Source organism: Ovis aries, chromosome 17, assembly GCF_016772045.2.
Source record: "Ovis aries strain OAR_USU_Benz2616 breed Rambouillet chromosome 17, ARS-UI_Ramb_v3.0, whole genome shotgun sequence".
NCBI classification, from domain to species: Eukaryota; Metazoa; Chordata; class Mammalia; order Artiodactyla; family Bovidae; genus Ovis; species Ovis aries.
In genome coordinates, this window is record NC_056070.1 from 14,734,054 (window position 1) to 14,806,142 (window position 72,089).

A 72,089-nucleotide genomic window follows, 5' to 3' on the forward strand; every position below is an offset into this window, starting at 1 on the left:
TTTAAAAAATTTTGGTGAATAAAATCTTGTACAGTGTGCTACCATTTATCTAAGGAATATATATATATCCTATATATATTTAACAAGAGACTATATATATATATATATGCTGCTAAGTCATTTCAGTCTTGTCTGATTCTGTGCAACCTCATAGATGGCAGCCCACCAGGCTCCCCCGTCCCTGGGATTCTCCAGGCAAGAACACTGGAGTGGGTTGCCATTTTCTTCTCCAATGCATGCATGCATGCCAAGTCACTTCAGTTGTGACCAACTCTGTGCGACCCCATGAACAGCAGCCCACCAGGCTCCTCCATCCATGGGATTCTCCAGGCAAGAATATTGGAGTGGGTTGCCATTCCCTTCTCCTATATATTTATAGGAAAATATATTTATCTAAAAGATAGATCAATCATTTCAGTTGTGTCTGACTCTGTGAATCTCTGAACTATAGCCCACAAGGCTCCTCTGTCCATGTGATTCTCCAGGCAAGAATACTGGAATGGGTTGCCATACCCTCCTCCAGAGGATCTTCCTGATGAGGGATTGCATTTCTTTGGATTCCTGCTTTGCAGGTGGATTCTTTACTGCTGAGCTACCAGGGAAGCCCATATTTATTCCTTAGATATCCCTTAGTGTATGTATGTGTGTGTGTGTGTGTGTATATATATATATATATATATATATATCCCTTAGTTAAAGGGATAAATATATAAATATACATACTTTGTTTTTTTTTTAAAAAAGGAGGATAAACTATAAAATTAAACAAAATGGTGAGTAATGGGGGAGGTAGTAGAAGGGGAAAAAGGAGACAAGTTGGCCTTTGCATATACCTTGCTTTGTAGTTTTGATTTGGAAATCATGTATATATTTTATATAATTATAAAATGAAAATTAAATTGAGGGCTTCCCTGGTAGCTCAGCTGGTAAAGAATCCACCTGCAATGCAGGAGACCCTGGTTCAATTCCTGGGTAGGGAAGATCCCGTGGAGAAATGATAGGTTACTCACTCCAGTATTCTTGGGCTTCCCTGGTGGCTTGATGGTAAAGAATCCACCTGCAATGTGGGAGACCTGGGTTCAGTCCCTGGGTTGGGAAGATCCCCTGGAGAAGGGCATGGCAACCCACTCCAGAATTCTTGCCTGGTGAATCCCCATGGACAGAGGAGCCTGGAGGGCTACAGTCCATGGGGTCACAAAGAATCAGACACAACTGAGTGACTAAGCATAGCACAGTACAAAAGTAGAAATTAAAAAAAAAGACATATGAATTTAACTCTGTACCAAGTTAGAGGCATAGCAGTACAACTATTCTCAGTGCCTTTAAAATAGTAATTTGATTGTAGCGCCTACAGGGATATTCTCTGTGGGAAATTATAGAACAAGGAAGTTGGTTTGTTCAACAATGACAACAAAATTTGCAAGGAAGATAAGAGGAAGAGATGAAAGGGATACCCATAGACTGAAAAAGTCTGAGAAGGCATGTCTAAATCAGCTGAGTAGGGACATATTTGAATTCTGCTTCAAGCATTCCAACACAAAACATTTTAAGTGATTAAAAAAAAACTAAACATTCTAAGAAAGTTGGGGAAGTCAGAGTGCTGACTGAACATTTCATGATGTTAAGAAACTATTGTTAATTTTTTAGGCATGACCATTTTATTCTGGTTGAATTTTACTTTTACAAAGAACTCTTAGGGTTTAGTGATACAAATGGAAATATTTAAAGATGAAATGATGCTTGTGATTGCCTCAAAATAATCCTAAAGGGGAGGGAAAGTGAGTGACCAGTATATGGATGTTCATCATACATCTTCTATTCTTGTATCTTTGAAATTGTCCAGGTCTCAAAAATAAGTTTTGTATAGGGCAGTAGGAGAGAGAAAATTCTCATTAGCAGGTTATAGTAGTAGTGTATTCTTCACACAACTAGTCTTTTAGTCAGACTTGTGTATCTATGACTGTGTGAGCTTCAAACCCTTTCAGCACACAGGACAATGACAGTGCCTTTGAGGAGATCAGAATTCAGAGGTTCAAGGGCCAGTTGATTTTAAAACTGGCCTCAAACCTCATTTTCCTCATTTATCTCCTTTTTTCTGTTGCTAATCCAATTCAGCCCATTCCATCATTTTGCCAGTTCGTGCTGAGGCTATTACAGTAACTACCTTATTATTTCTTCCAATAGCAAAAGGCTAATAGAACACAATTATATCTATAGTGTAAACACACTTAAGAGCTTCCTAAACATTGGTGTTGTAAAAAGGCTTAACAAAAAAGCCATACAATGGAGAGGCACTAGTAACAATACTCTATACCAGTGAACAGAATTTATTTATACTACTGTCTGGTTAGATAAATGGTTATTTCTTTAGAAAAAAATGAAAAAAATATGTCATAAAAATGTGTACCCTGCAAATACCACATTGGAACTCAACTTAATACTCTGTAATGGCCTAAATGGGAAAAGAATATATAAAAGAGTGGATATATGTATAACTGATTCATTTTTGCTATATGCTTGAAACTAACACAATATTGTAAATCAACTGTAGCCCCAATAAAAACTATTTATTACTAGAACTAATCAATGAATATAGTAAATTTGCAGGATATAAAATCAACACACAGAAATCCCTTGCATTCCTATATACTAATAATGAGAAAATAGAAAGAGAAATTAAGGAAACAATTCCATTCACCATTACAATGAAAAGAATAAAATACTTAGGAATATATCTACCTAAAGAAACTAAAGACCTATATATAGAAAACTAAAAAACACTGGTGAAAGAAATCAAAGAGGACACTAATAGATGGAGAAATATACCATGTTCATGGATCAGAAGAATCAATATAGTGGAAATGAGTATACTACCCAAAACAATCTACGGATTCAGTGCAATCCCTATCAAGCTACCAATGGTATTTTTCACCGAGCTAGAACAAATAATTTCACAATTTGTATGGAAATACAAAAAACCTCGAATAGCCAAAGCAATCTTGAGAAAGAAGAATGGAACTGAAGGAATCAACCTGCCTGACTTCAGGCTCTACTACAAAGCCACAGTCATCAAGACAGTATGGTACTGGCACAAAGACAGAAATATAGATCAATGAAACAAAATAGAAAGCCCAGAGATAAACCCGCATACTTATGGACACCTTATCTTTGACAAAGGAGACAAAAACATACAATGGAGAAAAGACAATCTCTATAACAAGTGGTGCTGGGAAAACTGGTCAACCACTTGTAAAAGAATGAAACTAGAACACTTTATAACACCATACACAAAAATAAACTCAAAATGAATTAAAGATCTAAACGTAAGACCAGAAACTATAAAACTCTTAGAGGAGAACATAGGCAAAACACTCTCCGACATAAATCACAGCAGGATCCTCTATGACCCACCTCCTAGAATATTGGAAATAAAAGCAAAAATAAACAAATGGGACCTAGTTAAAACTTAAAGCTTCTGCACAACAAAAGAAACTATAAGCAAGGTGAAAAGACAGCCTTCAGATTGGGAGAAAATAATAGCAAATGAAGCAACTGACAAACAACTAATCTCAAAAATATACAAGAAACTCCTGCAGCTCAATTCCAGAAAAATAAATGACCCAATCAAAAAATGGGACAAAGAACTAAATAGACATTTCTCCAAAGAAGACATAAGATGGCTAACAAACACATGAAAAGATGCTCAACAACACTCATTATCAGAGAAATGCAAATCTAAACCACAATGAGGTATCATTTCACACCAGTCAGAATGGCTGCAATCCAAAAGTCTACAAGCAATAAATGCTGGAGAGGGTGTGGAGAAAAGGGAACCCTCTTACACTGTTGGTGGGAATGCAAACTAGTATAGCCACTATGGAGAACAGTGTGGAGATTCCTTAAAAAACTGGAAATAGAACTGCCTTATGACCCAGCAATCCCACTGCTGGGCATATACACCAAGGAAACCAGAATTAAAAGAGACACATGTACCCCAATGTTCATCACAGCACTGTTTATAATAGCCAGGACATGGAAGCAACCTAGATGTCCATCAGCAGATGAATGGATAAGAAAGCTGTGGTACATATATACAATGGAGTATTACTCAGCCATTAAAAAGAATACATTTGAATCAGTTCTAATGAGGCAGATGAAACTGGAGCCAATTATATAGGGTGAAGTAAGCCAGAAAGAAAAACACCAATATAGTATACTAACACATATATATGGAATTTAGAAAGATGATAATGATAACCCTGTATGCAAGACAGCAAAAGAGACACGGATGTATAGAACAGTCTTTTGGACTCAGAGGGAGAGGGAGAGGGTGGGATGATTTGGGAGAATGGCATTGAAACGTATAATATCATATGAGAAACAAATCGCCAGTCCAGGTTTGATGCAGGATACAGGATGCTTGGGGCTGGTGCACTGGGATGACCCAGAGGGATGGCACGGGGAGGGAGGTGGGAGGGGGGTTCAGGATTGGGAATACGTGTACACCTGTGGCAGATTCATGTTGATGTATGGCAAAATCAATACAATATTGTAATTAGCCTCCAATTAAAATAAATCTAAATTTAAGAAAAAAGAAAAAGAAAAAATATAATTACATATACATGATATAAAATTCAAAAAAATAACAACAACAAAACTACTGTAAAAACAAGCCTCCTTTCTACCTCTACCCCTCAGTTCTCTTCCTGGAAACATAATGTTCACAGTTTATTGTGTATTCCTCCAGAGATATTCTAAATATATTTGCAGAAGACATAATTATACATCACAAATGGTAGTAAATTAAATATTATTATTGAGTAATCCTTAACTTTCCCTAATCTGTGATTTTTAGGGCTCCTTTTTACTTTTGGACTGTCATTTATGTAGCCAGCACAGAAAGGCAATTTTGAAAAGATCTTTTCTTCACTTTTATTTTTTTTCTTTGGTTTTGAAAAGCTCTTTCTTGATTTTGATAACTCGAGCAATTTCATTTTTTCCAGATGAATAATCACAGGCCAGCATAAATAAGAATTTAAACTAGTCTGTGCCTGTATCCACTGATAGATTTCTGTGAACACTTTTGCTTTGAGTTCTAGCAGGGTTCAAAAATTGACAGTTAAAAACATTGCTAAAACTAGACAATCCTACTTTTGCTTCTTGTCTCCTTAGTTTCAGAATTGCGAGTTCTGATGAAGACCAAAACCATGGGGATTTTAATAAAAGGTATCTTGACTTAAGTGACATTGTGTTAGATCAACCACTACAGGATGAGGAAGGCCAGAGATTGGGAAATAAGTAGGAAAGAGAATTGCAAAGGAGGGCATCACTCCTTTTGCAAGCCTATCCTCAGATCCTGGATTCTAACTTCTCTTCTTTTTCTTTTTAAATATATATTTATTTATTTTGTTGCACTGGCTCTTAGTTGTGGCATGTAGGATCTAGTTCCCTAACCAGGGATCAAACCTGGGCCCCCTGCATTGGGAGCCTGGCATCTTAGCCATTGGAACACCAGGGAACTTCCACTGGCTCTCTTCTTAGCATCTGTGCTTGGAGACAGCACTGTACTGCCCTGCTTTACAACAACTCTTTGAGGTCATAACTGTAGCAGTGCCCTTAGCAGTGGCAGTTGCTTTATGATTTTAGAGACTAATCATTCAAGTTTTAGAGTTAGTCAATTGAGGTTCCTACCACATGCATAATACAAGATATTTATATCAACCACTAATTATGTGTATATTAGATCAACTAACATTAAAACATTAAGTAATACTTTGCATAACACTGCACTTTATGGTATGAAGTAAAATCATAAACATCTAGCAGAAATTCCCAAGGCCGCCACCCCTATCTCCTGTTCCTTTGTTTCCTCCTCTCTCCCCGCTTCCTTTCTCTTTCTTCTCATCAGTTCAGCTCATCCCTAAGAAGTGGTCCTTCCATCCTCAAGCACAGGGCAGATCTAAAGCTGGCCTCAGGCCCAGCCTACTCCATGTTGTCTCTTTCTATGAGGAAGACCAGGTTACACTTACCGAAGAAAGTAGAGGTACCTACTCAGAAAATTCATAGCAGAACAGCTAACTAAAATTAAACAGAGGTTACAGAAATGCATCATTCTAAAGATCAAAGGGTCCAAGAATCAAATAAATGCCAAATAGAATCCACACAAGTTAAAGATAACTAAAATTGCGAAAAAAAAAAAAATTTACTCTTTCCCTGTGGATTTTGACTCTGCCTTGTAATTAAATATATTAAAGCACAACTGAGCCAAATACTATTCTCTTATTTAATATATAATTTAGTACCTATTCTACTCAAATTGAAACTTTTATACATTATCTTATACTATTATTTAAAGTGCTATAGCCTTATAAATTCTAATACAGTACAATAGATACACATTACTTTAGTATAGAATTACTGTTATCTATAGGTTCCAATTCCAAATTTCTAGAAAGTAAGTCTAAATTTGTTCACCTTGGATAGGATGTCCATTCTTGACCTGGTTATGATCAGCTTTTTGGTTGGGCGAACATCCCCCAAAGTATGAAATACTTCCATCTACTTATCTTAATGCATGATTTCTTCTTGACATACCATCCAAACACTTCTTGACCAAGTATGTTGATCAAGTTCTTCAAGACTTATACTTCTTAGCTCTTGGAGAATGACCCTGCCTAACATGACCTTGTGTTCAGTTTCATGTGTGTCTATTCAGTGCCTACTAAATATCTGGTAATATTGGGGATGCAAAGGTGAAGGCATTCTTTCAGAGGGAAAGCAGTCTAGTTGCAGACAGTTATATCCCCAAATATACAAAATTAACAGTAGGCTGTACTCAACATTTCAATGAAGATTTTGTTAAATATACCTTTTTTGTTGGAAACTGAAATGGAAAAAATTACATTAATCAATTAATTTCAAGTATGAAAAGTAAAATTACTCTTCAAAGGAGAACAGTCATATGGCTCCTTGTTAGCAGCTCTCTTAAATTTCTATGGAGAGAGTAAAATAACTGACTAGTGTGAGGCTTGGGGTTATCCCTGAAGTCCTGCCAACTTTGATCATACATTTGTCTTAATGAAGATACTCCTTATAGAACACACTATTTGCTCTCATTGTTCTTCAAAACCAAGTCCCGAGTATACTAGGTGTTGTTAACTGACACTGCATTGCCTAGAAAATAGAGATGTGAATTGTTTAAGGCACTTATTCTGAGTCAATAGTCAATCTGGGAAGAGAACTTATTTGCCAAATGGCAGCCAATCTATTATTTTGTCTCTAGTATTTAACACAAACCTATCTCTTTGTATACTTGTTTCTACTCGTGATGTTCCAACAAAGGATAGTGGAAAATTCAAGAACTGTTCCAGACGATTGCTGACCTGTTTATATTGGCAGCCAGTGCCCTGGCTGAAGACACAATAGAATATTCTGGGCAGTCATGTCCCAAAGCAAGATTCTTAGTTTAGCTTGGAATGTTTTCCCTGATACTATATTGTTGGGATATAAGGGAGGGCAGGGGAGATTGAGGGGCAAGTTTTGTATTATTGTTTTGTTATTATTTTAAGTTTTATTTTGTATTCATCTTAGCCATGGGTGAGAAAAGTAATAAACTTCTGTATGACCACTGGTTAATTTGATTATGCAATTGCTTCCACTGTTACTGAAAACTGAGAAGGTGAAAATTATCCAAGGCAAGAAATTATTCAGCAGAAACATACAGAAGTGTACCATCAGTTACAACAGAAAATTACTTTTCCATGTTTTGAACCTAGATTTAAATATTTTCCTCATTAACTCTGAACCATGTTTGAGAACAAACTGCTCCAGACAGAACCAGATTAAGGTCAAGCCTGTCTTTCACACCTGAAAATGATGATGTTCTTGGGAAATATAAACTGTCAAAAATACAGCACGAATAGTATTTGTAATTGTGTGCTTGAAACTAGCCAAGCATAGATGATCCTGGAGAAACTGAATGGCACCAGTGCTCTCTACTGGAATATTGGGATTTTGGTATCAAGGTCACACACCACAGGGCAGACATCCTGAAAAATACTCACTCCTGTTGTTGTCTGTTTAAAGAAACTAAGATCAGTGCTGGGAAGTAAAGGACAGACTATAACCCCAAACCCAAGAAGTAAAAATAAACTTGAAAAAAATAAAAAGATGTTCTAAAAGGGCAAGTAAACATTATGAGCTATTTCCTTTCTCATAGCCATGGACAGACTGGTTAATAAGTGGTCAACAGGAGCAGCAATTAAAATAAGTCTATGGCTCTGTTGCCTTAATAATAAGGAAGTCTTTAATATTGTTACAAGTTCCCCTTTCAGAAGTCACACATGGTCCATTCTCTAGGCATAGAATTGAGCCTGAAATTTCCAGGAAGATGGATATCTAAAAATTGTTTCTTAAATATTTTCATTTATTTCATAGAGAATAGACATGTATTTAATATTTTATAAGGATGATAAGTAGTTAGGATGGGAAGGAAGCATAAAATTGTAAACTGATCACTATTTTTCAGGTTGTACTGTTTGTTATGGTGGCCACTGACCACATAAATGAGGCAAATGACCATGCAGAATGTGGTCAGTATACCTGAGGGAATGACATTTTAATTTAATTGAAAACAGATGCTAAATTTAGATGCAGACAGTTCATTTTCATCCTCTCCGGTTTTCTCCAACTCTCTTAGTGTAAGTCCATCATCCATCACTGGGGCTCTTGGAGCAGGTTCTTAACTACTTTCTGGCCTTTAATCTTACACTCTGCTAGATCAGTCTCAAAAAACTGTTCACATGAATTTGTTTCAGTTTTTCTGAAGTATAAAATACAAAGCCAATGCAAAGAAATAGAGGAAAACAATAGAATGGGAAAGACTAGAGATCTCCTCAAGACAATTAGAGATACCAAAAGAACATTTCATGCAAAGATGGGCACGATAAAGGACAGAAATGATATGGACCTAACAGAAGCAGAAGATATTAAGAAGAGGTAGCAAGAATACACAGAAGAACTATACAGAAAAGATCTTCACGACCCAGATAATCATGATGGTGTGACCACTCACCTAGAATCAGATATCCTGGAATGTGAAGTCAAGTGGACCTTCAGTTCAGTTCAGTCACTCAGTTGTGCCCGACTCTTTGCGACCCCGTGAATCGCAGCACGCCAGGCCTCCCTGTCCATCACCAACTCCCGGAGTTCACTCAAACTCACGTCCACCGAGTCAGTGATGCCATCCAGCCATCTCATCCTCTGTCATCCCCTTCTCCTCCTGCCCTCAATCCTTCCCAGCATCAGAGTCTTTTCCAATGAGTCAACTCTTCGAATGAGGTGGCCAAAGTACTGGAGTTTCAGCTTTAGCATCACTCCTTCCAAAGAACACCCAGGGCTGATCTCCTTTAGAATGGACTGGTTGGATCTCCTTGCAGTCCAAGGGACTCTCAAGAGTCTTCTCCAACAGCACAGTTCAAAAGCATCGATTCTTCGGCACTCACCTTAGGAAGCATCAATACGAACAAACCTAGTGGAGGTGATGGAATTCCAGTTGAGCTGTTTCAAATCCTAAAAGATGATGTGTGAAAGTGCTGCACTCAATATGCCAGCAAATTTGGAAAACTCAGCAGTGGTCACAGGACTGGAAAAGGTTAGTTTTCATTCCAATCCCAAAGAAAAGCAATGCCAAAGAATGCTCAAACTACCTCACAATTGCACGCATTTCACATGCTAGCAAAGTAATGCTCAAAATTCTCCAAGGCAGGCTTGAACAGTATGTGAACTGTGAACTTGCAGATGTTCAAGCTGGATTTAGAAAAGGCAGAGGAACCAGAGATCAAATTGCCCACATCCACTGGATCATGGAAAAAGCAAGAGAATTCCAGAAAAACATCTACTTCTGCTTTATTGACTATGCCAAAGCTTTTGACTGTATGAACCACAACAAACTGTGGAAAATTTTGAAAGAGATGGGAATACCAGACCACCTGACCTGCCTCTTGAGAACCCTGTATGCAGGTAAGAAAGCAACTGTTAGAACTGGACATGGAACAACAGACTGGTTTCAAATTGGAAAAGGAGTACGTCAAGGCTGTATATTGTCATCCTGCTATTTAACTTCTGTGCAGAGTACATCATGAGAAATGCTGGACTGGAAGAAACACAAGCTGGAATCAAGATTGCTGGGATAAATATCAATAACCTCAGATATGCAGATGACACCACCCTTATCGCAGAAAGCAAAGAAGAACTGAAGAGCCTCTTGGTGAAAGTGAAAGAGGAGAGTGAAAAAGTTGGCTTAAAACTCAACATTCAGAAAATGAAGATCATGGCATCTGGTCCCATCACTTCATGGGGAAATAGATGGGGAAACAGTGACAAGCTTTATTTTTTTTGGGCTCCAAGATCACTGCAGACAGTGACTGCAGCCATGGAATTAAAAGATGCTTGCTCCTTGGAAGAAAAGCTATGACCACCAAGACAGCATATTAAAAAACAGAGACATTACTTTGCCAACAAAAGTCCATCTACTCAAGGCTCTGGTTTTTCCAGTAGTCATGTATGATTCTGAGAGTTGGACTATAAAGAAAGCTGAGTGCTGAAGAATTAAACTGAGGTGTTGGAGAAGACTCTTAAGAGTCCCTGGACTGCAAGGAGATCCAACCAGTCCATTCTAAGGAAATCAGTCCTGCATAATCCTTGGAAGGACTGATGCTTAAGCTGAAACTCTAATAGTCTGGCCACCTGATGCAAAGAACTGACTTATTTGAAAAGACCCTGATGCTGGGAAAGATTGAAGGCACGAGGAGAAGGGGATGACAGTGGATGAGATGGTTGGATGGAATCACCAACTCAATAGACATGAGTTTGCGTAAACTCTGGGAGTTGGCGATGGACAGGAAGGCCTGGTGTGCTGCAGTCCATGGGGTTGCAAAGAGTTGGACATGACTGAGTGACTGAACTGAGAAAAAAACATACAGAAAAGCACAAAATTATAAGTATACAGTAGATACGTTATCATAAAGTGAACAAAGCTGATAAATGAATAACTATGCAAAACAGAATTATACCAGGGGAAGTCCCCATTCATGATTCTCTGTGATCAATTCTCCCTTTCTCCCACCCTAACAGCCATACAACTGTTTGCTTGGCCATGCAGAGACAATGGGACTGACTCAGATCTCTTGTTGTTGTTTAGTTGCTAAGTCATCTCTGATTCTTTGCAACCCCAAGGACTGTAGCCTGCCAGGCTCCTCTGTTCATTGGGTGCTAGTGATAAAGAATCTGCCCACCAGTGCAGGAGAACCAGAGACACGGGTTTGATTCTTGTGTTGGGAAGATCCCCCGGAGAAGGGAATTGCTACCCACTCCAGTATTCTTGCCTGGAAAATGCAATGGACAGGAGAAACTGGTGGGCTACAGTCCACAAGACTGACCGCCCATGGTGGGGGCTGGTGGTGGTGCAGGAAACATCCATACTTCCACAAACTACCTGTTCTACAGAAATAATTTGCTTTCCTTAAATTATGCTTGTGGAAGTCATCCATGTTGTAATGTTACTTGGAGTTCATTTCTTTTCACTGCTGTGTAGGATTCTATTATACGATATACCACAGCTGAAATACTCTTCATAAACACTTAGATTATTTCAAGTTTTATGCTATTATGAATAACACTACATTAGAGCTTTTCAAATGTGTTTTGTGAACACATTTTTGTAACCGTATGCACAGGTCCAGTTTTCAAAGATACTGCCGGTTTTCCAAAATGGTTTTATCAATCCACACTCCTGTTAAGTGTGAGACTTTACATTCTGCGTTCTCATCAGTATTTGATATTTCAATCTGTCAAAGTTTATTCATTTTGTGAGCATTTAATAGTGTGCCACTGTGCTTTCATTTATATTTTCTGATGATTAAGAAGGTGTCTTTTGTATGTTTATTAGAAATTTGTTTTCTTTTGAAGTGCCTGCTTCTCTCTTTCCCATTTTCTATGAATTGTCTTTTTTCTTTTTTTTTTCAATTTGTAGTTATTTTATATATTCACTTGTGAGTTGCAAATATTTTCCACTCCATGGCTTTTTCATCCTGAAGGGTGTTTTTGAGGATCAGAAGTTTTTCATTTTATGTTATCCATTTTGTCATTGCTTTTCTTCATGACAAGGGCTTTTTGGGTCCTATTTAAGAAATCTTTTCATATTCTTAGGTTTTGAAGATATTTTTTCTAAGTAATTTTTAAAAACTTTTATTTTGCTTTTGTTTAGATTTACCATATATCTGAAATATATTTTTGTAAGTAGTGTGAGGTAAAGGCTGTTTCTTTTAGTTTACATGATTGTCCAATTGTCCCACTATAATTTAGAAAAGCCCGTTCTTTCCTCACTGCTCTAAAGTGCCCACCCACCTTTGTCTATGATGACTAACTTATCCCAATTTTCCTGAGAGTTTCCTGGTTTCAGCCTGAAAATTCTCTCTTCTGGGAACAGCCTCAGGCAAACTAGGATATATGATCATCATCCTTTTGTCATAAATTGTGTGTGCATAAATATGAGTCTTTTTCTTGAGTCTCTCTTCTGAACAGACTAACAAGCCCACTCTGTCTTAATTAGCTTTATAATAAACTTTGTTATCTTCTAAAGAAAGTCATCCTATCTTATTCATTTCCAAGAGAGTCTTGACTATTTTGATAATTTTTCATTTCCATTTTGGAATCAGCTTCTCAATTAATAGAAATAAAAATTCCAAGATTGGGAATGCACTGTTTATATATGTCAGTGTAGGGGAAATTAGGTGTTCCTAAGTTTGAGTTTTCCATGCCATGAATTGTTTAGGTCTTCTTTAATTTCTTAAGTAATGTTTTATAGTATTCTGTGTGAAGGTCTTATATAATTATTATTAAATATTAAAAAACCTGATTTTAAAAATATTATTGTATGTGGTGGTGGTGGTTTATTCGTTAAGTTGTGTCTGACTCTTGTAATCCCATGGTCTGTAGCCTGCCAGGCTCCTCTCTCCATGGGATTTTCCAAGAGAGAATACTGGAGTGGGTTGCCATTTCCTTCTCCAGGGGATCTGCCTGACCCAGGAATCAAACGCAGGTCTCCTGCATTGCAGGCAAATTCTTTACCGACTGAGCTATGAGGAAAGCCTCATACTATTATTGTTATATTATTTTATATTATATATAGTATTGTATACTATATAAACATATTATTGTATGTATCATTATTAATTTTTATATTCTGATACTTGTTCTTTATATATGCACTTGAATTTGATATATTGGCTTTATGTTCAAGTGACTAAATTCACTTATTAATTTTGAAATTTTAAAGAGTTGGACACGACTGAGCGACTGAACTGAACTGAACTGATAGGTAAGTTAGGCATTCTTAATTATTTTGCATTTTCTACATATAACAGGTGGCTGGCTCATAGGCTGTAGTTTGCCAAACTCTGCTTTAGTCCAAGTTCACACTTCTTTTCCTGGAAAGGAGTCTCGTCTGCTTGTTTGGGGCGCTGCATGCATGGCGGATACAGCAGGCGGTCCAAAGTGCTGCTCATGAGCACAGTGTCAGACTCGAGCTTTCCAAAGCGGTCTCTTCGATGTTGACTCAACTGTGCCAAATCTATTTCCAGCACTCTGTTTCTTGGTGTAGATCCAGTTTTCCATCTAGTATCATTTTCCTTCAGCCTAAAGAATTTTCTTTAATATATCACATAGAGCAGACACTCAAGGAAAGAATTCTCAACTTTTGTCTAAAAACGTCTATCTCACCTTTGTTTTGAATGACATTTTCACTGGTGAAGTGAAGTGATAGTCACTCAGTTGTGTCGGACTCTGTGACCCCATGGGCTCTTTGTAGCCCACAGGCTCCTCTGACCATGGGATTTCCCAGGCAAGAATACTGGAGTGGGTTGCCATTTCCTTCTCCAGGGGATCTTCCCGACCCAGGGATTGAACCCAGGCCTCCCACATTGCACTCTTTACCAACTGAGCCACGAGGGAAGCCACAGCAAATATTCACTAGGTAGTTTTTTCTTTCTGCACCTTTTGGATGTCATTCCATTGCCTTTCGGCTTCCATATTTTCTAGCGAGATGACTGCTGTCTTCCTTCTGTTTTTCTATATTGGGGATCACAAACCTTCTGTACTTTAGTAAATATTTTTTTGTCATTCCAGGCTAAATAGTCTGTGTCACAACTACTCAATTTTGCTACTGTTGCATAAAAACCACTATGGATGATAGGTAAACAAATAGGTGTGTCAGTATTCCAACAGGATTTTATTTATGAAAATCCACGAGGCAGAATAGATGTGGCTTGAGGGCTGTATAGGAGAAGCCAATGGCACCCCACTCCAGTACTCTTGCCTGGAAAATCCCATGGACGAAGGAGCCTGGTAGGCTGCAGTTCATGGGGTCACTAAGAGTCAGGCATGACTGAGCAACTTCACTTTCACTTTTCACTTTCATTCATTGGAGGGCAACCCACTCCAGTACTCTTGCCTGGAGAATCCTAGGGACGGCGGAGCCTGGTGGGCTGCCATCTGTGGGGTCGCACAGAGTCGGACACGACTGAAGCGACTTAGCAGCAGCAGCAAACTCTATTCTGTATGTAATGTGTTCTCTTTCTCCAGCTGCTTTTAAGAGTTTCTCTTTATCACTGTTGTTAAGAAATTTGATTATTATGTGATTGGGTGTAGCTTCTTTTATATTTATTCTGCTGAGGGTTTGTTGTGCTTCTTGGATTTTCCATTTATTCATTTTGTTCATATTTTTCTTCACATTCTTTTAAGGTTAAAGTTTGTCAGTTGCTTCCTTTCCATAATTTGAGCCTGTTTCTATTGATTTTTTTTTTCTGAGTATGAGCCATATTTTTCTTTGAATGATAATTTTTTTTATCAGATCCTCAATATTGTGAATTTTACTTTCTTAAATGCTCGGTTTGTTGTATTCCTTTAAAGAGTGCTGGACTTTGTTCTGCATGCAGTTACTTATACATGAGTTTGATCCTTTCAAGGTCTGCTTTTGTTCCCCCCCCCCCCCCCAAAATTTAAGTGTTTATTAAGAGTTAAATATAAACATTGACCTACTGACTTACAGAAAAATAGGTTCTTTGGGGAATTGTTTGTACCTAGACTACAGTTATATGCTCGTGTAACATGATTTACTGGGGTGCAGGGTCTTTCACAGCAAGAATAGGAGACTGGAAAGGATATTTTATAATTGTAACAGGGAAATGATAAAAGAAAATTTCACATATTGAGATACAGAGAAGTCATTCTGGCTTATACATGAGTTAAGGTGAATTTTATGCTAATTAAAACAGCCTGCTTATGTAAAGACCTGCTTTGAATCTTTGTTGTTGTAAAGCAGCAGTCCCCAAACTTTTGGCACCAGGGACTGGTTTTGTGGAAGACAAGTTTTCCACAGACCAGGGATGGGGAGATGGTTTAGGGATGATTCAAGTGCATTAATTGTTCACTGATTTCCATCATTATTACATCAGCTCCACCTCAGATCATCAGGTATTAGATTCTGGAGGTTGGGGGCTGTGAAGGATCAGTCTTTAATTTTAATTTACTCCATTACTAAACTATGGTATTTTCAAGGAGAAGCACAAAACCCAGGATAAAACGGGAGACTAGTCAGTTTGGGAGGTTGGTACAGAAGACTTCAGCATATTGACAGATGAGCAGGAATTAGTCAAATGAAAGCAGGGAGGGAAAGTGGGGTCAGGGGAATGATGTGCTTACTGCTACTTGCATGTGGAAAAGTCTAGAGATGGCAAGTATATAATGTCTGAGTAAGAACTGGGTTTCCCTGATGGCTCAGATGGTAAAGAATCTGCCTGAAATGCAGAAGACCAGGGTCTGACTCACAGTCCCATATGACATGGGAGGACAGAAAGGGAAGAATGGAAGAGATAAGGCTAGTAAAATAAGCACAGGTTAAACAGGGGTAGCAAATGAGTTCGCTCAGAACCATATTTCTCAACTGTTGGGATTACTACCTACAGGTTTCAAGAGTGGGTCTCACTTTTCTTTTTTTTAAAATGGTGTTTGGAGTGCAAAAGAATAAACAATACAGACTATAGAAATTCTATTTCATAGTTTACTGCAAACCTTTATTCATATGTAATTTGCTTCATTCTTTTGCTCACGTTTTTCTCCTACTTGTTACCGTCCCTCTTTTGGAGCACTAACTTTGGAGTTCTGAAGACATGGATTAAAATCTCAATTATGACTTTGAAAAATCTCAATTTCTGATTTTTTTAGCTGCATAGTTTTGAGCAAGTTCCTTAATCTGAGTCTTTCCTTTCTTTATCCATAAAAGAGTAAGGGAGGGCAAAGGTATGAAGTCACTTACAGGGCTGGTATAAGTTCAAAAGACATAAACATCTATCAGTACCCACCACATCATCTTTTATCATCTGGTTGACACGCTGCTTCCAAATAATTAATATTACGATAGTTTTAATCTTACTTAATCACTCAACATGTTACTCATCCTTGGATAAAAGTCCTAGAGAAAACAATTCCTTTTCTAGCCCAGAAGTTCTCAACAACGGCTGTACATTTAAATCATGTGAGGAACTTCAAAAAATACTGATGCCCAGTCGCCATGTAATTTAATAGGTCTGGGGCTGGGCCAGGCCTGGTAATATTTTTTAAAAACTTTCCAAGTGATTCTAACATTATGCATGGTTGAAAACCACTGATCTACCAAGGGAACGCTAACCTTTTCATCTCTCTGAAATCAAGGTGTGTGTGTGTCTAGCACACAAAGCAAAACTTGAAATGAGATTTATTAAGAGAAAAACAACTGCAGGCCATAACTGACACTGATGATGAGAGTTGGCTACACACTTGGCTGACTTCTTAGATTCTATTTTTAAAGTTAAATCCACACTGGTTATGTAACACTGGGGCTAAAGGTTTTACATAACAAATCCTTTTGATTTTGTAAAACCCAGATAGTTGATTTGTTGAATAAAAATCTTTATTTTACTTCTTTAAAACTATTTCTATAACCGAATTTCCTTTTACACAGAAAACCTGAGGTTTTTCTTTATAAGTTAACTTTTTTTTTAAGAACTGTTTACTTTGAATCCTTGTTTTTTAAAAATCCTTCATTCGAGTTTCATTCACTTCCAAAAAGGACTCTATGTAAGAAAATTAGTAAAACAAAGAATAAGGCTAACATTACGATGATATGACAGTTTGGTAAATGCATACATAGATATACATAGAAGAGCCTTTTAGACTTCTTTTTTCTTTTATTAGACTTCTTTTTCAAGATTCATTGGGTTTTTTTGGGGGGGGTTATCATCTTTTTTGTTTTTAAATCTATTTTTTAAATTGAAGTACAGTTGATTTAAAGTGCTTCAGATTACACCAAAGTGATCCAGTTATAGTTAGTTAGATATGTGTGTGTGTGTGTGTAGGTATACATACACACATACATTATCTTTTCAGATTCTCTTCCAATATGTTATTATAAATAAGTTCATTTGCATAATTTTTTTTAGATTCCACACATAAGTGACATCATATGATATTTGTCTTTCTCTGACTTATTTCACTTAGTATGATAAACTAGGTCTGTCCATGTTGCTCCAAATGGCAGTATTTCATTCTTTCCTATGGCTGAGTAATATTCCACTATATATAAATAACCACATTTTCTTTTATTCATTCATCTGTTGATGGACATTTAGGTTGCTTCCAAATAACTATTACTATAGTTGTAATTTTAAAAGGAAATCTTTAACTTCCAGTTTTTGGTAGTGGTATGAAGTTAATCTAAATATGCTCAGTAGTATGCTTTTTTTTTTTCCCCCTTGTGCCACACCACACAGCACCTAGGATTCTAATTCCCTAACCAGGGATCAAACCCATGCCTGAATTGGAAGCACGGAGTCACTAGACTACCAACGAAGTCCCCATGCTCAGTATATTACATAACTAGAATTTCATCTTTGTTATCATTTTGAATATTCAACTACCTTGACACATAAAAATCCTTGAATGACTTGCTATTCAAAGATAAAACTTTATGTAGGTTTAATTGTCTCTATGCAAGTTCCTAGTAGAAGCAGTTGAATCCAATATCAACCCACCAAGTATTAAATGACTTTACCAGTTTCAACAGATGCCGAATGATATAGTCATTTTCTAGCCAGTGGATCATTTTCTAGCCAGTGGATAACTGAACACATAACTTAGACATTCACTATTAGAACAACAGGAAGTCCATAGGAAAGAAACTTGATAAAATTCCTTCTGGTTCAATGATTTGTAGGGAAGAGAAATCTCAATTCTGTAAAGAATTTCCAGTTTTAAACTAATCCAATCAGTTTTTCTAATCTTCCTGATGACCAGAAACAGGTTAGGAATGGGAAGTAGTAGAATGAAGATGAGGATATCTGTTTTTAACCACTGCCATTAAAAGCTTGGGAAAAAGATAAATCCCAAATCAACAAAGAACATTCTTTCCTTAAAATGTTTTAAAAATAAATATATGACCAATCTTCAGAACTATGTACACGATGGGTAAGTTAAAATTTTTAGGAATGGAGACAACTGGGATAATTCCTGAATACTGTATAATCAAGACCGAGAAGAAGTGACTTGTTTCCAGTTTCCTGGCAAAGAAAATGTGGGATGGTAGGGGCTGACATTGACATTTTATCTGAAACTGTGAAACAGAAACAATTATGCAAAACACATGACTCAAAAAAAAAAAAAAAAAAAAGCCCAAATGTACAACTCTGAAAATATATGATCAGTATTTAATATTCTGAGGATTAAGTAAAAAAATAAAAAAAATGATCTAGTTAATTTCCTCTGAATTCTTGTAAGAGTTAAAAACAAACTATCACACTTTTTGATTTACAACCATCAGATTTTACTTCAGGAAAATCTAATACCTTTTAAAAGTTACAATTTTAATGTTAGCACAAAAAATTACTTCCTAACATTTCATTTTAGAAAATCTTTTCTGGAGCCAAAGATTCTTATTTTTGAATTACAGTACTGCAAGGCACATACAGAACTCACCTCCTTCAAAACACACAGAAGATATACTCCCTGAAATAGAATTTTTAAAATCCTCAATTAGAAATACTACAAAGTTAGCAATTCTTAGGTAAAAATGTGACTCCTACAGGATCATGCACCTTTCTTAAGATCAAATTCAGCACATATGTATAAATAATCCTTTTTTAAAACATTTTTACTTGAAATGCAGAGACAAAGTACTACAGCTCGATAAAGTTTATGTTATTGCCTTCATAAGAGACTGTATCATCGCTAGTATTCTCAAAGACTTGAATTTAATAATGGGGTAACTACAAAGGGAATAAAATATTTTCTTTCTTTTTAAACAATATTTCCTTCACCTCCAACACACAATTCTTTTATAAAGGATGCTAAGTGAAATCTATTTTCTGTTCGGTAAAACTGAGCACAGGACCATTTAAATGCCTCTAACTAAATTTAATGCAGCTTCATTAGGGACCAGGTACATATTTTCCTCTGAAAATTTTTGGTCAAGCATGTCTAACCATAAAAGCAAATGGAGTTTTAAGAGGTAGATTTTTTTTCCCATGATGCATTTTGTTAATAAATGTATTGTCAAGAAAATAAAACAAGCACTGAGTGTGTTTTCTTTAAGTATAAGGGTCTAATGAAAAGAAAAATAAAAGATAGATATGATATTTGTTACAGTCTGACATTTTAACAGTCATGGTATTGGATGTTTTGTGACCAGTGCATTTTGGACTCTCTCAGCATCAAAATACGAGTCTTCCAACTGTATTAAATCCGCCTCCACCCCCACCACCAGTTGGTCCACAGCTTCCGGGTGGATCGTTGTCATCAAATCCATTGGGCCGAAATGAACAGGATGCAGATGCAGCTTGTAGGGCCCGGGCTCGGGCATTCAACTCTTGTTCCTGAAATTTAAAATAGTTTTTATGACATTAAAACTCTAAATACCGTGGATGGGTATATCATCTATAAAAATATTTTTCAGTTGCTTTAATCCTTAAGTATCCTTCAAATCTCAGTAACTTTAAAAATACTTAATCCTTTTCAAATCATACTAAAGTACATAATCACAGATGGAGCAAACAAGATAGAGAGCAAAATCCTGGTGTAATTCTACAGAATGATAAATCCTAAAAGCCATTCTCTGTCAATACCCCACTTTAACTGAAGCCCCACAGTCTTCAGATTTCTCTACAGAAACATCACAGTTCTTGCACAGCTCATCAACAAATACAAGAATGGATTTCTTTCCTAATACACAGAACACAAAATTCAAAGGTTATGACAATGGATTATCTACTTTCCGTCAAGTGGAGCTGTTTTGGAAGTGAGTGATTACAGTAAAAGGTATAAATAATGAAAGAGGGCTCAATTTTTTCCTGCCCTTTCCTGAGAATATTTCTCAGTAAATAACAGATCTCATCTCAAAAACACTGCTAAAGAAAATGGAGCCTGTCTTCTTACAGTATTACTTAAAACCATCCCCTATCAGATTATCAGAACTTTTATAAGGACTCATATTCATCTCTGTGCCAGACATATATTAAGTGCTCAGTAAATATTCATGATCTCAAACTAGAACACTGTTAGGTACTTAGCCATGAAAGGAACAAATATGAATAAACATTTATTTATAAATTGCAAATTAATTTGGCAAGGTGTTGAACTGGATTCTAAAACTGACACAAACTCCTAGGAAGAACAGGCAAAATATCCTGGCATAGGTCCATTTTCTGGGAAAGAGTCTACAACTCTCAAATGAGGTCGTTAGTGTCAATAAGGTCTAAAAGGCACTGACTGGCAACAGCATAACCCTTAACTGATTACATAAAATCATCCTGAAGGACTCTCACAGTGCCATCAACATTAATAATAAAAACTATACTATTTCCAGCTTTTCAACTTAAAGTCCAATTAGTTTGTTCCTCCTGGCAATCTAATGTTCAATTTCTAGCTAAGTTTTCTTAGTTGACTATTCTACCCTCTTCATGAGATGCCTGGGTTTTATTATGGAGGAAAAACCTCAGGCATACCTTGACATCTGTCTCTATATCATGGACACCCTGGTTTCTCAGTAAGCATACATGACTGCTCTGCGATTCCCAATACACAAAATAATCAACAACCACATATTTATGGCTGAATGTGATCATAGATAAGAAATCCTTATAGCAGAATGGCTTAATTAACCAGTCTCTGATAGGCCCTTAGAAAGGCTTTTAAAACTTAATTTACAGGATATTTCTCAAAAACAATTTTTCCATTAACTTTATCAGTTACAACATCTGTAATTGCTGGCTCCTCTGTATCATGTCTAACCACACAGTATTTCTCAGGGATTATATTAATTTATTCTTCAATTTGTAAAGTTAGAGTAAGATTATATATGTTTGACAGATTAAAAATAAAAGCTGCCATAGCGGTATCAGAAATAGACACAAAAATAAGAACAGAAATACTCCATTCTGGTTCTATAATGTATTAAGCTATCTAAGCAAGCAATGAAAATATGGCTCTGTATCTAAGAAACAATATTTGGTTTAGGATACAGACCTTGTTCCCTAATGAAATAAATAAACTGAGTAAATATGCAAGGCAGAGTTCAAGAGTTCTGCTCAAGAAGATCTTGCCTAGACTCTATTAAAAAGGGATTTCCCACCAGAAATTATGTTGAAGAACCTACACAACACAAAACTGAGTAACCCCACTGCTTCTGAGACACCTGAAACCTATATTATATTATACTTTAAGATACAGAGCTTCTCAAGGAAGTAAGATACCATTTTTACTTTTGTAGTTATTTATATAAATACATGGCTGATGGAGAAAAGCATATGATATTCTGTTTTCAGAAGATACGCTTCAACTATGGATAAAAGTACGGGAAACCACTTTTCATTTTATTTCTTTTAATACAGATGAGAATATTAGGTAAATTCACAAATTTATAAGTAATTTTACCCAATTATATATCAAGTATTAAAATTAATTCTTATTTCAATAGTGGACTATTGGTCAAATAACAAAAAGGAGCTACTGTTGCTTTGGGACAAAAACCTTTCAGTATATTTAGATCTCTCATTTAAGTACATCTATAAACATAAAATTGATCCAGCTTTTTTGTTTGTTTGTTTTAAATTACACAGATACAATATATACTCTTATGTATGAGATACAATATATACTCTTATGTATGATGTATGATGAAGAAAAATATTCAGACAAACTCCCACCTCCTCCAAAGAAAGAAAAGAAACTGAACAAGAAAGGAGAGGATTATCTGCAGTTAGGGTGGAACACATGGGGTTAGGCGATAACCATTCACACATCCTTTCTCACACTGGATCCTAACAGAAAGCATGATGTTTGTATTCCAGACGCTAAAAGAATGGAGATACTCCTAATGGAAGCTGGGGGTAGAAGTATATGAGGAACAAGCCCTTTCCCAGATAGACTTCAAGATCCACAGTTTGCATTGCTTTCCTGTGTGTCAGGTTATGTTACAGAGTAGAAAATAGTCTGTGTGGTAGAATTTTTTTGCCTAGGTTTTTCAAAACCACTAGTCCTTCCAATACTATAAAGAGCAAGAGTCTTTCTAACACTTGTAAATCTAGCTGTGACTTAACTCCATAGCCTTACTTTTACTAAGATTTGGTAAGTTTTTTACAACTATTTTATAATTAGGCAGAATGCCATTTCTTAAAGCCAAAGTTGTATCCCAAACATAGCAATCTATTACAAAGCATCATTACTATGAAATGGGCACACACTTTTAACTATAACTCAAGAGTGAATGTAAAAACAGCACTGGAAATGAGAGAAAAAATATACACATATATGTTCCAAGTGTTCAAAACTAAAGAATGACAGCTGAAAACTGCTATATATAAAATCTCACCACATAGTCTCACTGCCAGGCAATTATGAAGACACGTTCACAGCAGAAGCACCATAGCTCCTAACGCAAACTTAAAACACCAGAATGATTTGGTTATACAGTATGAGAAACATCACCATTCAAAACTTATCCATTATATTTCTGTAGTTGAGATTAAATAATATGAAGTCTAAATATATTTGTTTCTAATTAATTTCTAGTTGGATATTTGTTATTGTAATTTGGTTCAAAAAGGCACTTTAATATGAAGCTTTAATAGCCTAAGAGTCTTAATACAGGTAAATAAACAATATCTTAAAACAGGTAATAACTTTAATGTAAAATGAAGTGATAACTTTTTTGCATTAGACAACTGGACAATCTGAGACTTAAAATGGAATTTAGAACAACTGCACAACACGAGAAACTGAATCAACAAAGTACATAATGGTTTTTCTTTATAATGACATAAGGATAATAAAATAATAATGAAAAGAATGGCTCATCACAAACACTGTAAAGTAGGATGTAATGGGCTAAGTTTTTGGCAGTCCAATTATAGAAATTAGAGTAGTTTTTGTATATTTCAAAAGTCAAGATTGCACTGGGCCTTATTTTCATATTTTACATTGTAGAAATTCTATTTCAGCCTTATCTTCTTACCCTCACTCCATCTTTCCAATGTTCAAGAATCCTGATGATTCCTATCTAATGGCTTATCTGATATCTATCGAGAAGTACACGGTTGAATATATTCTATTACCTTGATCATAAGCCTTTCTGGTAGTGAATAAGGAATATCCTGAGTTTCTTATTTTTTTTTCCTGCAAAATGTATTGTTTCTGTGTAATCCTGGAACACTGCCATACTCCTTATAAATGTATCATGTATCATTATTTGAATATTTCATAGTACAGTAAACTTTCCCACAAATCAGTGCTGTTTTTTCTCTTATTCTGTATCTTTTAAGAGTCTGTAACACAAAATTTTTAGAAACTTACATATTTAAACTCATAAAATCATTTGGTGTGTTTATAATACACCTACTGTTTTAACTCCTATTTACTGTTGGTCTTTTATGTTGATAGCAAGTTGGCAGGTTTCAAAGAAAAATACTTTCAGCAAGGTCTATATTAACTTTAAAGTAAGAAAAATCTTTGTGAAAAGTATAAGTATATTCAGCTCATATGAAATCCTTATTCATAGTTTTATTTACTGTTGTATTACTGCCTTGATTCTGTCGATCAGGTCCTTAAAGAACACAAACATCTGTTGTGTACAGATTCTACCTTTTAGTCTCCTTTTAACCACTTGTCAATAGTTCTTAAAATATTTGTACAAAGGTCAAGAAGAAATAAATACAAATTTAGCAGTTGTTTCCCCTGGCAGGTGGAACTAAACGGAAGAGGAAAATATTTCCATTTTATTAAACTTCCTATATTTCTGAATGGCATGATTTTATAATGATCAGATCTTTTCTAATTGAAAACAAAGAAAGGCTTCTATACTGCATCTAATTGTGACTTTCCATACCTAATTCATAATATTAGCAAGTAAGAAAATTTAGTTATATAGGTTGAACCCATTTCATATGAACCCAGATTCAAATTTCAAAATCACCACTTTGTAAACTCCTTGGAAGTGTAAAAGGTGGATTTCAAAATTAAGGCAAGCATTCAACCATTTATCAATTGCTTAAATAGCTTCTACAAATGATGATTATGTTTCCAACTTACCTGTAAATATAGTTTATTGTCTTTTGTTATAGCATCCATTAGTTCTTTCTGTAGAGGTGGTTCTCCATTTACCCAGAGTCCAGTGGTTGAATTGTTACCATTTAAACCATCAGTACTGTTCTGTCTCTTATACAAAAGTACATAAGCTGTATCCTTGGGAAACCTACTCGTAATTTTCTGGACTGACTGAAATGAAGTAAACGTCACTCGGCTGTCATTAAATAAAAACCATTCTTTTGACATGTCCTTATTTTCCAAGTCCTGTTCAATCACTGTGGTGGGACTATCTCTCCCTAGTAAGTGATTCCGGGAGGAGGAAAACGCCAGCGTTTCAGGCTGGGGGCACGTCTGGCAGGGGGACTCTGTTCCTGTGACGTTTCTGGCATAAGAATAGTAATGCCCACTTTCTGAGGACACACCAGAGTGAACGACCACAGAACTCAAGAGATAGGGCACCAGTTTTGGGGAGCAAGCTTCTTCAGTCCCAGAAGGCTTCAACTTTTTAGCTAGATTCTCACTAATGTCAGTGAAGTCAACATCTAGAGACCAACTTTCTGACAATGAAGAGAAAGGAGTTCTTTTAACTGGCAACTCCAAAACCAGTGGCAGTGACACATTGTCTAGTATTTTTCTTCTCACGTGATACTTCTGATCATAGGAAAATCTTAAGAGAGTAAGGATAAGGTATTCAGGTTCCTCTGTGATTTGCATAGTTTTCTCGGCATTCTGCAGAGAGGCACAGTTTTCACAATAATACTGGTTGTCACCAGTAAGAATCTCTGGAGCCAAAAAATAATTTAATAAGTCAGTCACTGAAGGTGTGGTCTCACCTCCCGGTTTCTGAGGTACATCTTTATTAACAAGCATCTTGCTAGAGTCATTAGGGGCAGAAGCGTCTTCAGTACAGCAGAACTCATCAGGACTGTCAACCATTCTTTCATTCACAGCTGAGTCGCAGGCAATGGCAATGGCTGACGGGTTACAGACACCTGGTCCTTCTGAAGGACCAGGCCTGCTGGCCTGTGTTAGGCCATCATCTTGGGTACTGGGTGATGATGCTGGATCTTGAAAAGACAAGTTTTCCACAGAAGAGGAAGGACAAAAGGCCAGTGAAAGATCTGTAAAGGCTTCCACTTTCTGTGAGGTACTCCTGCAGTTCAGACAACAAATGTGAGTTCGAAGTTTTCCTCCAAACATTTTTTCAATTAGCGTCTTCTCACCGTCACTTGCGCAATGGGTCTCTGTTAGGACAGCTGCTTTAATGGCTACCTCTTGTAAAGAAGTTTCACTGCATCCTGGACTTTCAGAAGACTTGTGTGAGGACTGAACTTTCAAGATCTTTTCTTCTTCATGGAGCCTGCAGGAGAGTATATCATTATATAGCTACTTCGCTTAAATTTAAATGTCAGTTCTATTCAAAAATATGAGTGGCTTGCCTTATATTAACAGCCAAATTATTCTTATCAAATATAATGCTTATTTAAAAAATCAACTAACTTTACTAGTCATTTACATTCCATAAAGGAGGCAAAGACCAGGAAATAATAGGTTTTATTACCTAAGTAGGAAGAAGACAATAAAATTGATCAAACCCACTTAATTATCAGTTGGTATAAAGGTGAAGTTATTAAATTTCATTATCTCAGAATGCCTTTATACTCTTAAAACTAACTGAGGAACCTGAGAGCTATCATGTATGTGGTTGTATCTATCAACATTTACTGTATTCAAAAATTGAGAATAAAAGTAATAAAGTACTACACAATAATAAATAATAAACTCATTACATGCTAATATAAATAACATTTAAAAATGAAAAAGTTATATTTTCTAAACTCAAAAAAATTTAGTGAGATGAATGGCTCATTTTGCAAATATTTCAAGCATCCGGCTTAATAGAAGGCAGGCTAGATCCTTGTATCTGCTCTGCATTCAAACTATTGTGCTCTGTTGTTTTGGATGAAGCATATGAAGAAAGTCTGGCCTTAACTACAGATACACAGATACGTAGTCAGAAAGGGAAAGATCCCTGAAAGTGTTTTGGGAACCCCCAGGGGTTCTTATACTACACTTTGAGAACAGCTAAAGTAAGAAAATTTAAAAAAGAAACTAAATTAAAAACACCTTAAAAAAATAAAATAAATGCAAGGCATTTTAGAGTTTAACACTAGAAATGATGTCTTTAAAGGTAAAAACAATATTCAATAGAAATAATCTGTTAAGAAAGAACATAATTCAAATCACAGCTCTAGAAATGCTTTTTACCTGTCTAGTAGAAACCTGAGGTATTCAGAACAGTCTTGTTGTGATCTGGGGGTAAACCATGGAGGTCTGGAAGCCTCAAAGAATATCCGAGGTGCATATGCTTCTCTCTGTTGATCAAGAAAACACAAGGAAGTGATTCTCACACCATGAACTAAATACCTAAATCTTAATATATAATGTTTAATAAAGATGACTACAATTACATGGGCTTAACCTTTACTACAAAGGACCAGACAAATACATTTAGGTAACTTTCAGTCTTAACTTCTCATTCTGCAGATCAGAATTAAGATCTAGAGAAAGTACGTGACTTGCCCAAGGTCATACAGCTAAACTAGTAGCAGAGGGGATTTTTATCAGACCCCAAGACTCTTTAACTTAATACAATGCTTCTGCCCTTCTCTCTCTGATGTGCTTGAATCCACAATTTTAAAAAAAAAATCTGAAAAAAAAAAAGTTAGTAGATATATATTTTGGATTAAAAAGGGACATACTCTACAAAGCCATGCCTACTGATTTTAGGTGAAAATTTCTTTGACTGGGAACACATGTCATAAATGTATGGAATATGAACACACTGCTCAGGAACTTTGCTGACTTTATTTGTTTTAACATAGGAGCAGTTTAGTGAAGTGATTGCTTGTGGACTTTAGAGCAAGGTAGGCTGAAATCCTAGATTTTGCCACGACAAAAATAGAACTGAAAAAGACATCTGCAAAGTTGTGATTCAGTTCAGTTCAGTTCAGTCGCTCAGTCGTGTCCAACTCTTTGTGACCCCATGAATCACAGCATGCCAGGCCTCCCTGTCCATCACCATCTCCCGGAGTTCACTCAGACTCACGTCCATCGAGTCTGTGCTGCCATCCAGCCATCTCATCCTCGGTCGTCCCCTTCTCCTCCTGCCCTCAACCCCTCCCAGCATCAGAGTCTTTTCCATTGAGTCAACTCTTCGCATGAGGTGGCCAAAGTACTGGAGCTTCAGCGTCAGCATCATTCCTTCCAAAGAAATCCCAGGGTTGATCTCCTTCAGAATGGACTGGTTGGACCTCCTTGCAGTCCAAGGGACTCTCAACAGTCTTCTCCAACACCACAGTTCAAAAGCATCAATTCTCCAGTGCTCAGCCTTCTTCACAGTCCAACTCTCACATCCATACATGACCACTGGAAAAACCATAGCCTTGACTAGATGGACCTTTGTTGGCAAAGTAATGTCTCTGCTTTTGAATATACTATCTAGGTTGCTCATAACTTTTCTTGCAAGGAGTAAGCGTCTCTTAATTTCATGGCTGCAGTCATCACCTGCAGTGATTTTGGAGCCCCCAAAATAAAGTCTGACACTGTGTCCACTGTTTCCCCATCTATTTCCCATGAAGTGATGGGACCGGATGCTATGATCTTCATTTTCTGAATGTTGAGCTTTAAGCCAACTCTTTCACTCTCCTCTTTCACTTTCATCAAGAGGCTTTTTAGCTCCTCTTCACTTTCTGCCATAAGGGTGGTGTCATCTGCATATCTGAGGTGATTGATATTTCTCTTGGCAATCTTGATTCCAGCTTGTGTTTCTTCCAGTCCAGCGTTTCTCATGATGTACACTGCATATACGTTAAATAAGCAGGGTGACAATATACAGCCTTGATGCACTCCTTTGCCTATCTGGAACCAGTCTGTTGTTCCATGTCCAGTTCTAACTGTTGCTTCCTGACCTGCATACAGATTTCTCAAGAGGCTGCTTAAGTGGTCTGGTATTCCCATCTCTTTCAGAATTTTCCAGTTTATTGTGATCCACACAGTCAAAGGCTTTGGCATAGTCAATAAAGCAGAAATAGATGTTTTTCTGGAACTCTCTTGCTTTTTCCATGATGCAGTGGATGTTGGCAATTTGATCTCTGTTTCCTCTGCCTTTTCTAAAACCAGCTTGAACATCAGGAAGTTCACGGTTCATGTATTGCTGAAGCCTGGCTTGGAGAATTTTAAGCATTACTTTACTAGCATGTGAGATGAGTGCAACTGTGCAGTAGTCTGAGCATTGTTTGGTATTGCCTTTCTTTGGAATTGGAATGAAAACTGACCTTTTCCAGTCCTGTTGAGTTTCCAGCCACTGCTGAGTTTTCCAAATTTGTTGGCATATTGAGTGCAGCACTTTCCCAGCATCATCTTTCAGGATTTGAAACAGCTCAACTGGAATTCCATCACCTCCACTAGCTTTGTTCGTAGTGATGCTTTCTAAGGTGATGCTTTGACTTCACATTCCAAGATGTCTGGCTCTGTATGAGTGATCACCTCATCATGATTATCTGGGTTGTGAAGATCTTTTTGTACAGTTCTTCTGTGTATTCTTGCCACCTCTTCTTAATATCTTCTGCTTCTGTTAGGTCCATACCATTTCTGTCCTTTATGGAGCCCATCTTTGCATGAAATGTTCCCTTGGTATCTCTAATTTTCTTGACGAGATCTCTAGTCTTTCCCCTTCTGTTCCTCTATTTCTTTGCACTGATCGCTAAAAAAGGCTTTCTTATCTCTTCTTGCTATTCTCTGGAACTCTGCATTCAGATGCTTATATCTTTCCTTTTCTCCTTTGCTTTTCGTATCTCTTCTCTTCACAGCTATTTGTAAGGCCTCCCCAGACAGCCATTTTGCTTTTTTGCATTTCTTTTCCATGGGGATGGTCTTGACCCCTGTCTCCTGTACAATGTCACGAACCTCAAAGTTGTGATTGTAACCTGAAAATTTAGAATTTGAGTTATTTGTGGTATATGACAGGGTTCTCAGCTAAGGAAAACATTTCTATCAAAATAGGTGTATTTATGGCATTCTGAAGAAAAGGAATTTGGTGGATTGTTTGCAATGGGTTTCAGAAATCATTTGATTCATATTCCAGTCTTGCCACTTGTTTGCATGGCCAGGAAAGCAGGTCATGTAAGCCCTGTTTCTTCACCTGTAAAATAGGGACACTACCTTATTACCTCATAGATTGATTTTGAGGATTAAGAGATAATATATGCAAACCACCTAGCACAGGAACTAGATGAATTTAAATGCTCAATACATGTTAGCTTCATTAATTATGAGAAGAAAAGCCTTTTAAATCATATAAGGAAAATCTACCTACCTAATCTACTTGTCAGATACGGTCTCAACTATGGCAGAAGTTTAATTAGGTTCTCTTGTTAATTCTTCTTTTGTTGAGAATATGGAAGACTCCTAAGGCTTTTTCCTAATAGCTCTAACTTAAGTTAATATAGTATATATAATGTATTAATTTCTACACATATACACATAGATATACATACACCTACCATATGCATACATGTTATACAGCTGACCATTGAACAACATGGGGTTAGGGGTCCTGACCCTCTGCTTAGTCAAAAACCTGTGTATAACTTTACAATAGGCCCACCATATCTGTGGTTCTGCATCTGTGGACTCAGACATGGATTATGTTGTACTGTAGTACATATTTATTGAAAAAAATCCATGTGTAAGTGAACCTTTGCAGTTCAGACTGTGATGTTGAAGGGCAAACTCTATATAACATACAGTAAATACAGCAAGTATATACATCCATTTACTAGAAAACAATGTTTGGAAGTTGCAGGGAGGAGATTTCATCTCCTTTGGTCCTGAGGTGTTAAATTTGTGGACATATTTCCTCCAGGCAGAGAACAGTAAAATGATCCTCTGAGTATTTCAGGCCATCACTCATGCCACTCTTGACTCCTTCCATTTAAGAAGTTATACTTGAGATATTTCTCAGCTTGCAGGTAGGAAACAAAGCATTCCTAACAACCCAATCCCATCAATTCTAAATCTATCTTCTCTTCTGGCCGTAACTACCTATTCCTTTAGACCTCTGTGAAATGAGAACAGTGAAACCAGAAAATATCATTTGTAAATGATTTGTATTATTCATAGGTATTACTCGGAACTTAAAAGTACAAGTTCTTTGAGCACAAGGATTCCTTTCTGAATGCTTATCAGACTTCATATTACATCTCTCAATAAATGGCTATTTACATGACGTTCTTGCTATTAGCATAAACTTATTTCGTTGGATTAATTTGTGGACATAAAAGATCATGAAATTTTAAGCTCCATAACTTCTAACAGGTAAACAGTTTATCCATTAAGTTCAAAAGTTTAGTTATAATGAGAGGGTATATACATCAGAAATGGGAGGGAAAAAAAGCCAAGATGTCACAAAATTATTTTAATTATTCATGTTAAATTGTTCATTACTATGAAAATCTACCAAATTAATATCTATAAACAATATTAAAGATGCATTTTAAAATATTTCTTCATGAAGGAGCTATTTTTTGGATAGGAAATCAGATTTTACCGATAATAATTAGAATAATGGGTCAGTAAAATATTCATCTACAAGAATGCAAAGTAGAAGGGAGAAATAAGAACTTAAGGCATATCCTGATTTCAGGCAGTATCTCTTTAGATTTCTATGTGGATCTGTTGTGCTGGGAGAGAGATATATTATTTCTCCAGTTAAAAAGGTTCATCAAATTTGGTATAATGTGAAGTTTAAAGAAGATTATCAATTCAGTTAACATATACATACTATAGACACTTACACTCACCTGTGTATGAGCCAAAAAGGCAAAAAGATGCTGTAATTTTTTCATTAATGAATTGCACCCATTTAGATTTAAAGATAATACTTGTCTCCTGAAACTGAAAGATAGTAAAATATAATGATTTTTTGTCTATATGTGTACACATGATGCACTTTTTAAAAGCTAAAGGGAAGTTAGTTCAAGTTATTATCCTTAAAGTAAAATTTCACTTACCTGAAGGCCCTTTACCTGGCAAAGTCACTGCCTACAATGTAGTGAAGAAGGAAGAAAATGGTGCAAATAGAAATAGATGAAGCTATTAACTAGTAACTTGAGTAAACAACTTTTAAATTCTTTCAACTCTGCATGAAATATAAAATAATGTCCTGTCATCAAAACTATGATAAAGTTAGAGTTTTAAAGAATGTAGTACTAGTGCTGAATGGGAAAAGAAGAAACTTCAAAAAACAGTATAGAACAACTGGATATCCTTTTGGGAAAAAAATGGAATGAAACAAGATTTCATATCATTATAGATGCCACAGAGAAGTAATGAGCTAAATGTAAAATATGAAAATACTGAAGTATTTAAGAGAAGAAAAGGGGGTAAAGGGAGTTTAGAGGGGAAGGAGTCCCCAAATTCAGAAGCTATAAATGATAAATAGCAGATCTGACTACATAAAATAAAAAACTGCAAACAAAACACTCGATAAATGTATCATTCTGATGGGAAGAAAGCACGTACACATCCAGGATAAATCAGCAGGAAAAAGAAAAGGACCCAACAGAAAGGTGCACAATGGAAAGAACAGGTCATTCAGAAAAGAGACACCGTGAACAACGGTACTAGAGAGGGCAAAAAACTAAAGGTCAGCCAAGATGCACTAAGACACTTTTGTCCAGATTGGGAAGATTTTTTAATACTGATTTTATCAAGTACTGCTAAAGGGATGGGGTCATAGGTACGATCATGTATTAGTATGCAAGTTCAAATGCTATAACCTTTCTGGAGACCAGTGTGGCACACCCTATTCAAAGAATAGCCTCTGTATCATAGGCATATGGGCAGATGTTAATTATAAGCAAAACAACCTAACATTCATCATTAGGAAGATGATTAAATTAACTATGGCACATCTATTTAATCAGAATGACATTGCTCTGCCATTACACTAACATGGGACTATTTCCAATATAAATCATCAAAAGAAAAAAAATAAGTGGCTGGAAAAGAATAAACAAGATTCTTTGTAAACATATTTTTAAAAACCAACGCATTTGTTTTATACTAGATAAATCTTATCACTGTACAAAAATAGGTCTGGAACAATACACGCAAAACAACAGATACCTATGCGAATGTCTGATTTTTATTTTATGTACTCCTAGATTTATTTAAGAATTTACATATTACCAAAGAAATAAAATATGCTGTCCGCCTGTTCTGAGATAGTATTGGCTGCTATAAAATAAGATGTGCTCTTTGAATTGTAGCTGTCAGTTATAACTGCTTTGAGTTTTTGCTTTCTCTATCATTTGTAAAATTAGGTGGCTGGATTAGATGACCTCTGGTGGTAAGACATGGATTATTTTGGTTTTATGCCTAGTATCAGTTGTGTCTATGAATAAATATTTTCTTAGAACACAAGAAAAAACTCCTAAAAACAAACGAACCATTAGACCAAATGAAAACGCCTTAGTTTTGATTGTATATATTGAGACCAGGAAAGAAAGTAAAGCTAAACTCTTCAGCTTTTAGTTTATGATTCCTCTGTGATCAGTCGCTCAGTCATGTCGGACTCTTTGCAACCCCACACCACAAGCCCTCCAGGCTCCTCTGTCTATGGGATTCTCCAGGCAATAATACTGAAGTGGGCTGCCAAACCCTCCTCCAGGTATGATACCTCTAGGAAGGCACAAAAACTTACAAAGGCCTAGATTTCAATTTGTAAACCTCTTTGGTCAAGTTCCATGAGTATTCTATTGGTATGGAAGAGAAAAATTCAACCAGGTTTTTGCCCTCAGCGAAAGTTCATCACTATTTTGTACCTTTACAGATTAAATTCACATAGCTAACAGTCACTGATTTCCTATTTGCTTGGCTGCAAAAGAAAATGCATTTGAAAGTAAATCTGTAAGACGGCAAAGGAACATGTCTGTTATACATCTGTTCAGTATCTATCAACTTGGGATGGGAAGCAGAGCTTGAATTTCTTTAAGGGCAGTGAAGAAGTTATTGATCTGAGAAACAGCAAAATACCTACAAGCAGAAAAAACTAAATATGACCACCTCAAAAGATACACAGGTTAAAAAAAAAATCAGTCTTACAGGATAATAACAAATTGTACTTGAGGACCCTTAAACTCTGTGAAGTAAGTTCAATCACTTCCTCTGATATATTAATAAATATCAAGCCAGAGTAATTGAAAGACTCTAAATGAAATAAATAATATAAACATTAAGTATAATTTATATAAATTAGCATTTTAATAGCTCCAGGTACTAAAAGCAATTTTGTTTCTGAATAAGGCAATTACATGAAAATATTAATATTTTTTCTGCCATATATAAGAAATAATTTGAAGACAATCTCACCATCTTACATTTCATCAGCATGCATCAATTTCTACAGTAAAAATGACAAATTTTTTTAAAGTTCAAATTTAAACTTACTCTGTGGCCATAAACAATGCTTGTATAACACTGTTCATATAACATGTATTCCCTAGATTAATAAGACCAGTTTTCCCAGTTTCAGATTTTCCAGAAAGTCTAGACAAGCAAGATGCCAAAGAATTGGATTGAGAAGTCCAGGCACTTTGATTGAGAATCAATTTAATCTTCTCTTCACTGGGCTTAGGAAAATCCTGTAGATCATAAAGAGGAAAAGTAGTATAAAATATAAACTATTTTTTGTTATTAACACCATAAAGAAGATTCTTCCACTGACATTTATTCTTTCTTTTTTCCCATTTAGTTTTGACATCACTGATAGTACTTGACCAGTCATCAAAAAAATCACAGTACACGGCAAAAATAATGGTCTCCAAAAATGAATAAATATCTCCTAGAGTTTATCAAGCTGAGGAATACTCAAGAAATAGGAACTCAAGTCATATGTGAACTATTTCTACTTCCTATTTGCCAGCAAAATATTTTCAAAATAAACCTCTGCCATCAGAGAATATGTGGCAGTGCTATTCAAAGTCTGTAGAATGAGGACTTAGCACACAACTGAATTAGCTTAATAGTCTGCTTTCAAATTTCGTAGTAAAATAAGAAATATCTCTTTATCATTGACTACTAATATTTACTCAGTATTAACCCTTAGAAATGAAATCTCAAAGTAGTCAGAGAATGAAAAATGAAAGTATCTAAGCACAATGACCTCTGACTTTAAAAAACAAAACTCCATCTCATGTTTAACCATAGAGAAAATTATTACAAGATACAGTTTCTTCCCCGCTTTGTGACATATGAGATAAAATGTTCAGCGTCAGTGGTTTTCAAGCATGAGTGGAGTCCTGGAGACTAAGGAAAGCTGGCAAAATCTTGAAGGCTTTTTTGGACTGCTGTTACCACCTAAAGCACTTAAACCTCAGAAAATACTTTCTGAAGGAATTTTAATCTTTTGATTTTATTGTTGTTGTTGACATCTAATGGAAAATCCTTCCCTTAGTTTAACAGGGAGATACATGCAAACTGAGCCTACTTTAGCTATCAGAATTTTCAGCTTTTAGAGGTGAAGAATGACATTTAACAACAGCAGTAGCTTTCATCTATGGACACAGCAGCATTGCAGAAAGAGGTTAATACTGCTATCAAATCCATGACAAAAACCTTTATAAAGACACATTTACTTCTGAAGTGTCCAAGGGTCACACCAGTAGTATAGCTTCTTTGCTGAACAGTTTTGTGTTTTGGCCTCATCCAAACTCGTTCTAACTAGAAACTCTAAGGTAGAAAGAATATGCTTTGTATTCATTTCAGATACAGAAGTAAAGATAATGAGACCTTATACTTTATTTCAGACCTCAAAAAGGAACATTATCAATAAAACTGATTTCTAACAACTTCTGAACACATCTAGCTGAAGGAAGTTCTCCAATTATTTTGCTGTTCCCTGATTAAGCAATACATTTACTAAGAGGAAAGTACGCTTTCTGTGATCCATTTTTCAAGACAAACAGAATCAATGCTTTTTAGATCCAGTATCCACACAAAGTTGAAAAACTGAGTTCACAAATAATTCAAGTAAAGATTCTAAGATATATGAACATTCATGAACAATCCATAGCAAAAATGAAATAAAGATCAGAGAAGAAACAGAGGTCAAATACTGTAATTACAATGCCTTCCTTTGAATCTAAGACGTATCTTACATATTTTGACATTTCTGATATTGGGAAGCAACTTATGTATGTATCAACTTAATATATCCTTTTTTAAAACAAATTTCCTCCAAAGCTGTTATGAATTTAAAGATATGCCTTATCATTGTCGGCACTGTAGAACTGAAGAAATATGGTTATTAATTTGGAGAGTAATAGCACATAAGAAAGACATCACTCTCTAAGAATTATTGAACCACGGTTCCAACTGCATTTTTCAAACAAAAAGCACATTTCCATAAAAAGGTAAATTGAATAGCTGGTTATAGGAAGGTTCATCGCATTCATCTATCATATCATAGGCTGCAGCTCCACAGAGACTGGTGCAACTGTCATCATACCTTGATTGCCTCCAGGATGGGTTCGTAGAGATCTGGAAATCCAGAGTAGTGATACATCATACAGTGAATCAGTTCTGTTAACTGCACTAGGAAGGCTGTACTGGAAGGCAGACCATCACTCTTGAAGGAATGAACCAAATTAACTACATGAGGAACAATCTGAACAGAAAAAAAGACAAACATTCTTCAATTTACACAAACTGGCAACAAATTCCCTAGCCTACAAATGGAATAGGGTTTCCCTGGTGGCTCAGACTGTAAAGAATCAGCCTGCAATGCAGGAGACCCAGGTTTGATCCCTGGGCTGGGAAAGATCCCCTGGAGAAGGAAATGCAACCCATGCCAGTACAAACGGAATGCAAGTGTTACACGATCAGCAGAGCTCTTCTGTATGTTCAGTCACTGCCTTTTTCTAAAAACGTTACCAAGTTAAACATTTCTAGAATACCAAGGTAAATCTAGTTTTTGAAGCATATATAACTGTAATCCATAAGACCCCTCTCCTCATGCTTATACTCCATTTAAAACTAAGGTACAAAAAATTAAGGTAATAAATAGGAGCTTAAGTCACTGCTGCCATTCTAAAAATGGCTTAGACTGAAAAATGTTGGGGCTATTATATTTACCAGATTGTTTAATAGGGACAAATGTTTAAAAGATAAACCAAGCATTAGCTTAAGAGTGCCATCTAGTGTGAATTTTAGATTTTTCACTTGAAGGAATTAGACATGTTATCCCAGGGACGGGGGAGCCTGGTGGGCTGCCGTCTATAGGGTCACACAGTCGGACATGACTGAAGCAACTTAGCAGCAGCAGCAGCACATTAGAGACTGCTTCAAGAAAATCTTCACGATAACTTATCCATACAACTAAAATTACAGCTGAGGCTACAGCACCACCTCTGTTTTAGACAAGGGACTACCTTTATTTTAGGGACGGTGTCTTATGTAACCATGGTTATCCTTACTAATGATCCCCATGTCCCACCTCCAAAAAAGAAGAGATGATTCTAAAAATAAAGAGAATTAGGAAAGTCCATTATTTTTAAGGAACTGGGGTTAGAAATTAAAGTGAAATCTAAAATGCTCATTGCTCATAACTATGTAGAAAACTATTAACACTGATAATAAGCACAACGTCCTTTCATTTTAAAATTAGAGTAAAAAGTCAATACAAAGCCAGTCACATATTTAAGAGGTTATTAACAAAATAAATGCTACTTTGCAGCAATGGCTCATTAGTACAGAACTACACTTATTTCAACTAATTATTATAATTTGATACTACATATTTAGAGTCCACATGTAAAAAGCATCCTATTATTTTCTCTTCGTAGAACTTTTGTGTATGTATGTGTGTGTATATATGCAGCAACATGGGAAAATATTTATTATGTGATATTAAATTTCAAAAGAAGGATACAAAAATTACATATTGATTATAAATATAAATACAACCTTGTTAAAATATTTAGGGGAAAAAAACATTGTAACGGAAAACATAAAAATTAGTGTAGTGAGATTGTGGGTAATTTCATGATATATTGCCCTAACTTCCTATATTGTTATATTTTCTTTCTATACAAGTTTAATTTTGTTGTAAATGAATTATACACTTACTATAAAGAAAATCTGTATGAGGTAAAAGTCTCCGTCCCACTGTCCAGCGAAAGACATTGGTTGTATATCAAACTTCGTATGGCATGTCACGGCACATACCATATATGTGATTTTTTTGTACAAATGGAATCAAACCTATATACTGCCTAGAACTTTTCTTGTTTCAACTGACAATCATCTCTTGCCTCAAATTCATGCAAAGCCTCTCAAATGGTCTCCTTGCTTTCACCTTTTGCCCTCCTTCAGACTACTCTTAAAGTAGCCAAATGAGCCAAATAAAAAGCACTGTAGAACATTATTTGGTATAAGCAGTGTAGAACATCTATTTGGTTCATGGCTAACTCATGACAAAAGTGAAGTTACAGCCAGCTCTATGGTCTTACCATCAAATAGCGAACAATTACAGTTATATTCCAATCAGCCCCCTTCCTTCTTGTAGGAAGAAATTCATATTCTTAAAATAATAGTGCTATTCTTCGTTCTCCTCTCTCTGGTTTCACTCTTATGCTTTGAGGTCTTAAATCATATTTTTGCTTTCACACCACTTTCTTTAATCTTACCTCCACTGAAGGCATTAATCTGACCATAAAACTACCAGTTCCTAATGGTTCACACCACTGCTATCATCGCTACATTTCAAAGCAAATCTGAATTATAATTTTTCTCCATAAAGCCACATCTATCAGATATTTGCTAAAATAGTCAGAAATCCAAAATTATGGTTTCCTCAGAGGTGATAGGAGAGACAAAGATGGAAGAGAAGAAAGAATTTTTAAAATGATTATTTAATTTATAATACTAAATCGTCCAAAAGCCTTCCTAGTGTAGATTGGATCTTTGTGGACAGATAATATATCTAGTTATCTACTATTACATCTTACATGGTAAAAAATGATCACTGACTCAGAAATAAGACTAAGTTCTTCACAAGTGTATAAGACAGATGTCCAAGCAGGTTATTATCTTCTAAATATCTGAAAACTGATTTTTTTTTCCTGAATGAGCAAATCTGAATATTTGCAGACATTACTGTGATATTCACTAAACTTAAGTTAGTATTTGAGAAAATGTGTATAACATTTAATTAGAAGGCTTGATATTTTCTCTTCCATTTAAAATTTGTCACTTATAAAAAGCATATGAAAAGCAAACGGTCCATAAAAACACACTCTGTAATATCAATCTTGGTTTGCTTCAAAATATTCTAAATGATTCCAGGTTACTGTTCATACTTAGCAACTCCTAAATCTGAGTCCTTTGCTGAGTTGTTTAGAGTTACAGGTGATTTAACTGCTGCATGACCCACTACTAGATGCCCAAGTTAATTTTAGTTGAGTCGTAGGTCAGGCTATACACAGTATGTAGACAGAATAATTAGGTTTTTGTTTTTAGACTTTATTAAGCCAGATCACAGTTTCCTATTTTAGCTCTAACTGTTCTTTAAATAAGTGATTTCATATTTACTTATTTCAGCAGTCAAATATTTCAAAGTCAACCATTTGCCATTTCAATCACTTTTTTGTGGGGAGGGCGAAGGCAACAAAAGGTAAGGAGATCCCTTCCATCTTTTAAAATATTGAGCAAAGAAATAGGTTTAGAGTATAGCAAAAGTGACTTATCTGAGAGAATAAGGAATGTGTGGAGATTAATAAACATTAGAATGGATTTCCTCCCCAGAAAATAAATAAATATAAACCTTTTCTCAAACAGCTGATACATGACTGTGCCTGACGGGAGGAACAAATAGTTGTTTATCTCCCTTGGACGATTTTGCTAGTATTCTTGCTATATTAGCTCAAGTTTGAGTTTTGTGTAATGGATAACAAGTTTATTAACTGATGATCAAGCTCACCAATTAGAACAATAAACTACAGAAATCACTCCTCCTAAGTGATAATGTATTATAATGTAATTACTTGTTAGTAAGGTTTACTTCTGATAAGCCTGCAGATTTTCCTTCAGTGGAAATGGGGCACTGAGTAGCTGATATGACACATAATTCTCTGAGGCTAGTTAAATTTCCAACCAACAATCACCAACTGAAATTCTGCATTTCATCTGCCTCTTGCCTCTTCTGAATATGTTTGTGGTGGGCCAGGCCTCCTAAAATTTTAAACTGTGGCTGTGTTGATTGAGCTTCTAGTCCTGTAAAACTGAGGATCAGACCTTGGAGGAAGTCAGTAACCACATAAAGCACTGCTTTCCTGTGATGCCCTAGACAGAAAAATGGACAGGTTCTCAAAGTTACATTTTGTCATTTCTCACTTGCAATAACTGACAATCAAATAAATAATATGAAATCAAACCAAAACCAGTGATGCAGCTGGTTAAAAGTGGTAGGATTCTGGATATATTTTAAAGGAGGAATCAACAGAATTTATAGGGTATGAGCTGAGAGAGAAGGCAAAGCCCTAATTCTAGGGCAATAAAGACTGATGTTCGCCTGCTTCTGAAGTTCTAGAGCAGTCAGTGGTTTCAAACCATTTTTCTCCTTCTACGCTGCTCATGTGTGCAACAGACAGTGCGCTGGTGACACTGACACGTGACACTTCTCAAGTGCAAGAGTAACTTTTAACTTTCAATTGCTCGTTGTGATCACAAGTGGAAGTTTTGGTGAGACCCAAAACATGCTAAAATATACTCTTTGAGAGGAAATCTCACAGTATCAATTTTAACAGGACTCATAAAGCTACAGGAAAATAGATTTAGGACCAATCTATAATCTTTTCACAAATACAAATGTGACTCAATACTAAGTTGAAATTTTAAAACAAGGTTTTTTGAAGTAGGAAACTTGTGTCATAACTTACCAAATGGAACGCCTCTGGAGAATGCTGAAAACTAAGCAGCATGTGAGAAAGAACTGCGAGAGCACCAGGTCGCACGAGAGGAAACCAAAGGCGATTAAAAACCTGCCCAAAAGACAAGCATCCACTTTAAGGTCTGGCATGGAAACCATTATCCCAATCAGTGGCTACTTTCATTGGGCCCCAAATTATTGATGTGCTTATCTCCTTCCTGGGAAGTTTTATCATAACATATACAATTAAACTCTGGGAGAGGGAGAAAGTTAGGAAATAATATGACAGAGATCAAGGGAGTATAATGACCCCACCAACTCTTAAAACTACATCATCAAATAAAAATCTGTCAAACAATGTTTACAAGGTGATACTCCCTGGACCATTATTTGTTCAGAAAATACTTACTGACCATCTACTACTGCCTGGCACTATTGTATATACTGGGAAAACAATAGTGGATTCAAAGCAAACCTCTGATCTTAGAGGGCTTACTGTCTAGAGGGCTGGATAGAGGCAATTAAAAGTAACATGAGAGAAAAATGCTATGAAAGCGAGGCATGTTGAATAGGGAATGCTGAGTGGCAAAAGGCTCTGCTGTTTTATTATAGGGAATTAAAAAAAAAAACGCCTCATGATAAACGTGACCCCTGACTACAAAAAACTGAAAGGAATGAGACTAAGTCTGACAGATAACTGGGAGAAGGGCCTTTGCTCTGCTTATTATACTCAGCATTGCAAAAGCCCTGAGGCCTCCAGCCTGGTGGACTAGAGATATAACAAGGAGGGCAGTGTGCGTAAACAAAGCACGGAGATTGAGATTGAGGCAGTCACAGTGGAAGACAGGACGAGAGGAGCAGCAGTGGCCCAGGCTGGGGAGGACCTCGTGTGATGCCTGAAGGGGATCAAGGGCAGGAGCCACAGGGCTACTGCAATCAACATAGCAAGGGGTGATCCTTCCAAGGCAGGAAACCCAGATTTGATCCGTGGATTGGGAAGATCCCCTGGAGGAGGCCATGACAACCTACTCCAGTATTCCTGCCTAGAGAATTCCTTTGGACGGAGGAGCCTGGTGGGCTACAGTCCATAGGGTTGCATAGCGTCGGACACAACTGAAGTGACTTAGCACAACTGGTGCTGAATCTGCATCAGGGTGGTAGTGATGCAGCTGGTTGAGAGTGGTAGAATTCGGGATATATTTTAAAGGTAGAATCAATAGGATTTGTAAGACATGGGCTGAGAGAGCATGAAGAGACAAGAATAGCTTCAAGGTTGAGCCTGAGCACATGAAAGGCTGCTGCTGCTGCTGCTGCTAAGCCGCTTCAGTTGTGTCCAACTCTGTGCGACTGCATAGATGGCAGCTCACCAGGCTCCCCCGCCCGTGGGATTCTCCAGGCAAGAACAAGTTGCCATTTCCTTCTCCAATGCATGAAAGTGAAAAGTGCAAGTGAAGTCGCTCAGTTGTGTCCGACCCTCAGCGACCCCATGGACTGCAGCCCACCAGGCTCCTCCATCCATGGGATTTTCCAGGCAAGAGTACTGGACCCCAGCCACTGCCTTCTCTGACATGAAAGGCTAAAATAGTCATTTAAGATGGGGAAGACCAGGTTTGGGAGGGAAAAATCAGGAATTAGATTGTGGATAAGCTGAACCTGAGATCCAAGTATATAGAGAGCTGGATACATGAACATGGAGTTTACAGGAGAATAATGAACTAGAAATAAAACCCTATCAGTCATGAACTTAGAGACGTTGCTTAAAGCCATGGTGGCTGTGTGAACTGAGAAGAAAGGAAGCCAGAGGTGAACCTCGAAGGCACTCTAAAGTTGGAAAGATCACACCAGGACTGAGGAGTCAGTGAGCTAGAACAAAGTCCAGGAGAATATAATATCCTGGAAACTGAGAGAGGAAGGTGTCTCAAGAGGGAGTGACCAGCTATGCCAAATGACTAACAGGTCAGAGGAGAGGAGGCTTGAGAAATAACTCGAGTTAAGCAACACTGGAGAGCACAGGTGTCAAAGATCGTTTTGGCAGAAAAATGGTGGTAAAAGCTTGATTAGTTAGGATTTAAGAGCTAATGGGAAGACTGTGTTTTCATAATAAATATTTGAAAACAGCAAAATTATTATTATGACCTAATCTTAAGTAGCATTTTAAATTTCTAAAGCCTATTCAAAATTTTTATTCAAAAGAAAACCCAAAACTAGATGCTTTAAAGGGGACCACCCAAAGATAAAAAGACTTGTATGGACTTATATGGGTCTTACTTCCCAGATAGCACAGGTGGTAAAGAACCCGCCAATGCAGGATAAGTAAGAGAGAGATGCAGGTTCGATCCCTAGGTCAGGAAGGTCCCCTGGAGAAGGAAACAGCAACCCACTCTAGTACTCTTGCCTGGGAAATCCCATGGACAGAAGAGCCTGGGGGGCTACAGTCCACAGGGTTGCAAAGAGTCAGACATGACTGTAATGACTTAGCACACATGTGTTACATGGCTCTATACATTCCAAAAGATTAATATACTCCCACTTACCAATTCTATTTTCAGTAAAGTAACATCTATCAAAATAGTAAACTTCTGGACAGCTGCCAGTCCTTTCAAGAGCGCAGTCACCCATGTGTCTACGTGCTGAGCCAACGGCCAGGACAGCCAGTCAATCATCCTGAAAATTAAAGGACAACAAAACCAGTAGCACTGACAACAGCCTTGACATTATTCATTAGGAATAACAAGAGTAGCTACAGTAGTAGTTACAAAGTCACTCACTTTGTGACTCAATATTTACTGAGCTTGCATGTGAAAAGTACTATTGAAGATGTATTTCCAGTGTATTAATTCATTTAACCTTCTCATCAGTCCTGTAAAATTCATTCATAACCTACAGATGAGGAACTGAAACACAAAGAAGTAACTGATAAAAGTATTTAGGGACCCCCCAGCTAATAAATGGTGAATTGAGATTTTTAAACCAAATCACTCTGGCTTAAAAACCTGGTTTGTTTTACTATTTTTGTTGTATATATTCACCCAAACTGGATTACTGGATCAAAATCAAATAATACAAACAAGTGGCTGCTTGTACTCAGGGATTTCCAATCTTGTCAACTGACAGTCTTATATAACACATTTGTATAAAAATAATTTCTGATAATCATTCTGCATAAATGCAAAGTTTCTAATGTATTCTTCAGTAGTGTCAACTTATTAGGCAAATTTACTTTAAGAACAGTGCAAATATGGCTATCTGAACTAAGACATGCATATGAAGCAAAATTTCTCCTTTCTGGTGATTACAATCTAAATAAATATAAAATGTACTGTTAAAAAAGACTATATTTTGAATCGTGAAACAGGTCTCTTCATCTCTCTCAAAATTCTACTATACAAAGACAACAAAAAGAAATTTCAAATAGACAAAAGGGCACCAAGTATACAAACACTAAAATGGTCTCGTTCTGAAATAGTGAGCGCTCTTCTCTTTGAGTAGGGCTTTCTTGGTGGTTCAGTTGGTAAAGAATGCGCCTGCAATGCAGGAGACTGGGGTTTGATCTGTGGGTGGCAAAGATCCCCTGGGGGAGGAAATGGCAACCCACTTCAGTCAGGATTCTTGCCTGGGAAATCCCATGGACAGAGGAGCCTGGCAGACTACAATCCATGGGGGCCCAAGAGTTGGACATGACTTAGTGACTAAACCACTACCACCACCTTTTTGAGTACCAACCCAATTAAATGAAAATAAAGTAACATGGGGTATGATGGAAACTATCCCTTATGTTAGATATCAACCACAATGAAGAAGATGCTACAATGCTTCTGGAAGGCAACTGGGCCAAATGTTCATATTATTTGATTTTGATCCAGTAATCCAGTTTGGGTGAATATATAATAAAACAAATAGTAAAACAAACCAGGTTTTTAAGTCAGAGTGATTTGGTTTAAAAATCTCAATTCACCATTTACTAGCTGGGGGTCCCTAAATACTTTTATCAGTTACTTCTTTGTGTTTCAGTTCCTCATCTTTAGGTTATGAATGAATTTCACAGGACTGATGAGAAGGTTAAATGAATTAATACACTGGAAATACTGTGAATGTCTCCCTTCTAAATGTTACGACGAGGAAATAAATACATCCTTTGATTGTACAAAATGTAAAATACATAGTACATAAACACACGACCAAAAGAGCAACTAACACGTCAAAAGGACTGGCCCTCATATTGATATAAACTATCTCCATTAACACTGGAGCGTTATCTTTAGTAAGATTTTTGCTCTTAACGATTAACCTGTCCTATCAGACACGGAGTGGCTTCAGAGTTCATACTGATTTTACCACAGGTTATCTGTATGTTTCCTCTATACTCTACACACATTATTTCTTTTTCCCTTTCTTGTTTTTCTGGCCAACAATGATGGTTTTAAGTCATTACAGTTGTCCCTGAGAGCTGTTCCACACCTCTCAACTGTTGTTAACCTGGTTTTCCCAAGTCTGTGGCCACTCTACATACCCAGAGTAGAAAGTAGTGACATTTGCATTTGTGTGTGGAGTATATTCACTGCAGCACTGCTTACAATACAGGAAAAATGCAAAATTATCATAAGGAAATGACTTATATTTACTATGGAACATTAGGCAGAATTTTAAAATATGAGACAGGTCGATATGAATCTATCCACAAGGATCTAACACAAAAATATCTGAGCTATTATTGAATTAAAAAAGAAAAAAAAATGCTGGTAAATCTTTTTAAAAACTGATTTGTTTAAAAGAAAACATGAGTACATGTTTTATGTATATATATATATATATATATTTACTATAAATGTGTACATAAAAGCACTGTGGTTTAGAGAAGGAGAACAAGTGAGCACCTCTCTTTGGCTCTACAGACTCTTCCCCGTGGGGAGCACAGTCCCAGAGTGGAACCAGACTGGGCTCCTTAGCACACGGGGCCCAAGTTTCCCTTTAGCTCAGGTTCAAGGGGAGTACAAGTAAAACTGAGGGGGCAGAGTAGCGAATTCCACTTGGCCATGGCTTTTCACCATCCCTAATCACCCAATCAGCCTTTGCCTCCATCCTCTCCACTTCTAGGCTCCCCTCTCACAAGCCTCTATCTAGTCTTGACCTTATCCCATGTGTAACCCATGTCCTAACCACCCTAAAGATACTTCAAGTCAGAAGTAACACAAATTTGAAGCCCTGAGAAGGCAATGGCAACCCACTCCAGTACTCTTGCCTGGAAAATCCCGTGGATAGAGGAGCCTGGTAGGCTCCAGTCCATGGGGTCGCTAGGAGTCGGATACGACTGAGCGACTTCACTTTCACTTTTCACTTTCCTGCACTGGAGAAGGAAATGGCAACCTACTCCAGTGTTCTTGCCTGGAGAATCCTAGGGATGGGGGAGCCTGGTGGACTGCCGTCTCTGGGGTTGCACAGAGTCGGACACGACTGAAGCGACTTAGCAGCAGCAGCAGCAGCAGCAGCAGCAGTATTCAAAAAATATTCGAATCTCTATTATATAATAGATACTGCATTAAATGCTAAAAATATAACTCTAAATTATGATGTATGCCTTCAAACTGATAGGGAAAGTTAGGAAATATTCAACAGGCCACACAATAAGTAGCAGTGTTGGCATCTGAAGCAATGATCTCATTACCTGCTCTGCTGGCAGAAGAGACACTTTTGGCTACACTTTAATTACATTCTAGTCTTGCTTCAGTTTGATTGGATACACATAGGCTCAAATCCTCTCACACACAGTCACTCTAGAATCAGTTATTTTTATGGTTAACTACTGTAATCTTATCTACTGTGTATTGGTTACAATTTGAATTTTAAGGACACTTAACCCTGATAGGCTGACTTAATTTCCTACTATTTAAAGAACATTCAGTAGCTGTAATAAATCTTGTTTCCTCCATTAGATTGTGGGATTACGAACAGTGTTGTTACAGTTCTGTTTTGTTTTTTAATCTCTAATCTTTGATCTGCATTGAAATGGAGCTGAAATCTATTGACTAAATGAAACTATTTCCCTCTAGAGCTAAAAAAAGGACATGCAACTTAAAAAAATTAAAACTGGCAGGGCTTCCCTAGTGGCTCAGACAGTAAAGAATCTACCTGCAATGCGGGAGACCCGGCTTTGATCCCTGGTTCTGGAAGATCCCCTGGAGAAGGAAACAGCAGCACACTCCAGTATTCTCGCCTCGAGAATTCCAGACAGAGGAGCCTGGTGGGCTACAGTCAGTGGGGTCACAAAGGCTTGGACATGACTGAACGACTAACATAATATTATGAAAGACATCTTAATTTCACTTTTATATGGCAGCTTAAGGGCTACATCCAGCTTTCAGTCTTATTCTTTCCAATGTTTAAAAAATTGGAAAACTTCACATAAAAAATGGACGTTGGGCTTCTTCTAAAAAATCAGGTTAGCAATACTGAACTCAAATTTTCCTATGATACAGACTTAGAGAATGGAACTTATGATTGCCAGGGGAGAAGGATCGGGGAGGGGATAGTCAGGGAGTCTGGAACTGACATGTACACACTGCTCCATTTTAAATGGATAACCGACAAGGTCCTACTGTACAGCACAGGGACTGTGCTGCTCGATGCTGCATGGCAGCCTGGACCAGAGGGGAGTCTGGGGGAGAATGGATACATGTACATGTATGGCTGAGTCCCTCTGCTGTCCACCTGAAACTACCACAACATTGTTAATTGGCTATACTCCAATATAAATTAAAAAATTTAAAACCAAAAAAAAATTCCCCCTTGATAATAAGACAACAGAAGTTGAGGATCAGCTTTCTCTTTTAAAAAGTGCTTATGAACCCTGTTTCCTACTATGTCAGTTGTTGTTTAGCTGCTAGGTTCTGTCCAACTCTTTGCAACCCCATGGACTATGGCCAGCCAGCATCCTCTGTTCATGGGATTTCCCAGGCAAGAATACTGGAGTGGGTTGCCTTCTCCATGGGATCTTCCCAACTCAGGGATCGATCCAGCATCTTCTGTGTTGGCAGATGGATTCTTTACCACTGAGCCACCAGGTCAGTTACACCTGGCCTATTTCATCCTTCAGTGTTACTCATCTAGTTTTGGTACAGTATCTGCATTTGGGTTTCTGTGGGTTACAGAAAATGACAGTGAAGCATGACAAGCGCTATGTGTGAAATATAGAGCATGAGGGAGTGGAGGGTGGGGTATGATAAAAATAAATGTTACTATCCTTTTCATTTATATTTGTAATACAAGAATAATTACTACAGGTACACTGTAAGTTAAACAGGATCATGTAGGAGATAAATTGGAAATGCAATACAAAAAACGGATCACAATTTCCCATAGAAACAGGTAGGTAAAAAATAATTTCCAAATATATCTTAAAATAAATTCTTAAGTTGGAAACTATCGTTGTTTTGAAGAGGCTGAAAAACTAAGATTAAGGGTGCCATCAGAGAACCCCACGAACAGTATGAAAAGGGTGCTATACCCAACAATGCAAATCAACTATAAGAGTAAAAAAGAACTAGAGAGCGAGATTTGTACACATGTAAATTTCTGAGAACCCAACATAAAATATCAATACTGAAGTTTACATGTTACCTCATGACTGTAATTTATAATTAGTTAAAATATAATCTGTAATGCGAAAACATTTTGTTCCAAATCCTTACATTTTCTTTAAATGTGCTATCAATACACACATACAGGGGAAAAAAATAGAAAAAATTACAAAACAAAACCAGACAGACATGAAACAAGAATAGGAAGACAGGGAAATAACTAATAACATCTTACCTTTGAAAGAAAAATTAGTAAATTATTAGATAGTATTGATGTCCTTCCCCTTATATCTCCAAAAGGTCTGCACTCTCATTTCCTTCATATCTTTACTTCAAGGTCACCTTTTCAGTGAGGGCTTCCTTGTCTATCTTATTTAAAATTGCAAACCATTCCTCATGCTTTATTGCTTTCCTACTTTTTTTCCAAAAACATTCATCATACTATTTTACTTATCGTATTTAATTAAACCTAAAAACAGAATCAACTTTAGGATGTATAATTAGGTTATATACCACCGCAGCAACAAAAGTTCTGCAATTTAAACACCAATGACTATACCTTTCAACATCTCTGAAATCAGGATGTATCTTGGAATCAATATAATATGTTGATACTGTCTGCCTGCTTCCCCAGCTACATGTCCATGAGGAGAGATATTTCTATCCATTTGACTTTTAAACATTGCTTGGCATTCCTGGTAAGTGCCCAGTAAATGTGTTTGCATAGCTGGATGACCGGAAGCACAAGAGTACAAGAGTACTGAGAAGTAAAAACAACATGAAGTCTACAGCTGGACATATAAGACTAAAACTGAAAATCATCAAGGATAAAGAGAAAGCATAAACATACCGGGAGAGCCTAACTACTCACAAAGGAAAGATAATCAAACCGACTGCAGACTCCATATTAGCAACAACAAATGCCAGAAGACAGTGCAGTATTATTTTCAAAATGCTAAGAGAAAATGATGATCAGATTAGAATTCTGTGTCTTGCCAAATCATATACTTGAGAATATGCAAGAAAAAAACACGCTTTGAACAGACCAAGAAAGTCTTACCCAGAGGTCCTGGTTGAAAGAGAAAGTAAAAGTATGTACTAAGTAAAGGTACAGGCTTAGCCAGGAAGAAAAAAGAAGATCCCACAGGGAGGAAATAGGTTTTAGGAAATGATACGGAGCAAAGAAATTCGTAAAATATATCAATAATCCAACCAACTCCTGACTGTACAATAAGTGTATTTGTGTGTTATATTTTTGTAATTAAAAATGTTGAATTGAAAATGTATTTATGAATTACTGGAATGCCTGCAAGCCTACAGTAAGGTAAATGATTCATTTCAATTAATTAGGAGAATCTTTATATATTTGATTCCATGATGTCAGTTCTGCACATTGCCCTAAGTTTTTCATTACCCACAAAATACAGCAAAATAATCTTCTCCTCCCAAATCTACAATTACCATCTACGATGTTATGAAGAAGTACCTGCAAAGAGCTTGGGTCATACTGGCGTCTTTTACATTTGGATCTGTAGTAAGGCTCCTGATGAGAACTGTGATCATCTGAAGAGGGATGTGCTGCACGAGGCTCGCCAGTGCTACAGAAGGTTCAAATGAAGCATCTATATTGTTTTAATGAAAAAGACAAAGGAATACGGCAAGACGGTTTAAATGAAGTATGTGGAGAGAACAATTTACCACCCCTTCCACCAAGTGGTTGTTATGCTCCACCTCCTGTGTAGACGCTAACATACAAGGAATGTTGAACTGCAGAAATGAGACATTAAGAGCTAATGGCAATGAACGTTCTTTCTACAGGAAGAACTACTGCAACATAAAAACTATGCCTATCACCATATTTAGTCCATAAGTTACTTTATTTTCTTGCATTCTTTAATACTGTTTTTGTCGTGCTAAAATAGTCATTTGTAAAAGCAGTAGTCAGAAAAGAAATGCAAGGCATCGTTTAAATTAACCCCTTAGATCCTCCAAAGTCGCTTACTCCTATTAATTACAGTAGTCATTACACTGCTCTAAGGACAATTTTTAAAATCTCTTAAAGAAGTAGAAATTAAGATGAATTTTAGGGGGACTTTGCTTAAAACACATAAAAATTAGGCAAAGCCAAGGTGAGCACCTTTACTGCTAAAGGTGATAAAGTTCTGGGGAAATCTAATTGTTCTAGCAACATAGGCGATATAAGAACAATTACAATTAAAAAATAAACCAAAACTCAGATGATGCAAATACACAGTTGGTAATTCTTTCATAAATGCATTTAATTCAACAGAAAACATGGAGACTGTTAAAACTCTAGTCTTAGTTTTAATTCTCAAGATAAAAGGGGGTTCCCCCTCCTTCACAACTTCAATTTCCAACAACAGCCGGAAGGATGACGGTACCAAGCAGAGAGGGAGTGAACACAGTTTTGGATCTAGTGTTGCACAACTTTCAGAGCTGGAAGCTCCATGTCTGGACAAGGAACGTAAACACACAGGTAAAATTTCTGGGTGAGAAGGCATTTTCCTGTTAAGTATCACCTGACCCCCTCCTGTGGTTCTAAGGTCACGATTCTTGGCCTATATATACCTGGAGCGGGAAACACCGATCACTCAGCCCCCCGGTATCCACTCTCACAAACTACCGTGGACAGAGAATACCAATATTCAGCAACTACACAGTTAACTAGGATAATCCAGCAATAAAACAAACAGCACAGTCCAGTAATTAAAATGTGGGAAAATTCAGAAGCTAAGGAAAAACTCATGACAACAAGATGACAAAATCACAGCACGATTATGATACGGTAAACATGATTATGCTGCCATTAGTCACTCACGAATAAAAGCTTTACATGCTTTATGTAGTAGCTGTCATCCTCAAAACATTCCATAACTTGAGCAGAGGCTGAGTAATTAAGCGACTTGTTTCCTGCCAAAGGTCTTAGACCTGGACATTCTCAACCTTTAAAATAGAAACACTGCTCCCTTTTTTTTTTTTTTTAAAGTCCAAAGTGACAGGCTGATTATGGCAAGTGGAAGAGAATCTGGATGAGGGTGTTAAGATCTGCTTTTCCACGAAGACGTTTTCAGAGCCGGTAAACGAACACGGTGTGTATGTAAGAGACACAAACTACATTTCCAAGAGAGGCTGTCCGTGAAGGCCACGACCCTTACCTGTGGAGGAAATGCTTGCAAAAACTTCTTGCAGAGAAGGCAGCAGGGTGGAGGGCTCGGCCTTCCAGATGTTCTGCAGCAAGTTACTCACTTTTGTCACCTGCGAAACATATTCCCGCAGCTCTTTCTCCTGGGTGGACACGCATTGGAAGTGGCCTATCGTTCGAACCAGCTGTTGGCAGAAGGTGATGGACAACTTCCCCTTGGGGATGCACTGCACGAAGTCTGTCAGGAGGTCGCTGAGTCGGGCGCACAGCTGCGGCTCCGGCCTCTCGCACACCATCCGCAGCACCTCCACCTGCAGCAGGCCGAAGAGGTCCAGCACCGACGGGCAGCTCATGATCAGCTTCAGGCCATTGTGAATGTAGTCCACGATGGCTACGTCCTTCCTGTCCAGCGAGTGGTAGCCCTGCTGAAGGAGACCCAGCACGAACGTCTTGTTGAAGAAGGACTCGAACTCCGGCCGGTGGTAGCGCGCGTAGGCCTCCAGCACTTGGTGGCCCACCTGCCGCTGAAAGGGGTCCTGGCCCTCCAGGATGAGCCTGGTCGTCAGGTCAAACATGGCCTCGCACTGCGCCTCGTCCAGCCAGTGCTCCGCCGACTCCACCACCTTCCGCACGATCATCCGCTTCAGGGGCAGCGGGTGCGAAGAACTCACCAGGCCCTCCAGGATCTTGTCCATTGTCGCCACGCAGCAAGGCCCGGGCCAGGGGGTGAGGAGCCGGTGGCCACGGCCCCGAGGTGGGCCAGGAGAGCCCCGGGGCGGAGGCGAACCTGGAGCGCAGCAGCAGCAGCAGCGGGACCGACCACCGCCACCGCCGCCTCAGTAGCCACATTTATCGGGCAGGGGGGCCCATCCGAGTCCGGGCGGGAGTTGGCAAGTCTGGGGCGTCTAAGAACCGGCCCCGTCCGCGCTGGGCCTAAGGAGCCAGAGGCCCACACTCCGCCGCCGCTGCCGCCGCCCCGGGCCCGCGGTCTCTCTCAGCATCAGCGCGGAGGGGCCAGCGGGGGCCCCCCGAGCTGCGGCGGGCACTCAGGGCCCGGGGCTGCCAGCCGCCGGGTGAGGAAGCGCGCCTCCGCGCGCCGCGGCAGGTGTAGGCGTTCGGGCTCCAGCCGGTCCTGGGATGAAACCCGGCCTGGGTTGAGTCAGGAGTGCCTGTCACGAAAGGTGCCGGATCAGCCGGGTAGAAGAGGAGGTGGACACCCTTGACCCGGATTCAGAAGGTCCAGCGAACAGGAAGTGAAGGCTGTCGGAACCTCCGGAAAGGCCCGCCCCGCCGCACTCCTCCCCACCCTACCTCTTTCCTCCTTCTCCTCTCTTCCTCCTCCGCCTCCGCCCGGCTACCCCCTCCAGGGCCCTGCTCGGATCCCCCAGCGGTCCCGCCTCCTTGCTGCCGCGCAGGCGCGGTCGCCCCCGTGGAGTCGCGCGGCGACACCGGCGTCACTGGGGATCACGTGTAAGTCATAGGCGGCTTTCCGGGTGGTGCGGCCGGGAGCCGCTCCGGAGAGCGGTGGAAGTGATGAGTCCAGGATTCCCACCTTCCGATCTCTTGTCGGTTCTGTTCGGGTCGGGTTACATGTGAAAGGCCGAGAAAGTTTTATTTAGTTCAAGTCTTGTGAATCAAAGTTTTGGAAACGTGAACCGAAGAGCATTTGGGGGAGAAAATAAGGAAAAGGACCCAAAATTCGGATTGAAGAGAAGTCATTCATGAACTGCTGCTGCTGCTAAGTCGCTTCAGCCGTGTCCGACTCTGTGCGACCTCAGAGGAGGGTTCCTAAATGCGAGTGCCTTTCTCTTAACGTACGGTTGGGCTTCCCTGGTGGCTCAGAGGTTAAAGTGTCTTCCTGGAATGCGAGAGACTTGGGTTCGATCCCTGGGTCGGGAAGATCCCCTGGAGGAGGAAATAGCAACCCACTCCAGTACTCTTGCTTGGAGAATCCCATGGAGGGAGGAGCCTGGTAGGCAACAGTCCATGGGGTCACAAAGAGTCGGACACGACTGAGCGACTTCACTTCACTTCATGGTTATTAAAGTAAGGGCGGTACTGGCGACGGTATACATTTAGAAACGATCTTTAACAGGTATCTTCTCGTGGGATAGCTGTCAGGGCTTCCCTGATATCTCTGTTGGTAAAGAATCCGCCTGCAATGCAGGAGACCCCGGTTCGATCCCTGGGTTGGGAAGATCCCCTGGAGACGGGAAAGGCTACCCACTTTAGTATTCTGGCTTGGAGAATAACGTAGAGTGTATATAGTCCATGGAGTCGCAAAGAGTCGGACACGACTGAGCAATGGGGAAACTGACAGTGTGGGATAGCGAAAAATACGTTGTCCCCAGAATGGGAGGAGAGTAAGGAAAATGATAGATGAGAAAGAATGACAGTGCTTTGAAAATAAACCCAATGAAATCTTAACAGTATTTATGTTAGGCTGACACTGGCTAACAATAAGAATAGATGGAGTCATCATGTTTGTAGTTTTTCAATTTAAATTCCAAAGATTCTCAGTAAGAATTTAGGCTTTCATGGGAGGCCTTTAAATTGAAAAATTACCTAATTATGTCTCCGTTAAGGCTTGACTCTTATGATTGTGAAATCAGACCTTTAATGGCCTGTAATACAGACGAAAATTTAAAGAGCTGTTTCATTTAAAATACACAATAGAAAAGAAGCAAACTTGTGAGTTGTTTACTTTGCTCAGTGGTGTTTGGGTTTCTACCAGTTTACAAAGTGGTTACATCAATATATTGAGTACATTAGTGAGGGTAATCTTGGGGCTTCCCAGGTGGTTCAGTGGTAAAGTATTTGCCTGCCAATGCAAGAGGCAAAAGATGCAGATTTAGTCCCTGGGTCAGGAAGATCCCCTGAAGAAGGGAATGGCAACCTGCTGCAGTATTCTTGCCTGGAAAATCCCACAGATGGAGGAACGTGGAGGGCTGTGGTCCATGGAGTCTCAGAGTTGGACATGACTGATTGAGCACACACTGGTGGATAATCTTGAAAAGAAAAGCAGTTTAAACAGGATAGAAACTGGGTAGAGAAACTTGAGATCGAGTTAGTTTGTAGAAAGAGATTGACGATAAAAGAGAAACGAGGTAATTGGTGGATGTAAAAGTCATGCTACAGCTCAGGAATAGCTTTGGAACTTTTTCTTTTCCAATAGATGGAAAGTAAAACTACAGAGAAAAGTGTGACTTTACTGGGAATGGTGCCACCTTGGAAGACAAAGATAAGGTGAAAGTAAAACATTAAGAGGAATGTATGGTGGGATTGTGAATTTACTGATTTAATTTAAAATCTAAGATGTGAAATTAACAATATTTGAATATTATACCTTACGTCCTATGTTACGTAATAAGGGAATGAGAGGAAAAGAGACAATATTTGTTATACATATTAATATATATTTGAAGCAAATATTTTTGTTACATATACTAAGCAAATATATTATGCATTCATAATGAAATAAGGAATAAATGCTTGTGACAATAACAGTCCAGGTTCTATCACTGAAGATGTGATTATAGTTGGTATTTTAACAACCTTTTCCCACTGTCTACTCTGAATTCCCTTTGCCTTCAGCAAGTACCTCAGCTGGTTGTAGTTCTTTGCCTGGTGGAGTGACCCAAACAGACCTTCATTTCTGAAGAGTCTGGACCCTGAGTAGTCCTACCTGGGTTGGATTGTTGTAGATTTATACTGGCTTTAATCACAGAGCATGGTAATACCAAGAGATGCCCTAAGGGATATTATTCCAGACAGAGTGCATTCCTTATCTCTATTATAGAGTTGCTGTCCACCTTTCTTTTGGTAGTCGGGATCAGTCACTCCAACCAACACAGTAACTCCCTCTTTACCTGTTGATTTATAGATATGAGGAATTCAAGGTGGCCTAGTGGCATTCTTCACTTGAAATTCAATGGAATCACTTGCATTTCCTGGTGGAAGCATTCTGCAAGCAGAGCATAAGTTCTCGAGAACAGGGAGCAAACATTTTGCTAGTAAGTCACTAGGAGAAATAGTTGAGTGGTACCACTCCCATTTCTACCCTTTCATTTCTGGGCTTATGAATTCTGACTATGAGAAAAACAGCACCGGGTATTGGATGCTGATTCAAAGCATATAGTCATTCTGGAACACTTGGCTACAGTTCTGCAAGTTCTGGTCACCTTGCTGGAAATGCTGTTCCACTATTCTGTCCAGCCAGCTGCTTCAGGGAGATGGGAAACATGGCAAGAGCAGTGAATTCTGTGAATGTGGGTCCAGTACCTCACTTCATTTGTTGTGAAGTGAGTTCTTGATCGGAAGCAGTGCTGCCTAGAGTACTACGATGATGGATGAAGCATTCTGTAAGTTCATGGATGGTAGTTTTGGCAGAAACACTGTGTGCAGGAAAGGCAAATTTATATCTAGAGTTGATATTTATTCCAGTAAGAACAAAACATTTCCCCTTCCATGATGGAAAGAGTCCATGGTAATCAACCTGCCACCAGGTCGCTGGCTAGCATTCAAGGCATGGTAACCCAAGGGTTGGTCTCTGCTGTTGGAAGCTTCAGTGCTCAGCAGTGGCCATAGCCAGGTTGGCCTTGAGGAGTGGAAGTGGAAGTCCATGTTTCTGAGTCCATGTCTAACCTTCATCCTTGTCACCAGGGCCACTTTGTCCATGAGAACACTGGGCGATGATAGGGGTGGCTAGGGAAAAAGTGATTGGCCATAGATCAGTAATCATTCTGTAATCATATATCTGGCCATTTCTCCTTCCAATCAAAGTGAACAGCCAGATTCCCAACTCGAAGTCTGCCCACTGGCAGGATGTCCTTCACCACTGCCCTTCAGGGATGTCCCAGAACAAGGGGTTGTATTACTACAGCCATCCACTTTTGGGGGGTGGGGGCTTGTAGATTGTCCAAAATCATCTGTAAACAAGGCCAGAGGCTTCTCTTCCTCTGCCAGCTGATTTAGAGAACTCCCCATGAGGCCATTGGTACAGATTTATTTTTTACTGGTATGCAAACATCTTATTAAGTCTAGAGTAGTTCCTACCCCAGGTCCATCTTTCGATCATCAGGCCCAATGAGCATAACACCATCAGTGTAATGGAGCAACGTGCTATCTTTTGGAAGAGAAAGGTAATCAAGATACCTGTGAATTAGATTATGACCCCTTAATTAGAACTGGAGAGTTCATAGTCCGCTGAGGTAGGAGAGCGAAAGTGTATTGCTGTTGGCCTTGGTAGCTGGAAACTGCTTCTGCTGGTCTTACCAATAGATAAAGAGAAAAAGCAAGCAAACAACACGTGTCAGCTCAATAGCTGCGTGTCAGGTGCCAGGGGATGTGTTTATTTGCTCAGGCAATGGAGCTACATCTGAGAGAGCAGTGCAGCTGGCTTATCCGCCTGATTAAGCTCATGATGGTCCACTGTCATTCTCTGAGATGCATCTCTCTTCTGCACGGGTTACATAGATGAGTTGAATGTGGATGTAGTGGGAATCACCATGCCTGCATTTTTCAAGTCCTTGATCGTGGCCCTAATCTACTGCAGTCTTTCTAGGAATAGGGCAGTGCTTTTTGTTTACTATTTTCCTAGGTAGAGGCAGTTCTAATGGATTCCACCTTGCTATTCCCATTTGAATAACCCTCTCTCTGTAGGTCAGGGAGCCATTGTGGGGATTCTGCTAGCTGCTGAGTATATCTGTTCCAATAATTCTGGTATTGGGAAATAACCACACAATAGGTTAGAGACCCCCTGGCTCACTCAGTGTGAAACAGACTTGGGCTAAAATTCCATTGACCACTTGACCTCCGTAAGCTCTTACTCTGACTGCTAGATCACAACAATGTTTTAGATCTCTTGGAATTAATGTCAGTTCTGAGTCAACACTGACATTAGTCCCCCAAAACACTAATTAATCAATTTCCTTTTGTCCAATCACAGTTACCTTGGCAAAAACTGTGGGTTACTTTGGGAAAGGCTGGGAGAATGATTAACAGCATAAATTTTGGGCAGTTCATCCAATGGGTTCTGGATCAATAAAGTTAGTTAAGTTGCTCAGTCGTGTCCAACTCTTTGCGACCCCATGGATGATAGCCCCCCAGGCTCCTCCGTCCATGGGATTCTCCAGGCAAGAATACTGTAGTGGGTTTCCATTTCCTTCTCCAGGGCATCTTCCCGACCCAGGATCGAACCCAGGTCTCCTGCATTGCAGGCAGGCGCTTTAACCTCTGTCTATAAACCAGATCAAATCTAGGAAATGAATGAGGGACCTTGAAACCTGTCTTTTTATGGTTCAGGTTAAATTTTTGTTCTCTTGACCTAGAATTTTCCTGCTTAGACAGATCAAGAAAGAATTTAGTAGGCTTCCTATCTATTGCATTTCTAGGAATAAGATGATCAACTAGCTAATGCCTTAGGTCTATCTATTGCATTTCTAGGAATGACACTAGCTAATGCCTTAGGTCTATACAAGTCAGACTATTCTGATTGCTGCTGCTTTGCTGTCCATTATGGTCACCATACTGTCCTTGCCTTTGGCAGATCCCTGCCAGCCAGGATATAGTTACTCCCATTGCTTTTAGGTTTTCCAATTCAGTGACTGCAATCCCCGTTGTAAGGTCTGGGCTAAAATGAAGAGCAATCACAGAGTTCTTCAAAGATGTTGGGGCTCTTCTCAGAAGTCTGTTTCTCATGGTAGTGCTGAGAATATTTTCTGGACCTTCCTAGTGTGGATGCCTGGGTCTTAACTGTCAAATCCACTCTAACATTTCAATCTCCCTAAGTCTTTGAATCTCTGCATTAAGTGAAGGCAGGTGTAGGATTTCTAATTTGCCCACTGCAGAGTGTCTGAGATCAGTAAGGGAATTAGTGTAGATGGGAGAGGGGGAAAAAAAAACCAACCTCTAAGATGGGGTGCTGCAACATTAAGATATTTGGAAGACAAGGAACAAATGTATTTGTTTCCCCCAGCCAAGTGTACATGCACAAGTGCAAGCATAGAATAAGCAGAGAGGGTTGGATATTATCAGGGTTGTACTTTAGCCAAGTACAGGGAAAAACAGGAAAAGGGCCGGAGGATTAAGAGTGTATGCAAAGGAGTGGTTATAATTGACCATGCAGTTTAAGCTGAATAAAGGTAGAAGTTTAGGTATGAGAGACAAGAAAAATATATTAGAATCAATGAATTGTTGGTTCTGGGGAGGTCAGAGGACTTTTGAAATTTTACAGTTTCCCAGTAGAAGTGGTGAGCTGGAAAAGCAGGAGATAGTAGTCAGAAAGTGAGATGCCCCAAGTTGAGATGATTGAGAGACAGTGCAGTTGTCCTTTGGCATCTACAGAGGATTGGTTCAGGGGTCCCACATGGATGCCATAATCCATGGGTGCTCGGTCCCGTTTATAAAATGGCATTTGATTTGCGTGTATAAATACTTTGTGCATCCTCTTGTATACTTTAAATCATCTCTAGATTGCTTACCATACCTAATACAAAGTACAGATGACCCTTGAGCAGTGTGGGTGTTAAGAGCCCTGACTCTTTGTGCATTGGAAAATTCATGTATAACTTTACAGTCAAAGTCAGAAGGAGAAAAGTAAATATGGTATATTAACTCATATATATATGGAATCCAAAAGGATGGTACAGATAAACCTATCTGCAGGGCAGCAGTGGAGACACAGACATAGAGAACAGGCTTGTGGAGAAGGGAAGGAATTAGAGGGTGGGAGGAATTGAGAGAGCAGCACTGAAGCATATACATCACCAGATATACAATAAATAGCCAGTGGGAATCTGCTGTATGACTCAGCCCCAACCCCAGGCTATGTGACAACCTAGAGGGGTGAGGTGGGCTGGGAGGTGGGAGGGGGTTCAAGAGGGAGGGGACATATGTATACCTATGGCTGATTCACATTGATATATGGCAGAAATCAACACAATATTGTAAAGCAGTTATCCTCCAATTAAAAATAAATAAATTAAAAAACAACTTTGCAGTCAGCTCTCTGTATGCGTGGTTCCACATCCACAGATTGGACCCACTGTGGATCATGCAATACTATAGTATTTAGTTAAAAAAAAAAAAAAAGCCCACATGGAAGGACCTGTACTGTTCAATTACATCTTGTTCAAGGGTCAACTGTAAATGTTATGTAAATAGTTGTCAGTGCACAGCAAATTCAAGTTTTGCTTTTAGAAACTTTTTAGAATTTGTTTCTGAGTATTTTTTGATCCACAGTTGGTTGAATTAGAGGATCTGGAATGCACAGATATGGAGAGCTGACAGTAGTGATTGGGAAGTATGAGAGTTGAGGTATGGGCACATGAGTATGTAGCTGGAGTAAGGTGGAGAATCAAATCAGTGGAGGAGAGAAGGTCAAGGCACTGGGTGTCAATGTTTTAGGCAGATCATCTCTGTGGATGTTGAAGGCCACTGAGAGTAATGACAGGAGTAGGGTTTGAGACAGTGTCAGCGAGTAAGGAACTAAAATCTCCAGGGAACAGGAGAAAGGGAGACTGGCCTGGGGACTGTTTGAGCACCGCAGCAGAGAAGGAGACTTAGTGCAGTTATTTAAAACTTAAATGGGCAGGTTTATTGAGGAGACAAGAAGAGTGGTCTGGAAGGAGCAGCGGGGAGCAGGCATGTCATCTCCACCTCCGGACTAAGTAGTGGTGGCTTTTGGGGGTTGAGAGGGCTGCAGGGTTGATCAGGTTTTAAAGCAAGAAGGGAAGGGAATGTTTACAGAGAAGGCGCGTTTGCTGATGACTGAGTCTCACAGATCCCAGTGGAGAGTTTTCAGGTACTGGACAGGGATAAGAAATGGGTCCAAAAGGGAGATGTTCAGTCTTACGGAAATTAGAGTCCTGAAGATGAGAGTTAACGTTGGCTTCTTGTGACAACTAAAATTGGCAGGCATAAAGGGCATCATGAGATTCATCCTGATGAAAGTCTTTGAAAGAAGCTTTAAGTTCAGATTGGAAACCATAATGAAATACATGTGCAACCTCAGTGCCTATTCAAGGACAAGTCTGGGCTTGGATCAGTCATGAGTGAAATGCCGGCTGGCAAATGTCTGCCTTGTAAACGGTGCAGGGTGGTTTATGGGTTATGAAGGGATCTGAAGACCTTGAAGATAATCAAAGTTTATTATTCATTACCTCAATTTACATCATCTAGCAATTATTGCTGCTATCTCAAAGACTTTCATCATCTGAAGAGGATCTTTCTCAAAAGCTAGGCAGTGATTTTCTGCCCTCTTGCATGAGAGGAGTTCGAATAGCAGTAGTATGTTGTTGATTTGTAGACATTTTACATATGGTTGCATTCAAACAAAATTTGAAACTTGAGATTTTGATCTTTGAAAAATAATCCCAAAACATCATAGCAGTTATGACTGGCTGAGCTTGAATTTCAAATAAAGAAATCATGGGGGGCCCCAGACCTAAAAAATGGACATAATGTTTATGAAAGTGAAGGCCGCTCAGTTGTGTCCCACTCTTTGCAAACCCATGGGCTGTCCATGGAATTCTTCAGGCCACAGTACTGGAGTGGATAGCCTTTCCCTTCTCCAGGGGACCTTTCTAACCCAGGGATTGAAAGGTTGTTGAACCACGCAAAGATGCCAGGATCCTTGGCGTCTGGAGGAAGAGAATTCAATCCGGGGCCAGAGACGAGGCTTGATCACTCAGAGCTTCGGTGTAATAAAGTTTTATTAAAGTATAAAGGAGATAGAGAAAGCTTCTGACATAGGTGTCAGAAGTGGGTAGAAAGAGTACCCCCTTGCTAGTGTTAGCAATGGAATTATTTACTCTCCTGTTGGGAGGCACGTTAGGCATTACTGATAAAATGGAGGCACGGTCCCCAGCCCCCTCTCCTCATTCCGCAGGCACGGATCCCGGGATGAAGGAGTTAGGCCTTGTAATTCTGACTTGTCTTTTCCTCTCCTTGGCTGAGTAGACTGAAAAGGAATATTAAGGTGCTTATTGTTTTTGAGAGGAGCACGAGAAGGCACAAAGCCTTCTGCAGCATTGCTCAGAAAATAATTCATAAAGTTAATCATTGACATTTGTTCAAGGAATTTTGCAAAAGAGTGTTCCAGGATGAGCACATAGGCCGTAGCTTGAGGCCGTGAGAGGGATTGCTATCTGAAGCCTATTTGTGAGGAGAATGTTTATGGCAAAGGAGTTTACTGAATTTAGGGCTTAGAAATGATTAAAACAGTTAAAAGTTAAAGATTTAAGGACTGTTGTAAAGTTAGCATATTTTACTATAGCTTATAGAAGTTAGCTATAGCTAGAAGCCTTTTTAAGAGGTAGTGAGCTCAGGATGTTAGGGGCAAACAGGATTTAGGAAGATAAGTAGTAAACTGAGGAATGTAGCATGAGTTACAATGTAATCACAAGTTAACTATAGGACACATTAGAAGAGGTTGGAGAAGACTCTTGAGAGTCCCTGGGACTGCAAGGAGATCCAAGCAGTCCATTCTGAAGGAGATCAGCCCTGGGATTTCTTTGGAAGGACTGATGCTAAAGCTGAAACCCCAATACTTTGGCCACCTCATGCGAAGAGCTGACTCATTGGAAAAGACTCTGATGCTGGGAGGGATTGGGGGCAGGAGGAGAAGAGGACGACAGAGGATGAGATGGCTGGATGGCATCACTGACTCGATGGACGTGAGTCTGAGTGAACTCTGGGAGATGGTGATGGACAGGGAGGCCTGGTGTGCTGCGATTCATGGGGTCACAAAGAGTCGGACATGACTGAGCAACTGAACTGAACTGAACTGAAAAGAGGTAGATAATAGAAGACAAGGCTGATTCCCAGAGAATCACTAAAGCAGGAACTCTGTTTGAAGAGCAACAATGATTTCTGGAGATAATAAATCTGGGAGAGGGGGAACTGAAAATGTCAAATCTCTGGCCTAATGTTTTTGTAAAAGTATAAAAGAGAATCTTAAAGTTGTAATAAACAGGCAGTCCAAAAGAAAACTGAGAGGCTACCTCATCGCTGCCACCTTTCATCTCTTCAGGTTAACCCTTGGTTGCTGGAGTTGGACTCAGGCACTCTCCAATGAATCCAAAGAATGTCTGGAGATTGTAAAGACCTTACCAGACCTACTCCCATAATTTACATTTTAAGGTAACAGAATTAGCCAGAAGGTTTAATCCAAAGACTGTCCTCAGGCAAGATATATTATTGTTATATAATCCCTGTGAAGAACAGACCTCAGTTCAGTCCCTCAGTCCTGTACAACCCTTTGCTGCTGCTGCTGCTGCTAAGTCGCTGCAGTCATGTCTGACTCTGTACAACCCCATAGATGGCAGCCCACCAGGCTCCCCCGTCCCTGGGATTCTCCAGGCAAGAACACAGGAGTGGGTTGCCATTTCCTTCTCCAATGCACAAAAGCAAAAAGTGAAAGTGAAGTCGCTCAGTCACGTCTGACTCTTAGCGACCCCATGGACTGCAGCCTACCAGGCTCCTCCATCCATGGGATTTTCCAGGCAAGAGTACGGAGTGGGGTGCCATTGCCTTCTCCGTCCGACTCTTTGCGACCCCATGAATTGCAGCACGCCAGGCCTCCCTGTCCATCACCAACTCCTGGAGTTCACGCAAACTCATGTCCATCGAGTCGGTGATGCCATCCAGCCGTCTCATCCTCCGTCGTCCCCTTTTCCTTCTGCCCCCAATCCCTCCCAGCATCAGGGTCTTTTCCAGTGAGTCAGCTCTTTGCATGAGGTGGCCAAAGTACTGGAGTTTCAGCTTTAGCATCATTCCTTCCAAAGAACACCCAGGGCTGATCTCCTTTAGAATAGACTGCTTGGATCTCCTTGCAGTCCAAGGGACTCTCAAGAGTCTTCTCCAACACCACAGTTCAAAAGCATCAATTCTTCGGCACTCAGCCTTCTTCACAGTCCAACTCTCGCATCCATACATGACCACTGGAAAAACCATAGCCTTGACTAAATGGACTTTTGTTGGCAAAGTAATATCTCTGCTTATGAATATGCTAGAGTAAGCGTCTTTTAATTTCATGGCTGCAGTCACCATCTGCAGTGATTTTGGAGCCCCCAGAAATAAAGCCTGACACTGTTTCCACTGTTTCCCCATCTATTTCCCATGAAATGATGGGACCAGATGCCATGATCTTATTTTTCTGAATGTTGAGCTTTAAGCCAACTTCTTCACTTTCACTTTCATCAAATGGCTTTTTAGTTCTTCTTCACTTTCTGCCATAAGGGTGGTGTCATCTGCATATCTGAGGTTATTGATATTTCTCTCGGCAATCTTGATTCCAGCTTGTGCTTCTTCCAGCCCAGCATTTCTCATGATGTACTCTGCATAGAAGTTAAATAAGCAGGGTGACTATATACAGCCTTGATGTACTTCTTTTCCTATTTGGAACCAGTCTGTTGTTCCATGTCCACTTCTAACTGTTGCTTCCTGACCTGCACATAGGTTTCTCAAGAGGCTGGTCAGGTGGTTTGGTATTCCTATCTCTTTTAGAATTTTCCACAGTGTATTGTGATCCACACAGTCAAAGGCTTTGGCATAGTCAATAAAGCAGAAATAGATGTTTTTCTGGAACTCTCTTACTTTTTCGATGATCCAGTGGATGTTGGCAATTTGATCTCTGGTTCCTCTGCCATTTCTAAAACCAGCTTGAACATCTGTAAGTTCACGGTTCACGTATTGCTGAAGCCTGGCTTGGAGAATTTTGAGCATTACCTTACTAGCGTGTGAGATGAGTGCAATTGTGTGGTAGTTTGAGCATTCTTTGGCATTGCCTTTGTTTGGGATTGGAATGAAAACTGACCTTTTCCAGTCCTATGGCCACTGCTGAGTGTTCCAAATTTGCTGGCATACTGAGTGCAGCACTTTGCCAGCATCATCTTTTAGGATTTGAGATAGCTCCACTGGAATTCCATCACCTCCACTAGCTTTGTTCCTAGTGACGCTTTCTAAGGCCCACTTGACTTTCATATTCCAGGATGTCTGGCTCTAGGTGAGTGATCATACCATCGTGATTATCTGGGTCGTGAAGATCTTTTTTGTACAGTTTTTCTGTGTATTCTTGCCACCTCTTCTTAATATCTTCTGCTTTTGTTAGGTCCATACCATTTCTGTCCTTTATCGAGCCCATCTTTGCATGAAATGTTCCCTTGGTATCTCTAATTTTCTTGAAGAGATCTCTAGTCTTTCCCATTGTTTTCCTCTATTTCCTACCTGTGAAAAGAAGAGAAGTGAAAAGCAAAGGAGAAAAGTAATGATATAAGATTCTGAATGCAGAGTTCCAAAGAATAGCAATAAGAGATAAGAAAGACTTTCTCACGGATCAATGAAAGAAATAGAGACCAGACCTACTCCCATAATTTATATTTTAAGATAACAGGATTAGCCAGAAGGTTTAATCCAGAGACTGTCCTCAGGCAGGATACATAATCCTAAGGAATTAGAGGGAAAAAAAACCATTTGTCCTTTCTTCCTCCTTGAGAATTCCAGACCCCTATCAGGGGTTGACTTTTTTTCAACCTGCCTAGGAAATGACTCTCTTAGAATCAAACCCAGATCTCCCGCATTGCAGGCGGATTCCTTACTAGCTGAGCAGAGAAGCTCAAGAATACTGGAGTGGGTAGCCTATCCCTTCTCCAGCAGATCTTCTGGACCCAGGAATCGAACCAGGGTCTCCTGCATTGCAGGCAGATTCTTTACCAACTGAGCTCTCAGGAAAGCCAATAAAGGCTGTTTATAGACACGTATTAATAAAAAACTATACTTCCTATTTTGCCTCAAGTAGGCAACATGTGATACTGGAAGAAGCAGTGGGTGGGAATATTAATTTTTACATAATTCTTATCTGGTCAACAAGCTTATCTTTTCCCCTAACCTAAGACTAGATCTGTGTGTCTCCATTTATTTATAACAGGAACTGAGAACTTTCACTGCTTTTGAATGTTGAGAGGTAAAAACTTTTCTGGTTGGGGACAGTGAAGGCTTCGATTGGTTCAAAGAGGTCCGTGTAGTCACAGGGTGATGTCAGTAGGAAGGTGAAGAACAAGGAAGCAGGCGGCTGTGGTATGGCAGCAGTTTTACATCTTATGTGTTTATGGTATTTACAGAGTCTGAAGACTCAAGTTTGCTAAGATGCAGAGCGGGCTGGAATGGATAATCATGCAGTGTTTGTATACAGGTTTTGAAGACTTAGATGGAAAGCAGGACTTGAAATATGCAAGGTACAGAGCCCAGTGGTTCCTTAAATTGTATTTCCTTGAAAGTTTTCTGGAAATGATTTGATTAGTTTTGGAATGTCTTGTTGTTTTTTAGTCTCTAAGTCATGTCTGACTCTATGGCGACCCTATAGACTGTAGCCCGCCAGGCTCCTAGGTCCGTGAGATTTCCCAGGTAAGAATACTGGAATGGGTTGCCATTTCCTTCTCCAAGGGATCTTCTCAACTCAGGGATCGAACCTGTGTCTCCTGCATTGCAGATGGACTCTTTACCAGTGAGCCACCAGAGAATCTTTTATAGAAATAAAACAGTGACTTCTGGTTGTAAAAAATCCTCTCTAGTTATTTACATAAGCTCTTTATTGAATGGATGTGTATGTGTTTTTAATAATACTAGGTCTTCCCTATCACGGTTCCTTTTCTCAAGTATCACTAACATTTTCTTTCAGATCTCAATTTAAATGTCCTAACTTCAGGGGAAATTTTACTTAACTTCGCAAAATAGATCAAGTATTCTATAAAATATCCTCAGATCATCCTGTATTCCTCTCAAGCACCTATCACAATTATAATTATTTTTTCTGTAATTTTTGAATGTCTTTTTTCTACCTTAGAAAGTAAGTTCTTTGAGGCTATTTGTCATGTTTTATCTTTCTTCCTGCTCCTTACCCAGCACCCAACACAGTATCTCCCAGTACTCAGCACTCAGTAATTATTAAATAATGAATCTTGGTTTTAGTTAAAAAAAAAAAAAAAAGTCTCTTTGGGGATATACTCATTTGGCAAATATCAGTAGTGTTAAAGAGAAATTAGACAGGAAATAAGATTTTTAGTGGCATTATAAATCTGTAGGGACTATGTGTTGTTTTCCTTTACTGTAATTGGAATATGTTTATGTCTTGATGAGTTTTCTTACATGATGTGGACTTTGCCAACTTGTAGGTTATTAAGTGTTTCAAGTAATGTTTTATTGCTTTCCTTCTGAGGCTTTGTACATATTCTTTCTCAAAGATGAGATGTCCTTTCTTTGTACGTATTTTTTCTCAAAGTTCACCCGGGAACTTTGTTTCTCAGTGTAGGAGAAATTATTTGTATTTTAAGAAGCTAGTGCTTAAGTCAGCTTTATTTACAAAGCATTTCACGTGAGGAGCAATCCAGAGTGTTTCTCTGAAGTTCTCTTTTAGCGCTAAAAAGTAGACTGTTGTGGTGGTGAACAAAGACCCAGAGAATTGGTAACAAAGCAGGCCAAATAATCTTTCTGGGTTTTTATATGTTGTATACTTTTTATTTTCAGTTGCATATTAGTACAGAAGAAATATTACTATTTTTAAGTACAGACCTAGGTATTGATAGAGTGACTGTACTGCCCTCTTTTATGTTGTGGCCTTCGATGAGACACATACTTGGACTTCAGCTTCCTCATCTGTAAAATGAGGATATTTTCTTATTGTTAGGGATGTTCTGTGGATTAAATAATCTAGATATAATGTTTCTCAAATAATGGCACACAACACACACTTCTGCTCATTTGGTGATGTTAAGGAGAAAAATCACAGGCCCCAAACAGTGTCATTTGTGCTAACATCCATGACACTACACCTAAATTTAATATCCAACTCAGTGAGAGAGTCAATTCTGAGGCAGATTGATAAGAGGTCCAGGGGTCCCCAAGGAGAGAGGGGTCTGGAATTCTCAAGGAGGCAGAAAGGACAAACTTTTTTGTCCCTCTACATTCCTTAGGATTATATAACAATAATATATCCTGCTTGAGGACAGTCTCTGGAAAAAAACTTTCTGGCTAATCCTGTTATATTAAGGTGTAAATTATGGGAGTAGGTCTACTGAGGTCTTTACAACCTCCAGACATTCTTTTGATTCACTGTAATAACTAATTAGAGAGTATATAACTCCATGGCTAACACTAGCAAGAGGGTACTCTTTCTGCCCCTTCTGATGCCTATGTCAGAAGTTTTCTCATCTCCTTTATACTTTAATAAAACTATTACACAAAAAGCTCTGAGCGATCAAGCCTCGTCTCTGGCCCCGGATTGAATTCTTCTCCAGATGCCAAGAATCCCTGCCTTTTTTCGTGGTTCAGCAACAACCTTTCATCAGGAAGCTTCCACAAATCTCCTATCCTTATAAGTCTCTTATCCTTATCCATCAGAGGGCAGACAGAATGCAAACCACAATTATAGAAAACTAAACCGATCACTTGGATCACAGCCTTGTCTAACTCAATGAAACTATGAGCCATGCCGTGTAGGGTCACCCAAGATGGACAGGTCATGGTGGAGAGTTCTGACAAAATGTGGTCCACTGGAGAAGGGAATGGCAAACCATTTCAGTATTCTTGCCTTGAGAACCCCATGAACAGTATAAAAAGGCAAAAAAATAGGATGCTGACAGATGAATGCCCCAGATTGGTTGGTGCTCAATATGCTACTGGAGAAGAGTGGAGAAATAACTCCAGAAAGAATTAAGAGATGGAGCCAAAGCGAAAAAAAATGCCCAGGTGTGGATGTGACTGGTGATGATAGTAAAGTCCGATGCTGTAAAGAACAATATTGCATAGGAATCTGGAATGTTGGATTCACGAATCAAGGTAAATTGGAAGTGGCCAAACAGGAGATGGCAAGAGAGAACAAGTTAGGAATCAGTGCACTAAAATGGGCCAGAATGGGTAAATTTAATTCAGATGGCCGTTATATCTACTACTGTGGGCAAGAATCCCTTAGAAGAAATGGACTAGCCCTTATAGTCAACAGAAGAGTCCAAAATACAGTACTTGGGTGCAGTCTCAAAAATGACAGAATGGTCTCTGGTCCAAACCATTCACTATTACAGTAGTCCAAACCTATGCCCTGAACACTAATGCTGAAGAAGCTGAAGTTGAATGGTTCTATGAATCCCTACAAGACTTTCTAGAACTAACACATAAAAAAAAGATGTCATTTTCATCATAGGGGACTGGAATGCAAAAGTAGGAAGTCAAGAGATACCTGGAGTAATAGGCAAGATTGCCCTTGGAGTACAAAAGAAACAGGGCAAAGGGTAACAGAGTTTTGCAAGAGAACGCACTGGTCATAGCAAACACCCTCTTCCAACAACATATGAGACGACTCTACACAGGGACATCACCAGATGATCACTACCAAAATCAGATTGATTATATTCTTTGCAGCCAAAGATGGAGAAGCTCTGTACAGTCAGCAAAAATAAGATCAGGAGCTGACTGTGGCTCAGATCACCAACTCCTTATTGCAAAAGTCAGACGTAAATTGAAGAAAGAAGGAAAAACTGCTAGACCATTCAGGTATGACCTAAATTAAATTCCGTACTGTTATACAGTGGAAGTGACAAATAGCTTCAAGGGATTAGATCTTATAGAGTGCCTGAAGAACTGTGGACAGAGGTTTGTAACATTGTACAGGAGGCAGTGATCAAAACCATTCCCAAGAAGAATTGCAAAAAGGCAGAATGGTTGTCTGAGCAGACCTTACAAATAGTTGAGAAAAGAAGAGAAGCCAAAGGCAAAGGGGAAAAGGAAAGATATATCCATCTTAATGCAGAGTTCCAAAGAATAGCAAGGAGAGATAAGAAAGCCTTCCTCGGTGATGAATGCAAAGAAATAGAGGAAAACAATAGAATGGGAAAGACTAGAGATTTCTTCAAGAAAATTAGAGATACCAAGGGAAATTTTCATTCAGAGATGGGCACAATAAAGGACAGGAATGATTTGGACCTAACAGAAGGAGACGATATTAAGAAGAGGTGGCAACAATACACAGAAGAACTATACAGAAAAGATCTTAATGACCCAGATACCCACAAAGATCTTAATGACCCAGATCACTCACCTAGAGCCAGACATCCGAGAGTGTGAAGTCAAGTGGGCCTTAGGAGGAATCACTAGGAATAAAGCTAGTGGAGGTGATGGAATTCTAGCTGAGCTATTTCAGATCCTAAAAGATGATGCTGTGAAAGTGCTGCCGTCAATATGCCAGCAAATTTGGAAAATTCAGCAATGTCCACAGGACTGGAAAAGGTCAGTTTTCATTCCAATCCCAAAGAAAGGCAATACCAAAGAATGTTCAAACTACCACGCAGTTGCACTCAACTCACACGTTAGCACAGTAATGCTAAAAATTCTCCAAGCTAGGCTTCAACAGTTTGTGAAGAGAGAACTTCCAGATGTTCAAGCTGGAGTTAGAAAAGGCAGAGGAACCAGAGATCAAATTGCCAACATCTGTTGAATCATAGAAAAAGCAAGAGAGTTCAGAAAAACATCTACTTCTGCTTCATTGACTACACTAAAGTTTGACTGTGTGAATGGCAACAAACTGGAAAATTCTTAAAGAGTTGGGAATACCAGACTGCCTGACCTGCCTCCTGAGAAACCTGTATGCAGGTCAAGAAGCAACAGGTAAAACTGGACATGGAACAACAGATGGGTTCCAAATTTGGAAACGTGTACATCAAGGCTGTATATTGTTACCTTGCTTATTTAACTTATATGCAGAGTTCAGTTCAGTTCAGTCACTCAGTCGTGTCTGACTCTTTGCGACCCCATGAACAGCAGCACGCCAGGCCTCCCTGTCCATCTCCAACTCCTGGAGTCCACCCAAACCCATGTCCATTGAGTCAGTGATGCCATCCAACCATCTCATCCTCTGTCGTCCCCTTCTCCTCCTGCACTCAATCTTTCCCAGCATCAGGGTCTTTTCAAATGAGTCAGCTCTTCACATCAGGTGGCCAAAGTATTGGAGTTTCAGCTTTAGCATCATTCCTTCCAAAGAACACCTAGGACTGATCTTCTTTAGAATGGACTGGTTGGATCTCCTTGCAGTCCAAGGGACTCTCAAGAGTCTTCTCCAACACCACAGTTCAAAAGCATCAATTCTTTGGCACTCAGCTTTTTTCACAGTCCAGCTCTCACATCCATACATGACCACTGGAAAAACCATAGCCTTGAGTAGATGGACCTTTGTTGGCAAAGTAACGTCTCTGCTTTTGAATATGCTATCTAGGTTGGTCATAACTTTTCTTCCAAGGAGTAAGCATCTTTTAATTTCATGCCTGTAATCACCATCTGCAGTGATTTTGCAGCCCAGAAAAATATAGTCAGCCACTGTTCCACTGTTTCCCCATCTATTTGCCATGAAGTGGTGGGACCAGATGCCATGATCTTATTTTTCTGAATGTTGAGCTTTAAGCCAACTTTTTCACTCTCTTTCACTTATATCAAGGGTACATCATACAAAATGCTGGGATGGATGAAGCACAAGCTGGAATCAAGATTTCTGGGAGAAATATCAATAACCTCAGATATTCTAATGACACCACTCTTATCCAGAAAGCCAAGAGGAACTAGAGCCTGTTGATGAAAGAGGAAAATGAAAACGGTGGCTTAAAACTCAACATTCAGAAAACTAAGATCATGGCATCTGGTCCCATCACTTCATGGTAAACAGATGGGGAAACAATGGAAACAGAGATTTTGTTTTCTTGGGTTCCAAAATCACTGCAGATGGTATCTGCAGCCACGAAATTAAAAGATGCTTGCTGCTTGGAAGAAAAGCTATGACCAACCTAGACAGCATATTAAAAAGCAGAGATTTACTTTGCTGTCAAAGGTCTGTCCAGTCAAAGCTATGGTTTTTCCAGTAGTCATGTATGGATGTGAGAGCGGGACTATAAAGAAAGGTGAGTGCTGAAGAATTGATGCTTTTGAACTGTGGTGCATTTGAACTTGTGAGTCCTTCTGACAGCAAGGAAATCAAACCAGTCTATCATAAAGGAAATCAGTCCTGAATATTCATTGGAAGGACTGATGCTTAAGTTGAAGCTCCAATACTTTTCCCTCCTGATGCGAAGAACTGACTCATTTGAAAAGACCCTGATGCTGGGTAAGATTGATGGCAGGAGGAGAAGGGGATGACAGAGGATGATATGGTTGGATGGCATCACCGACTTGATGGACTTGAGTTTGAGCAAGCTCTAGGTTTTGGTGAAGGACAGGGAAGCCTGGCGTGCTGCAACCATGGGGTTACAAAGAGTCAGACACAACTGAGCGATTGAGCTGAACTGAGCTGAAGGATCGTTTTGCCGTTAATCAACAAGTCTGGAATTTTCCATCAGCACCAATCTGACCAGAGGTAATCTGCCACTGTGGGCCTTCTCCATGCCCTAGAGGAAGAGAGGTAATCTGCATGATAAAACCCTGTGGTTCCTCCAGACCCACCCCCAAATGTCCTCCAGCCTAAAGTAATTTCTTCTGTTTTGTTGCTAATAGCTCCCTTCCCCACACTGCTTCCTATAAAAAACCTTCCATTTTAAACAACCCATAGAAGTGCCAAAGACAATGAGAGAATCTTGGGGTCGCAAGCAGTCAGACACAACTGAGTGACTAAGCACAAGCACAGAAGAGGACAGTAATACAGGAAATGGATGACAGAAATGTTTAA

The 72,089-nt window shown here is 38.8% G+C and overlaps 1 protein-coding gene across 2 annotated transcripts; it reads right to left on the reverse strand.

The window, feature by feature from the left end:
* Positions 1-18,889: 18,889 nt before the first annotated feature.
* USP38 (ubiquitin specific peptidase 38) lies at positions 18,890-52,605 on the reverse strand. Of its 2 annotated transcripts, XM_027956256.3 has the most exons (10): positions 51,408-52,605; positions 49,718-49,853; positions 43,192-43,321; positions 40,668-40,769; positions 36,239-36,397; positions 34,180-34,373; positions 31,530-31,623; positions 26,935-27,041; positions 24,670-26,026; positions 18,890-19,961 (listed from the first exon to the last, which is right to left on the reverse strand). In XM_027956256.3, exons 1-10 carry the CDS (start codon positions 52,087-52,089, stop codon positions 19,800-19,802), a joined length of 3,123 nt encoding a protein of 1,040 aa, XP_027812057.1. In that variant the 5' UTR covers positions 52,090-52,605; the 3' UTR covers positions 18,890-19,799. The 2 variants fall into 2 exon arrangements, with proteins under 2 accessions (XP_027812057.1, XP_042090248.1); XM_042234314.2 differs by lacking the exon at positions 40,668-40,769.
* Between the last annotated feature and the right edge of the window lie 19,484 nt (positions 52,606-72,089).

Excerpts from the sequence above, each read along its gene's own strand:
- USP38 (XM_027956256.3), bottom strand. The coding sequence starts at position 52,089 with ATGGACAAGATCCTGGAGGGCCTGGTGAGTTCTTCGCACCCGCTGCCC. Across the intron at positions 49,854-51,407 it reads TGCAAGCATTTCCTCCACAG|ATGCTTCATTTGAACCTTCT; the intron begins GTAAGGGTCGTG and ends AAAACAATATAG. Across the intron at positions 19,962-24,669 it reads ACAATAAACTATATTTACAG|GAACAAGAGTTGAATGCCCG; the intron begins GTAAGTTGGAAA and ends TTTAAATTTCAG.